Source organism: Choloepus didactylus, chromosome 9 (genome assembly GCF_015220235.1).
Source record: "Choloepus didactylus isolate mChoDid1 chromosome 9, mChoDid1.pri, whole genome shotgun sequence".
In the NCBI taxonomy this organism is placed as follows: Eukaryota; Metazoa; Chordata; class Mammalia; order Pilosa; family Megalonychidae; genus Choloepus; species Choloepus didactylus.
Window position 1 is genome coordinate 134,101,123 of NC_051315.1, and position 66,371 is coordinate 134,167,493.

Here is a 66,371-nt window from a genome sequence, read left to right on the forward strand (position 1 = left end):
AGCATCTTCCCCAAGAGAGTTGAGGGTCGGGGGCCGCCCAGCACCGCCTTGGAGCGCTGGTCAGCCTGAGTGCAGCGCCCCCCGCAGCCTGCACCCGACACTGCAGGGGCCCAGCCACGTCCCACCCGCCTTTGGGGGCACAGGGAGACGGAGGAGAGAAGCAGGAGGGGGGAGACTCCTGAAAGGGGGACACAGGGTCTCAGGGGGATTCAGACCAGGAAAGCAGCCTCCGGCCGAGAGCGAGCCCCACCTGGCCATGGACCCCAGATCGAGGGCTCGCAGGAAGGAGGACCCCCAGGAAGAGGACCCCCAGGAAGGAGGACCCCCAGGAAGAGGACCCCAGGAAGGAGGACCCCCAGGAAGGAGGACCCCCAGGAAGAGGACCCCAGGAAGGAGGACCCCTAGGAAGAGGACCCCCAGCTCCCCAGAGGCTTCAGGCCGTCCGGAAGCCCTGGATGTGGACCCAGGACGCGCCCTGCACCCTCAGCCCCTCCCTGCTCACCTGACTTGAGCACCTTCCGGGCCACCAGCACCATGAGCTGGCTGACCTTCGTCTGCTTGAACATCTCCTCCGAGGCGGCCACGTCCACCACCACGTCCCGGCTCCGGAAGCCGTGCACCACCACCTGGTAGACCATCTTCCCCTGTGACCGCCGGACGGACAGACGGACAGCCACACGGGGCCGCCGGGTGCTTGGCTGCTCTGGGGCAGGGAGCCGCTGCCTCTGGGCTCTGGCCCGGGTGTGGTGGCTGAGCCAGAAGTGGGGGTGCAGGGGGGCAGGGCCCTTCCTGTCTCAGACATTCCCTTTCAGTTTCCTTTCCCAGGGCAAATCCCTGCCCTGGGCCCTGGGAAATTCCAGGCTCCCCCCAGGCTCCCGAGAAATGCTCGGTGTGTGTGTGTGTGTGTGTGTGTGTGTGTGTGTGTGTGTGTGTGTCCCTGCGTGGCTGGGGCTCCACTGCCCTGGGGTGTCCCTCTGCCTGGATGCCCCCTGGTCTCCATGGCCCCCGTGGGAGCCCCTATGTGGGCAGGGGTGTGCACCTGGCCAGGAACACGGGGCACCCAGCCTCCATCCCCTCTCGGGGTGCTCCAGGCTACAGGGTGGAGGTGGGGGTGGGGAAGCCCCTTCTCCACGGCCAAGACTCCAAGATGTGACCCAGGACTCCCGCCTCGGGCCCCGGTCCCAGCCCTGGATTCAAATCCCCCTCCCCACGGTGGCGCCTCGGGCGTCCCTGTCACTGCTCGGTCGGTCCCACTCTGCTCTGGCCACACCTCTGAGGACGGTTCCCCGTGAGCTCGGCCCCCTCCCCAAACAGCCCCGAGGGAGTGAGCCACGGCCCTGGCCTCAGTCCGGGGGTCTGAGCACACATGCGTGTGCAACACAAACAGGAGTGCAACCACACACCACCATGCACAATTAAATACACACACATGCCATTCACGTTCCCACATATTCATACACATGCGCACTTGTGCACACACACACCAATGTGTGCACACACACCTTCACATGCTCACACGCATCTTGCGGGAGGCAGAGCAGGCCGGGGCCCAGCAGGAGGGTGGGTGCCCCCGGCCTCAGCCCAGCCCCGAGCCTCTTGCTCCGGTTGTGTCCTCCTGGCCTGGCACACTTGGGAGAGGCCTTCGGAGCCGGGGTCGGACTTGTGGAAAGTGACACCCCAGGGCGGGGCGGGGGCAGGGGTGGAGGGTCCTCGTCCCACAGGCCCCCGAGAGGAGGCGGGGCAGCTGTATCCTGGAGCCCCTCTGAGCTGCCGCCCCCAGACCCTCCCAGTCCCCCACCCCCCCACAGGGGGACGCAGACTGCAGGGCCCTGTGCTGAGACGAGAGGGACCGGCGTGGGCCAGGTCCCCAGGGATGTGCTTGTGACACTGGACCCCACCCAGGCCCCCGAGATGGCAGGGATGTGATTTTCATGGGGAGGTGGGCAGAACCATCCCCTAATCCAGAAGGGGCAGGCCCTGCCCCCTGGGCCATTCTAACTGGAGCAGGCAGGACAGGTGGCTCCGGGAGGCCGGCAGGTGGGGAGGGGCCGGGCCGAGGATCTGCCTTCTACCTGCACCCTGCGCACCTGGGCAAGTGGGCGGGTCGGGCCCTCCCCAGCTCTGGGCTCCACCAAACCTTCCTCTTCCCCCAGGCCCAGCCCCGCGCCCTCAGTCCCCAGATGCCCCTGGAGGTTTCTGAGGGGCAGAGCCCAGGGCCAGAGGTCAGAGGCCAGAGCCCCTAACAGGGACCCCGCAGTGCCCGCCTCGCCCAGCCTCGAGGAGGTGATGGTTCCAGTCCAGCCCCGGCCTGGGGTTCTCGGGAGGTCATTTACCTGGACCTGTGTCTGCGGGTCAGTCCTGCCCCACGGAAACCTACACACCCATGTACACTGAGATCTGTCTGTGTGTCCATCTATGTACAGATCCATGTGTCCGTGTGTCCACAGGTCTTTCTCCCTACCATCAGCATCACTGGCAACCCCGCATATACCTGTGTGCCCACCTGTCCACCCAGCCGTCCATCCTTCCTTCCATTCACCCTCCTCTCATCTACCAGCTGGGCAGCTGGCAGTCTCCTCTGCCCTGGGTCTACTGTCCTGCAGTTTCCGTCTGTCAGAGCCAGGAGCTACCAAACCCTTGTGCACCCCACACCATGAACGTGCTGCTCCCACCTGTCCCCAGGCTCTCTTAAGAAAGGCGCCTGCAGGGCTCGTGTGCTCCTGTCAGTGATATGAAAGCAGCTCCTCTCACAGCTGGGTTTCGAAAACGGTCATGTGCACAGAGGAGGGGAGTAGCACAGAGGAGTGGGCGGTCAGGACATCACAATGGCCAGGCCCCCCACCCCGGACTCCACGGCTGACCCTCAGGAGTGCGGTTTGTCACCTCCCTCTCCAGCCCCTGCCCCACCGTGGGTCAGTCCTTGCGGCTCCACACGGGGATGCGGGTCTGCCGTGGGGCCAGGGGCTTGGCGCACCACTGGTACCAGGCCCCACCCTTGGCAGCCTTGCAGGTGGACGCCGCGTCCAGGCAGGCGAAGCAGAACTCCACGTGGCAGCGGGCGCACAGCACGTACTTGCACTTGTCCTTGTGCTCGATGAGCAGCCCGCAGGTGGGGCAGGCCCGGGTGGACGGGCAGCCTCGGATCTCGCTGCCAGGGAGGTCCTTGGTGACGCAGGTGGCCAGGACCTGCAGGTTGGGGTCCGTGCAGCCCTGGTTGGCGCAGTGGTCAGAGGGCGTGCCCGACCCCTTCCAGGCCCGCAGGCACTGCCAGCAGAACTCGTAGGTCTTCCCCTGCGAGGCGGAGCAGATCGTGCACAGCACCCGGAGGTGGCTCAGGTCCTTGCGCTCCACCAGGCTCTTGCAGCGCGGGCACTGTGGGGAGGGCCGGCTCTCAGGGCAGGCAGGGGCCCCGGGCTCAGGGGGCAGGTGCAGGCTCGGGGCTGGAGGGGGCTTGTGGCCTTCTCCAGGGCTGGGGTCCCACCCTGTGGCCTGTGGCCTGGGCCCTGTGGGCCCTGAGGCCCCTCCCCCGGGCAGACCCTCACCCACCTCCTTAAAGTCACAGTAGAGTCTCGCCGCAGTCAGGGCCAGTTTCCGCTCAAACTCTCCCTGCTCTGCGTCGTCCAGCAGGGCACAGCGGCGCACCTCCGGGTAGGACCACTCGGCCCCACACCTGCCCCCGTTGACATCGGCAGGGCAGTGGAGCTTGAAGTGGCCCTGGGAAGGACGGCAGGACACAGGGCACGTCTGGGGGTCTCTGTCCTGCCCAGGGGCCGGGCGTGGTCACAGCCCCTCCCCTGACTGGTCCCCCTGGCCCCGCAGCCCACCCCCACCCGCCCCACCTGCCCGCCCCGCCCTCCTACCTGGTCGATGAGGCTGCGGCACCAGGCCGTCAGACTGCCGGGGTCCACGCCGTGCCCGCAGCTCATCTGCACCCTCTGGGTTCCGTCATACTCGTCCCCTGTGGGTCAAGGGCCTGGTCAGGCGTGGGGGCTGGGACCTGGTGCCCACGGGCGGCTGCGCTGGGTCTCTGGGCTCAACGTGAGACACGGGGTCCCTGGGGGCTTCCGCGGGGCACAGAGCCACACCCGCCTGTGTCTCCCACTCCCCCTTGAGCCTAAAACAGGGCCCGAGGGGCATGGGGAGAGGCCTCCAGGCCGGGCCGTCACCCCAGGATAGGGGACGGAGCTGCCCTTCGCCCACCTGGGATCACCTGTGACGGCCAGGACCTCTCAGCAGCCCGTCCTCCCACCCCAGGGACTCGGTTCCCTGTCTGTGAACCGCAGGGGGCTCGGGCCTCCTCAGGTGCCGAGTTCCAGGTTCCAGAAAGGCCCTAGCGCTCTGCCCTCCCTCCAGGGCCCAGGCCTCACCTGTGATCTCGTCTCTGCTGTTCACGAACCTGAGCGGCGGCTCGGAGTCCTCTGTCTTAGTGAGGCTCATGGTGGGGCCACCTGTCCCCTGGCCTCAGCCCTCCTTCCTGCAGGGCCCAGGGCTGGGGAGCTGAGGGCGGCAGGTAGGGGGTTTCCACCCCACCGAGGGCCCCGCCCCCGCGCCCTTCAGCCCCGCCCCCGCGCCCTAGGGTCCGTGGGGTCAGCTTTGCAGAGAGCAGGGAGGGGCTGAGTGGGGGTGGGGACCCCGCTCCCCAGGGCACCCTCCCTTTGCGCCCCTTAGCCCTGGGGTCCTGTCCCTGCAGCCTGTCCCGACCCTCCGCTCTCTGCCCGGGGGCCCACCGAGGCCGAGAGGGCGCGCAGCGGAGCAGGGGTCCTGCAGCCCCAGCCCCGTCCATGCCCTGCCGGCTCTGAAGGGGGTCCCCCTGCAGCGTCCTTGCACCTGGGCGCCCCTGTCGCTGCTGGCGGCCCCGGCAAGGCCCCACTCCCCAAGGTTCTGTGTCCCCTCCTGCAGAATGGTCCAGGATGGGGTGCTCCGCGGCTGGGAAGGGGGCGCCCCCCCGGCAGCACCACCCCCACCCGGGACCTTGGGCGCGCAGGGGCCGGTCAGCACCAGGCTTCCCGCAGGGTGTCCTCCTCCGGGGCTGGATTTGGGTGCGGGGGCAGGCCTGGGCGCCTCCCTCAGGCTTCCCCGGGAGACCCCTCAAGGGTGCGGCTGTTTGCTGCAGAGGGTGCCAGTGGGGGCCGCAGGGGCCGGCGGGGCCTCCCCTCCCCACCCAGGTCTTGCATTGGCCCCAGGGGCAGGCAGTTCTCAGAAATGTTCCAAGGAAGAGAAGCAAAACCGAAACTGGTCCCGCAAGGCGCCCCTCCCATCCCCTCCTCTCTGAGGCCCTGAGGGCGGGACCCAGGGTGGCCCCTTCCCCGTCCCCACCTCTCCACCCGGCAGTGCTGGCAGGACTCCCCCCCACCACCCCACTCCCAACCCCCTCAGCCGGCTCTCCCCGGACTCTGCTCTTTGTTCCTTGGACACTCTGGCCGCACCCCAGGACTCAGTCCCCTCACCCCACGTAGGAGGCACCACCCTCCAACCCTGGGAGCTGCCCTGGCTCTGGTCAGGGCTCTGAAGGGGTCCGGAGCCTGCAGAGACACCCGGAGCTGGGCCTCTGAGCCCGGGGACCAGAGGGGCTGCACCCGGTAGGGACACTGTGCCCACAGCTGGCACCCCACACCCCAAGGTAATAGCCTTGGGAGTTATTCAAGCCCTGTGAGCCCCAGGTCCCTAGTGGGGGCAGAAGATGGTGGGCCCCTCACCCACGCTGTCTGTGTGGGGTGGGCCCTGGGCTCACATCGTGGGTGCACAGGGCAGGTGGGCCTGGCAGGTGTCAGGCTCCCGGGAAGGCCTAGTGGAGCCATAGAGTGTTGAAGGCAGCTGCCCACACCTGTCCTCAGCCTAGGGGGGCCCCGTTTCCTTGCCAGCCCCCCAGGGTTATAGACTGGCCTCCCCGTGCCCCCGTGGAACCCTGCGGCAGCCCCCCTCTTGCAACCACTCAGCCCCTCCCGAGGCCCTGCTCCCTCCTCTGCTCCCGAGGCAGTCCCGGGGGCCTGCGCGGCCTGCAGTGTCCTCCTGTGGGGCCAGGGGAGCCCGGACCAAGACACGGCTGCTCCTCTCACCCGACCAGGCTGAGGCTCGTGTGTTCGGCCATCTCATGCCACTAGTTTGGGGGTCACTCCTGCACCCACGGGGTGAAGAGGGGGTCGTCAGAACAGACCCTGGAGGGGTGGCTGAGCGTCAGGTCACACTGAGTCCAGTGCTCGGCGTGTGTGCTGCTGCCCCTGCTCCACCCCTGGGGGAAGAGCTCTCCCGAGGGGACCCCAGACCCACAGACGGGGCCTCTCCAGGCAGGAGAGGGGGAGGGCAGAGCCTGGGGCTGGCTCGTCGGGGCCGTCCCAGCAACGCAGGAGCCCGGCTGGCCTGTGTCAGTCTCCTCCTGTGACGGTGGGTCCCAGGGCTGTGCCCTGGAGGGGGATCAAGAAACCCAACGGCAGGGGCAGCGGTGGGGGCCGGCTCAGTTTACCTGAGAGTTCTACAGAGGTGTCTGCACGTAGACATAGATGTGACCGTTTCAGCCCACAGGTTTGTATAAATTGTACTCATAAGAGGATGGGCAGCAAAATTGACCCGAGTGACATCATCAACATGGTGACGTAACAGCTACTGAAAACCTCTCCCAGAGATTCCCCGAGAAAGAAAAGGACAATTCTCCCTTGTTCAGACCGCTGAAGAGGTGAAGACTGGGGTAGGACCCCACAAACGCTGAATCAAAGGAGAGAAAAACATCAGCTTGGAAACCTCCATCCTGGACGGGTGGATTATCTCCTCCGCCTCCCCACACTCGGCCCACACTGTACGTTATACTGACGGCTCTGCAAGAAAATCTCCAGTTCCCCAGAAAAAAAGACTCTTCTGACATAAGAATATTAAGAGTAAGTTTGACACTAATATTTTTATTATAAAACAGTGGAAATTCCCCTAGGGGATCACGCTGCACAATATGCTGAAGTAAGTGCTCTAGTTTTCTATAAAAGAAGCCAGGAGAGATGAAGGACCTGCTATGATGGTCACAGAGTGTACGCATCTACCCAAGAGTTTTAACGACGACTTGGATAACTGGATATCCAGTGGTTTCCTTAAGAACACGAAGAAACCCCTGCAGCGTATATCAGATGGAAAACAATTGCTGAGTGTAAGCAAAAGAAGCCCAGTATCCAGGTGATACGTGAGCCAGGCATCAAAAACAAGGCCTTTCCTTTCACACCGATGGGAGTTCACTGGCAGATCAGTTGGCTGCACAAAGTAGCTCCATGACGGGGATGGAGAATGCAATACCAGGCCTCGACAAGGAGCTGGAACAGGTGTTGGGCCCTAAGAGTCCTAACCCATGGGGCACCCTCTTAAATATACATAATCTGAAAAGATAACAATTTTTTGTTGTACGAGATGGGGAGAAAGCATTATTCCTCCAGTAATGGAGAGAGGAAAACCAGCCCAAAAGGCCCACCATATGTTTGGGACAATTCATGGATGATAGGAAACCACCTTAATTAAACTAAGAAATAAATATTGATGGCCTAATATGATTAAAACACTGAAATCTGTCATAGCCAACTGTGAGGAGTGCCACATAACTCATGCTTCCTCTCGAGTTCCCACTCCTCCCAAAAACAATTAATCATCCTGACAAACCATTTGAAAAATTTTATACGGATTATATTGGTCCTTTACCCTGATCTCATGACTATGAACATATTCTGGTTACTGTTAATCCTGGAACTGGATGTTTTTGGTTGTTCCCAGCAAGGCCCAAGATGGTAACGCAACTGCCGAGGCCCTCAGCATCCTATCGCTACTGTAATTCCTAAGACACCGCATTCTGATCAAGGACCTGCATTCACTTCTGCCACGTACACCAGTGGGCTCGGGACAGAGATATACGGTTGGAATTTAGTACCCCTTATCATCCCCAAAGTAGTGGAAAGGAAAATGGTGAGAGAGAGTGTGTCTTGACTAAACTGTTGTATGGAAGGCCTCAGAAGTGGTAGCCGCTTATTCCTTTTGTCCAGTTCTCCATCAGTAATATACCCCTTACTAACACTCACCAGACACCTCATAAGTGGATGTCCGGTGTAGACTCTGCCCTTTGCAAATGAAGATAATTCTCATCTGTCTCGGGAAGAAGAGTTGTCTCTTTGACAGGAACTTAGAGAAGAGCTAACTCCTTCCACACCACCACAAAGCTTCACTCCTGGTTGGACACTTTCTTGGCCAATCTGCCCAGGAGGAGGTACAGAGACACAGGCCTCTTCGTCCTGCATGGAAAAAGCCTACCTGAATTATTTCTGTCTTTGGTAACCACACTGTCGAAATCTTGGACCTTCTTTACCAATGATGGAAAGTTACTGTTGATAACTTGACGCCTACTGGCCATCAGGAAGAGGTATGCTCCAGTCCTCAATGTTCAGGACTGGAGGATGTGGAACAGAGCTAAAGATATGGAGCTTTGGGTTAAAAAAAAAACACCCTAATATTAATACGGCAGACCCAGGATGGGCAGTTGAAAAAAATCTTGAAACCTACTACACATATGAGACTGAAATACTTTTAATATACGTTATGTGCTACCTCCACTCGGCCTCTGTGCTGGTTGGCTTTTGGATTAATTATTATGGGATTGTTATGGGTTTTACACTTTCAGCAATCTTTAGTTTACATTGGAAAAATGTAATTCATCATCCTGGGCCAATTATTTCTTGGAGTCTAACAAGTGCTACCCTTGTAACCGCCACCCTTATTGCTCTTCCACAATATGATCATGAGAAGTGAACCGTGCATCCAACAGTGAACTCTGTCCACTAGACAAACATGGTGTTCCACAAGGTGGGTTTTGGGAACATTTCCCGAAACCCATTGTTCACAAGGAACGTACATTGTGTATTTCACAAGTAATTTTGATAGTTTCATGAAATCTCGCTCAAGAAAGTCAAATATATACCGCCCAGGGACAAAAGATCTTAACACAATTAATTAATGAAGTGTTTGATCAATTACAAGAAATCCTCTTACTTTTGATGTACCTTTAGAACAACCACACACTCAAGAACAATATCAACAGAAAAGTTGTTGCCAAGAATTTGGACTTTGTTACCTGGTGCATTATGGTTCAGTTAGAACTTGACCCTGTCCTGAAATTATTCAAGACCATTTCCTCGTTCCTCAGTCATGGTATAGTGGCATCCCTGACACTATAATCCTTAGTGTTTGGAAATATTATATCTAACCATAGATAATGAAACCAAGAAACTGGACCATTGCTGATCAGAATTATGCACAAACTGGAGCATTTAGCAAACCTGGAGGTAATGCTACATATAAACAAGCCACATTTTCTTCTACAAACATGTATGATGAATGGTGGCAAGAAGCCAAAATTACAACTAAGAACAGATGATAAATAAAAAACTATTTATTATGATCGAGAAAAATACAACTGGTCAGTTAAAGGATTTTCCTCATGTCCAGAACAGAAATAAAGGAATAATTCTAATAAAAAATGTACAAAATAATTGGTTAAAACCCTTACTATTGCACAATTTTGAAATCATCCAGGATTAATGTATTTTTTGAACTCTATCTGTACCACTTATTCACTGTGGGAAGGAGTCTGTGAAAATTTTCAAAAGAATATAAGAACGATATTGCCTGAGGATGTTAAATCACCAAAACTAAAAATACTTATCCTTATGCTTGTCAATTTTGGAGACAGTTCCCTGATTCAAATGATATACAAGAGGAGGAAGTTAAATGTCAATATGAGTCTAAATCCTCTGCTAGGGAATTTTGTCTTTATTATCCACAACGGACTGCTTCTGAAATTCAGCATGACTCGGGTCAAACACCTTATTCAAGAATGTTTCCAGCCCCAATATGTAGAGAAGAAAAGAAAATAATGGAAACAAAATGTGAAATATATTCATTATAACTAAAGTGCATAGCAAAAGCAAAAAAAAAAATGTAGAGGATATTGCTGATTCATTGAATAAACTTTTTACAACTTGAATACAAGACATAATATTAACATTAAAGAATTACTAACTGAAGACGAGATATGGGGATAAATAGAACAGCTTAATATAGCAAAAACACAAATTGAAGATAAGCATGGGATAGCACTTCATTGTCCCATAGAAAAGCAGCAAAGAGACCTTAATTAATATTCAAAGGTTACAAAAAATAGGTCTTACGATGGCTAATCCCATAGCAACGCTATCCAAGGTCTCGGATCTAAATGACCATCTGCTGACCGATGGGTCACACGTGTTAAAAAACCACATGGTGACCCTTATGAAAACTACCACAGAATAGACTCAACATATAGATGACATGGCTACAGCAATATTAATACAATCCTACATACCCAACTTTAGATTACTCTCTAGGAGGAAGAGTAGACTGGAAGAGGCTAAACGGAACTTGAATTGAAAAAGGAATAACTATCGTTCAACATCATATGCAAAAAAAAGTCCACAGTACTATACATAATATTAAAATAACTTATACATTCAAAATTAAAATTTGGGGAAATAAGGATTTATTATGAAATAATTTTACCCAGAAAAATATTGTATACCAATTGGCAAGTAATGAATATTTGACATCTGCTAAGAACAGGGTCTTACCTACCGCTAATAAAAGTACATCAACCTTACGCATATATAAGTCAAGAATGTACTAATAATGTTATCTTGAGCCAAGGGAATGTGAAGAGAGAGACTATTTGATTTGTGAGGAAGTCATAATGCATCAACCTGGTGGCAACAAAACAGGAAGGGAATGTCCCCAAACTGGACAGTCTCATCACCTTATCTAGAATTCCTTTCCTTGAAGGATGGGAGTTATATAATTATGTCTGATGCCATAGACTGTCATATACCTCAGTTTCAATCCTCCGTTATCACTGTTAATGATGCAGTAAGATGCTTTGGGAGGGAGATAAAGAAACCCCACCAGAAGGGCTAACAGTAGTTTTGGGTAATTTTCAAGTTCCGAGGATACGAGTGAGCTCACCACATCCTGTTGGGGTCTTAGCTAAACTGACGGAGATTGAAGTCAGGTCACTGACACACGGTTTGGCACGGGAGAACAAATAGCAGATGGAACAGCTGATCTTCTCGTGCTGGACTGGCCTGCAGGAGGTGCTCCAGAGGGGATCGGACAGCCCGGAGAAGCAGGCAAAGACTTGGCCCACTGCCGCCACAGCCGCTACGGCAATAGCAGTCTTCTGTTGAGCTTCAGGATCTTGTCATAGCTTCGTGCTTCTCGAAAGAAAAAGGAACAACGAGGGAGCAAGGAGAGGGCCACGGAAACCCCAGTGTCCTACAGCATTTCCATGAGACCTCGCTCAAGGAACCTAATGAAGAACTGAGCATCCAGGAGGCGTGGGGACACACCGTGTGCAGTTCACAGGCAAGCACGACTGGCAGCTGAGCCTGAGTCCCTGCGTCCCGGCGGCAGCTCCGTTCCCACCACCGAGCCGGGTCCACACCGACCGAGCATCCTGATCCGCCAGAGCACTCACGCGACTCGACAGGAGGTCCCCCGTCCATCACCTGGGAAGAGACTCAGGGATGTCCGTCTCCACGGCCTTCAGCGCTCCGGGACTGGGAATGCGACGGTAACTGTGTCCCCACGTGGGACTCTGGTTTTTCTCTGTTGTGAATGTGCCACTCGGTGGAGGTAAGTTCCAGCCTAAATCTGATCCTAAACAATGCTTTGCTATATATTGTAATGGTGGGCTTTGGGATCCCCCGAGAAAAGTAAATAGAGCAATGATAAGGTATTTAAATTTTGATCACCCCGAGCTAGATAAACTGTTACAGAATACTGTAAATATCCTTTAAACTTTAATCCTGGCAGAGGAGCAATGTGACCAGAAACTGTGGATGAAGTAGCTGGTGCCTTAAATAAGCGGGCCACTGATCCCAACCGATTGCATCGTAACCATGATTTAGTGAGTATCTAAAAGGCAGAATTTCAGAGAGCAGTGTCAGCAGGCCCTCATGGAATGTGTACAGGAGAATTGGGAGATCCACATTTCCATCAGGTAAAAGACGGAATGAGTTGTATAGAAAAATGGAAAATAAGCAGCGGGAGACGGTGTTACAGGAAAGTTCCTGTAGTGAGGAACCTGCGAATGAAGACACTGATGCGTCACTTGCTGCCCTCATAAACCACCAGATCTTTTTTATTCTGATGGGAAAGAACTGGTCATCCCCTCAGATACTGAGGCATATTTATCTGAACATTTGCCTAAGGATTCCAAATATTATTCCCTAAGAATGAGACACGGAAAGGCCTCAGTATAATAACTGGATCACATGACTCGTACCCCACAAGTCCTATATCAGAGACTGACCCAGTTATAACTGAGAGGGAGACAGAGCTGGCCCAAAAACACAGGGAGAGGAGAAGGAACGATGCATAGACTGAGGAAGGCTGGGAAACCGTAAAAATAACAAGAACTTCCCAATGTTGTCAACACAGACAACGAAAGACCGTCCTGCTCTTTATATGAGTCATAGTTCCAAGACTGTGAATACATTCTTAACCAATTACATGCTGGCTAAAATGATGGAAAGTTTTTATTTATGACTAACGGTCAATCCAGAAATACACAACTCTTATCTTAGTTCACTTAAGTTTTAGTATGAACTATGGGACACTTGCTTTTTGATGAGGTTGAACTAAGGCTTTATCATTTGCTAAACATAAAAAAAGAAGTGTGATACAAATGATTAAGATTGAAGTTGTAGGTAAAAACCCAGAAAATTTCAAAAACTCTCTTCTCAGATTCTGCAGCAACTGGAGAGACTAGAGTTCATGGGCTTGGTCGTGTATTCATTTACATTCGCTTTGTAAACCTGTTCCTTCTACCTTAAGTGCTCCTTTAGTAAATACATGTACAACTCTAGTTCTTGTCTTGAGTGCTCTTTCCTTTGAAATTACTGTCTATGCAATATTTATTTGAGTGGGAGATTCTTTGAAGCGCAAACTTAACTGAATTGCGAGCAGATGAGGTTCAGACCTTTTCTAGAGGTGATCACTAGCTTGAAATGTAAAGAAACAAACCCATGACAGAGGCCCCCAACCCTGCAGGTGCCAGCCTGGGGGGCCACTGCCAGGCCGGGCCCCTCACTGCCCCTGGGGGTCCTGCCAGCTGCTTGGTCTGCCTGGGGCAGGGAGGGGGCTACAGGCCCCTGGCCAACAGGGGTGGTGGTCCCTGGCTGATTGCACCTGCAGAGCCTGGGGAGAGCGGAGGGAGGGACGGGCTCCTGTGTTTGGGGGACTTGCCAGCTGGTTGCAGAGTCTGCAGCTGTGCTCATGTGTCTCTGGTCTAAAGGGTGAGGCTAAAGGGTGTTTATCTTTTGGGGACCCTCTGGTGTGGTGGCGTGGGGACTCCCAGCCCCGTTAGAGAGCTGCAGAGGTTCTAAGGGACCCTCAGAGACCTCACCCACAACCTAGGGGTGAGAAATAGGGAGAAGCCCGACCTGGGGGAGCCCCTCCCTCAGTTAGCAGAGAACAGGCTGCCCCCAGATGCCCCCCAGGGTGTTGTGCCTGGGCATAGTCAGTCTCGGGGAGCCCCACCCCCAAGGAATGCCCCAGGTCAAGGAGCAGCATGGCCACCCCGCACAAGCTGGGGGCATCTCCCTACATAGGATGATCAGTCGGGGCCCTTTGTGGGGCTGGGGTCACGTGACTCCTCCTCCCCCCTCCACAGACCCCAGGCATGGTGGAACTTCTTCCTGCCCCTCCCCTTGGGTATCTCCTGGGTAACCCTCCTCTCTGGGTGGGCTGTGGGTGGGATTGAGGGAGGGTTGAGGGAGTCTGTCCATCCCCTCCCACCAGCCCACTCCATGCTTTGTCCTGTGTCTGGCCCTCTCCATCCCTGTACCCCTTAGCGCTAGGGAGGGGGCACCCTTAGATACCTGTGGGGAAATTGGTCCAGACACGGGAGGGGGTGGCCCCCTGGTGCTCTGGGGCAGGAGGGATGTGGGGCCCACCCCCTGCCCTGGCGTGGAAAGGGCTTTTAAAGGGGGGACTTCCGGGGAGCCAGGCAGGTGGGGCGAGGTGGTCTCCAGCTGGGGCCTGCACTGGGGCCGCTGAGAGGGGCATCACTCCCTGATCTGGGTGGAGCCAGCAGCAGCTCCAGGACACCCAGCAGTGGGGGGCAGGAGAGCCTGAGACAAGGCGGTGTTGGGGGTCCTGAGCTGGGGGAAAAGCTGTGTCCTCACCTGGGGTAGCTGGATACGAATCTCCCCCTGCCTCCCGGAAAGGGTCCAGGGCTCAGGACGGTGCCCAGCCCAGCAGCCAGGACTGGAGCGAATGGCCCCTGGGGACAGGTGGCCCTCCCACCAGGCCACGGGCCCTGTCTCTGGGAGGGTGGGGGTGGCAGGAAGGACACTCTGTGGGAGCTGGATCCTTGTTCTAGAAGGCTCTTTCCCAGGCCAGGAGAAGGGCCCGCTGGGACCCAGGCAGGCCAGGGGGTGAGGGTAGTGATGAAGCAGGGACCTTGGAGGGAGGGCTCCAGCCTGGTGGACGGCCAGGGGGATGTGGGAGAGGATGCAGAGACCGACTGAGCCTCCCTTCCTGGTTCCCAGAGGCCTCGGTGTGCACTGGGGTGGAAGTCAACCAGTGTGACTCGGCTCCCCGGGGGAGGAGGTGATACCTACCTGCTCATTGTGAGCCCCGAAAACGACGCTGCACGAAACACTAAGCGCCAATTAACATTGACGTCCCCGGAAACCTCGGCCTGGTCCAGCCCTTCCTGGGTGTGGTGTGAGAACCTCATTTTAGAGTTGGGGAAACTCAGGCCTAGAGCGTGGGAGGGTCCCCAGGCGCCAGAGCATGTGGGCCTGCTCGCAGCGACCCATGCCCAATGGGAGCTCCCCAGAGACCCCCCTGCCCTCACGATGACTCAGGGGTCTCAGTCCCAGGCCCAGAGGTGCCCACCCTGTGGGCCGCTGCAGACCGTGTCCTGGAGGGTCCTGGAGAAGGAGGCCGTGGCCACTGGGCAAGGCCATCTCTACAAAGCGGGGCACGAGGGAGGGGACTTAGGGGTCACAGCTCTGCCTGGGGCCAATTGGGGCCAGCGGGACACCCAGTGACCAGGCCAGGCCTCCCTCTGAGCCCAGGGGTCAGTGCTGTGCTTGGGGCCGTGGCTTGGCGTCCAGGGTCGGGAGGACACGTGTCCATGGGGGGTCAGCCCGCTGCCACCCAGCCTAGTCCCCCCCCCACCCCCATCAGGAAGGGCGAGGCCGGCTGGGACGTGTCGGACCCGGGTGTGGGGTCGGGGAGGGGGCTGTGCAGGGGCCTCCCCAGGCTCCGCCTCTCACTGCAGGGCCAGGGTCAGTCTTGGTCCCAGGGACTGAAGGAATGGAAACCCCAGCCCTGCGTTCTGGAAATCCCCCGAGCTTGTCTCTGGTTCAGCTTTGCCCTTTCAATCTCCCTGTAAACAAGGAACACCCCCAGGTGCCTGTCTGTGCTCCCCCCGCCAACCCCTCAGCCATCCGGGAAGGTGGGGGTGGGGAGCCCTGGAATCAGCTGCAGGAGCCACCGGCTGCTGCCTATCATCCTGGACCCCGAGAGAGACCCCACTGCTGTCCCAGCCCTGCCCAGTGACCCCCACGGGCCCTCCCAGCCAGGACAGACGCCCACAGCCCGAACGGCACCCACACCCCTCCAACCCCTCCCTGCACGGCCGACTACACCCACCCACCCACGTTCGACCCCCCAACAGAACCCTCCACTGTGCCTCCTCCCACCACCGGTGATCACCCCAAGGGAGATGGGGTCCCTGGGCTTCTCCCCGCCTTCCCTGGAGTTGGAGGTTCGTGACCCCCAGGGGCGGGCAGGGGTCAGAGCCCAGTGGCCCCGGCCGACCCCACGGGGTCTGATGGGGTGTCAAGGGGTGTCAGGCCTGGAAGCAGCCCTGGGTGACTGCACTGGGAGCCGGCCAGGGGGTCATCCTCCAGTGGACCCTCCCCACCGCCCCTGGGCCGTGCACCCCCTGAGGTTCCGCCCCCTCCTGGGACCCCAGATGTCCTCCTGGGGGGGCACAACCACCTGCTCACTCCCCAGAGGCCGCCCCACCACAGGTCAGAGCCTCAGTGAAGAATGTGTCTTCTTGGCGGTGACCAGCCTCGGAGGAGGACACTTCACCCAGAGCCAAGCAGAGGGCGCAGCGGGGGCTGCAGGGCGGGCGCAGGCCCCGAAGGAAGCAGACGTGCGTCCGGTTTCCTCCGAAAGCTCCTGACCCCGCCACGGAGGGGACAATAGTCGGAAGTGTGCTGGGAGCCCACCCTGCACACAGCACCCTCGGGGGCAGGGAAGGGTCCCGGTGCCTCCTCAGAGCCCACCCCCTTGGGCACCAGGGAGGGCCACCCCCACCGGCCCCTAAGGTGCCTGAGAACCCGCCTCACCACCAGCCCGGGACCCACAGATTGACTTGAGGTCTTTCCATGTCCCCCAAGTTTACCAGGGAAGGGGGACCCCACAACTGCAGAGCTGCTGTGCCCTCCTGCCTGAAGGTGGACCTCTGGGTGCAGGTGTCAGCCCTTGAGAAGGGGCCAGTGGGGTTCCAGGGCCACAGTGCCCACCAACGGTGTGGTCCTCTGCCCTGAGCTGGGGACCGAGGCTAACAGGACGATGGGCCCCCGAGGTGATGCCGTCCACAGACCCAGGGCCCTGGATGGGGCCAGCTCAGGGCTTTGGGGGATCCTGGGGTGCTGCGCCACTCCCCTGGGGACCTTCCCCCTCCTCACTGAAGCCCCAAGGGGGCCTCAGAGGATGGGGTAGCCGCGGGTCTGGGGGCTGCCTTCCCACAGGATGACGCTGTGGGGGAGCTGGAGTTGGAGGGAACCTGGGACCTTTTCAGGGAAGACGGGGGCCCCAGAGCTGGAAGGGCAGGCACCGGGGTGGGGCACTAGGGGCCAGGATGGGCCTCAGCACCAAACATCTGAGCGGAGCAGCCTGAGGGCAGGAGGCTGTGCCCACTGGACTTGGGCCCTGGAGAGCCCCCGAGAGCCCCAGAGAGCCCTGGGGAGCCCCGGAGAGCCCTGGGGAGCCTGTCCAGATAGCAGGGGGCTGGGGCGAGGCCCCATCCCGGCTGTACTGGGGGGCCCACGGCCCTGTGGACCTGCACTCCCGGGGTGCCCTCCACCAGTGGAGCATCCCATGCTGGTGCCCCCCATACCAGGTCAGGGACCCCACCCCAGACAACAAGGCACAGCCAAGCTGTGACCAAGGACCATTTATTGCCCCAGTCCCCAGCTGGGCCCACCGAGGCACACCCAGGAGGTGGGCCTGGCCAGCCCTCAGAGGGCAGACGACCCCTCCTGGAGGGGGTACCCGTGTCCCCCTCATGGTCCCGAAGCCCACGTCATGCTCAGTGCCCGCCGGGCAGCTGCACCACCATGAGGAGGGTGGACTTGTTCCTGATCTGATAGAACTCGAGGGTGTTTTTCTCCTCCAGAAGTTGGCTGGCAAACATCAGCGTGAAGTCCTTTGACTCTGTGGTGGGAGGGACGAGGGTCAGCCACGTCCAGGTCCCTGGACCTTGGGGTGGGGGTGACAGCCTGGTCTCGGTCCCCAGATGATGGGGTGAGGGTCAGCCTGGGTTTTGGTCTCTGGACGAAGGGGATGGGGGGCTTCCGGCTGCAGGAGGGAAGGGGGCACAGCATCTTCCCCAAGAGAGTTGAGGGTCGGGGCCGCCCAGCACCTCCTTGGAGCGTTGGTCAGCCTGAGTGCAGCGCCCCCCGCAGCCTGCACCCGACACTGCAGGGGCCCAGCCACGTCCCACTCGCCTTTGGGGGCACAGGGAGACGGAGGAGAGAAGCAGGAGGGGGGAGACTCCGGAAAGGGGGACACAGGGTCTCAGGGGGATTCAGACCAGGAAAGCAGCCTCTGGCCGAGAGCGAGCCCCACCTGGCCATGGACCCCAGATCGAGGGCTCGCAGGAAGGAGGACCCCCAGGAAGAGGACCCCCAGGAAGGAGGAACCCCCAGGAAGGAGGACCCCCAGGAAGAGGACCCCCAGGAAGGAGGACCCCCAGGAAGAGGACCCCCAGGAAGAGGACCCCAGGAAGCGGGACCCCCAGGAAGGAGGACTCCCAGGAAGGAGGAACCCCCAGGAAGAGGACCCCCAGCTCCCCAGAGGCTTCAGGCCGTCCGGAAGCCCTGGATGTGGACCCAGGACGCTCCCTGCACCCTCGGCCCCTCCCTGCTCACCTGACTTGAGCACCTTCCGGGCCACCAGCACCATGAGCTGGCTGACCTTCGTCTGCTTGAACATCTCCTCCGAGGCGGCCACGTCCACCACCACGTCCCGGCTCCGGAAGCCGTGCACCACCACCTGGTAGACCATCTTCCCCTGTGACCGCCGGACGGACAGACGGACAGCCACACGGGGCCGCCGGGTGCTTGGCTGCTCTGGGGCAGGGAGCCGCTGCCTCTGGGCTCTGGCCCGGGTGGGGCGGCTGAGCCGGAAGTGGGGGTGCAGGGGGGCAGGGCCCTTCCTGTCTCAGACATTCCCTTTCAGTTTCCTTTCCCAGGGCAAATCCCTGCCCTGGGCCCTGGGAAATTCCAGGCTCCCCCCAGGCTCCCGAGAAATGCTCGGTGTGTGTGTGTGTGTGTGTGTGTGTGTGTGTGTGTGTGTGTCCCTGCGTGTGTCCCTGTGTGTCCCTGCGTGTGTCCCCGTGTGTCCCTGTGTGTCCCTGCATGTGTCCCTCTGTGTCTGTCTCTGTGTATGTGTCCCTGTCTGTCCCTGCATGTGTCCATGTGTCTGTCCCTGTGTACTTGTACCCCTGCGTGTGTGTCCCTGTGTGTGTGTGTCCCTGTGTCCAGCCGCCCCCTGGTCTCCATGGCCCCCGTGGGAGCCCCCATGCAGGCAGGGGTGTGCACGTGGCCAGGAGCACGGGGCGCCCAGCCTCCACCCCCCCTCGGGGTGCTCCAGGCGACAGGGTGGAGGTGGGGGTGGGGAAGCCCCTTCTCCACAGCCAAGACTCTAAGATGTGACCCAGGACTCCCGGTTCAGGCCCCGGTCCCAGCCCCGGATTCAAATCCCTCTCCCCACGGTGGCGCCTCGGGCGTCCTTTTCACTGCTCGGTGGGTCCCACTCTGCTCTGGCCACACTTCTGAGGACGGTTCCCCATGAGCTCGGCCCCCACCCCAAACAGCCCCGAGGGAGCGAGCCACGGCCCTGGCCTCAGTCCGGGGGTCTGAGCACACATGCGTGTGCAACATAAACAATGCAACCACACACCCTCATGTGCAATTAAATACACACACATGCCATTCACGTTCCCACATATTCACACACATGCACACTTGTGCACACACACACGCATCTTGCGGGAGGCAGAGCAGGCCGGGGCCCAGCAGGAGGGTGGGTGCCCCCGGCCTCAGCCCAGCCCCAAGCCTCTTGCTCCGGTTGTGTCCTCCTGGCCTGGCACACTTGGGAGAGGCCTTTGGAGCCGGGGTCGGACTTGTGGAAAGTGACACCCCAGGGCGGGGCGGGGGCAGGGGTGGAGGGTCCCCGTCCCACAGGCCCCCGAGAGGAGGCGGGGCAGCTGTATTCTGGAGCCCCTCTGGCTGCCGCCCCCAGACCCTCCCAGCCCCCCACCCCCTCACAGGGGGACACAGACTGCAGGGCCCTGTGCTGAGATGAGAGGGACCGGCGTGGGCCAGGTCCCCAGGGATGTGCTTGTGACACTGGACCCCACCCAGGGCCCCGAGATGGCAGGGACATGATTTTCATGGGGAGGTGGGCAGAACCGTCCCCTAATCCAGAAGGGGCAGGCCCTGCCCCCTGGGCCATTGTAACTGGAGCAGTTAGGACAGATGGCTCCGGGAGGCCGGCAGGTGGGGAGGGGCTGGGCCGAGGATCTGCCTTCTACCTGCACCCTGCGCACCTGGGCAAGTGGGCGGGGCCGGGCCCTCCCCAGCTCTGGGCTCCGCCAAACCTTCCTCTTCCCCCAGGCCCAGCCCCGCGCCCTCAGTCCCCAGATGCCCCTGGAGGTTTCTGAGGGGCAGAGCCCAGGGCCAGAGGTCAGAGGCCAGAGCCCCTAACAGGGACCCCGCAGTGCCCGCCTCGCCCAGCCTCGAGGAGGTGATGGTTCGAGTCCAGCCCCGGCCTGCGATTCTCGGGAGGTCATTTACCTGGACCTGTGTCTGCAGGTCAGTCCTGCCCCACGGAAACCTACACACCCATGTACACTGAGATCTCTCTGTCTGTGCGTCCACTGTTTACATAACTGTGTGTCCATGTATTTTTTTTTGCTAAAGCTGACAAAATGCAATATACCAGAAGAAGGTTGGCTTTTAACAATGGGGATTTATCAGGTTACAAATTTATAGCTCTAAGGCCATGAAAATGTCCCAATTAAGGCATCAACAGGACGATGGCTTCCCTGAAGACTGTTTACCAGGGAGCTTGGGCTCCTCTGTGAGACAGCAAAGCACACGGCGACGTCTACTCATCCTTCTCTCGCGGGTTTCGTTGCTTCACCTTCTGGATTCTCTGTCTCTGGTTTTTCTGTAAACTTCTTTGGGTGTTTTTCTCTTTTTGCTTCTGTCTCTCTTTTGTCCTCTTATAAAGGAATCCAGCAAGGGGATCAAGACCCACCTTGAACGGGTGGGTCACATCTCAAATGAAATAACCTAATAAAAAGGCCCCACCCACAGACAGATGAAAAGAACAGGGCCTTTCCTGGGCTACAGAAGAGCCTCAACCTACTCCCCCGTGTCTCCATGTACCTACCATCAGCAGCATCAACCACTCATGCCGCACCTGTGTGCCCACCTGTCACCCCGGCCGTCCTTCCTTCCATCCACCCTCCTCTCATCTGCCAGCCGGGCAGCCGGCAGCCTCCTGTGCCCTGGGTCTACTGTCCTGCAGTTTCCGTCTGTCGGAGCCAGGAGCTACCAGACCCCTGTGCACCCCACACCCACCAACGTGCCGCTCCCGCCTGTCCCCAGGCTCTCCCAAGAAGGGCATCTGCAGGGCTCGTGTGCTCCTGTCAGTAATCTCTGCAGTCCTGTTTCCAAAAGAGTCATTTGCACAGAGAAGGGGATGACCATGCAGGCCTCGGCCAGAGGAGGGGTTCTGGGCACAGGAATGTCACGATGGTCGGCACATCCCTCTGAAAGCCTGGGGTAACTGTGTCTGTTCTTGTCGGCTCCACACGGGGATGCGGGTCTGCCGTGGGGCCAGGGGCTTGGCGCACCACTGGTACCAGGCCCCACCCTTGGCGGCCTTGCAGGTGGATGCCGCGTCCAGGCAGGCGAAGCAGAACTCCACGTGGCAGCGGGCGCACAGCACGTACTTGCACTTGTCCTTGTGCTCGATGAGCAGCCCGCAGGTGGGGCAGGCCCGGGTGGACGGGCAGCCTCGGATCTCGCTGCCAGGGAGGTCCTTGGTGACGCAGGTGGCCAGGACCTGCAGGTTGGGGTCCGTGCAGCCCTGGTTGGCGCAGTGGTCAGAGGGCGTGCCCGACCCCTTCCAGGCCCGCAGGCACTGCCAGCAGAACTCGTAGGTCTTCCCCTGCGAGGCGGAGCAGATCGTGCACAGCACCCGGAGGTGGCTCAGGTCCTTGCGCTCCACCAGGCTCTTGCAGCGCGGGCACTGTGGGGAGGGCCGGCTCTCAGGGCAGGCAGGGGCCCCGGGCTCAGGGGGCAGGTGCAGGCTCGGGGCCGGAGGGGGCTTGTGGCCTTCTCCAGGGCTGGGGTCGGGCCCTGAGGCCCCTCCCCGGGCAGACCCTTACCCACCTCCTTAAAGTCACAGTAGAGTCTCGCCGCAGTCAGGGCCAGTTTCCGCTCAAACTCTCCCTGCTCTGCGTCGTCCAGCAGGGCACAGCGGCGCACCTCCGGGTAGGACCACTCGGCCTCACACTTGCCCCCGTTGACATCGGCAGGGCAGTGGAGCTTGAAGCGGCCCTGGAAAGGACGGCAGGACACAGGGCACGTCTGGGGGTCTCTGTCCTGTCCAGGGGCCGGGCGTGGTCACAGCCCCTCCCCTGACTGGTCCCCCTGGCCCCGCAGCCCACCCCCACCCGCCCCACCTGCCCCACCTGCCCGCCCCGCCCTCCTACCTGGTCGATGAGGCTGCGGCACCAGGCCGTCAGACTGCCGGGGTCCACGCCGTGCCCGCAGCTCATCTGCACCCTCTGGGTTCCGTCATACTCGTCCCCTGTGGGTCAAGGGCCTGGTCAGGTGTGGGGGCTGGGACCTGGTGCCCACGGGCGGCTGCACTGGGTCTCTGGGCTCAATGTCAGACACGGGGTCCCTGGGGGCTTCCGTGGGGCACAGAGCCACACCCGCCTGTGTCTCCCACTCCCCCTTGAGCCTAAAACAGGGCCCAAGAAGCATGGGGAGGGGCCTCCAGGCCGGGCCGTCACCCCAGGACAGGGGACGGAGCTGCCCTTCGCCCACCTGGTGACGGCCAGGACCTCTCAGCAGCCCGTCCTCCCACCCCAGGGACTCGTTTCCCTGTCTGTGAACCGCAGGGGGCTCGGGCCTCCTCAGGTGCCGAGTTCCAGGTTCCAGAAAGGCCCCAGCGCTCTGCCCTCCCTCCAGGGCCCAGGCCTCACCTGTGATCTCGTCTCTGCTGTTCACGAACCTGAGCGGCGGCTCGGAGTCCTCTGTCTTAGAGAGGCTCATGGTGGGGCCACCTGTCCCCTGGCCTCAGCCCTCCTTCCTGCAGGGCCCAGGGCTGGGGAGCTGAGGGCGGCAGGCAGGGGGCTTCCACCCCCCCCGAGGGCCCCGCCCCCACTTCCTGCCCGGGTCAGCTTTGCAGAGAGCAGGGAGGGGCTGAGTGGGGGTGGGGACCCCGCTCCCCAGGGCACCCTCCCTTTGTGCTCCCTCCCCCTGGGGTCCTGTCCCTGCAGCTTGTCCTGACCCTCCACCCTCTGCCCAGGGGCCCACCGAGGCTGAGTGGGCACGAAGCGGAGCGGGGGTCCTGCAGCCCGGGCCGGCTCCGAAGGGGGTCCCCCTGCAGCGTCCTCGCACCCGGGCGCCCTTCTCGCTGCTGGGGACCCTAGCAAGGCCCCACTCCCTGAGGTTCCGTGTCCCCTCCTGCAGAATGGTCCGGGGCGGGGTGACCACTAACCCAGCTAGTGGAGGCAGATGTTCAGGACGCCCGGCTGGGGCCCCAGCGCCTCCCGGGGTGCTCTGCGGCTGGGAAGGGGGCGCCCCCCCAGGCAGCACCACCCCCACCCAGGACCTGGGGTGCGCAGAGGCCAGTCAGCACCAGGCTTCTCGCAGGGTCTCCTCTGCCGGGGGTGGTTTTGGGTGCTGGGGGCAGGCCTGGGCACCTCCCTCAGGCTTCCCCGGGAGACTGTCTATCTGTGGCTGTTTGTCTATCTGCAGCGAGAAGGGCACCGGTGGGCGGGGCAGGGGCCCTTGGCGCAAGAGAGCGAAATTTTTTTTTCTTTTTGGCTCTTTTAATATAAAAACTGAAACAAAATTTGGTTATACCTCGAGAGTTGTTTTGAATGAATTCTTGGCTTGGGGAGACCCCAGTGGCCTCGAGGAGGAGAGGAATCCGCTGAACAGAGCAGGGCGTATGGGGTGGAATCCGGTAAGGCCACCCCATCGCCTAAAGCGGTCCTTAAAGGAGAGAGTCGCCCCCCTGCTTGGGTGACTGAAACTGTTTCCCGGGGAAGCGGAGCGATTGCAAGGGATGGGAACTTATTTAGGTTTTGGTTGGGGGCCAAGGGGCTCCGCCCGCAGGCGTTTCCCGTCGCGCCCTCTGGATTTTGTTTATCAGCCTCCTCCCCGGCCTCCCCCACCGGGTCCTGCACACGGCCCGGGGCCGGCAGTTCTCGGAAACGGTCCCCAGAAGAGAAGCAAAACCGAAACTGCTCCCGCCGCGCGCCCCGCTCCCTCCCCCGGCGCACACCGTGGACTTGTCCCCTGCGCTGGGCACGCCGCCCGGGCCCCCACCCCAGCCCGTGGGAGTGGCCCAGGCGCTGGCCCGAGGCTCGGAAGGCGCCGGGTGCCTGCGGAGCCACCCAGAGCGGGGCGAGCAGGAGGGCAGGCGGTGCGCTCACCCGGGCCCCCGCGCTGCCTCCGCGTGCCCTTGGAAAGTCATTCACGCCCTCTGGGCCTCAGTTTCCCACCCGTCTGCTGGGGAGGCCGCCCAGACTTCCCCTTCCCTGGACGCCGCTCCCCGGGGCCAGCGGGATGAGTTGGTTGGTCAGGAGCTGCGTGCCGGGCCCCGGTGCGCGCTCCCAGGAGCCACCAGCCCCCCCCGGGGCGCCAGCACCCCCGCCCCGACGTGGGGACCCCGGTCGGCCCCAAGGCCACAGCGGGGCGCCCCCTGGGGGTGAGGAGGGGGAGCGGCGGGGGGCGGGGCTTAGGAAGGGGCCCGCCGTCCCCCGCCGGCTCCCCGCTCGCGGCGCCGCGATGAGAGGTCACCTCCGCCGCCTCGCACAGCGCTGCCTCCCCGACGCCGGGCGCCCGCGCAAAGGCTGGAGGTCCCGGGAACCTCTCATCCAGAAGGGTGAGGCCGCGGGCCGCGTTGTTTTCTGTGTTAGGGACTTTCTGTTCTGTCCTCATTTCTAAGCGTTTCCTTTGCTCTGGCCCTCCCTGCCTTTTCTTCCTGCCTTTTCTCCCTGCCGGGTGTGTCTTTGTTTCGACGTGCGGGAAAGTTGGGTGCGGGCCGGAGGACAGCCTGCCAGGCCCTCTCCTGCCCTTCTGTCCTGGTGCTCGCCTGCGATGCCTGTCTGAAGGCAAAGATGAACTGGCTGTGCTGAGGTGGCCCTTCAGAGAGGGGCCAGGGGACCCTGCACCTTGGGGGAGAGAGCTGACTCCCTGTGCACCCCCCAGCGTGTCTCCCCGGCCATCTCAGGCCTGTCCTGGGGCATTGGGCAGTGGCTGGGAGGCGACTGCTCCTGCTGGCCTGAGCTCCTGCCTCCTGGGCCCTGGCTTCCCCTTGGATCTTTGGGTGCCCTGGCTCAGAGGAGGCCACCCTTGTTTCTGTGCTCCACTCCAGTCAGGAGGCCCTTCCCAGCAGCGGGTCCTGGTTCTTTGGTGCCTGCAGAGAAATCCTGTAAGTCAAAAATGTCAGGCATTGGGAACTATGCGAGGACTTGTTTGGATAGGATCACATCTCTGATCCTCACAGACAGCACCTCTGCAGGACTGGGGGGAGGAGGCAAGTCCACACCCCCTGCCTGGCCCCGGGGGATGGTGTCCGGCCCATGTGGGCCGGGGGCTCAGAGCTCCTCTGAGATGTCCCTGTCCTCAGGGTGGGATGGTGCCCCTCCACCCAGCGGGAGTGGGGCTGTCTGGAGGAGGCAGAACTTTTGGCTTTAGTAGAGCCCCTCCCAGTGCTGGCCAGGGTATGGGTGGCACGTGTGGGTACAGAGGCTTTTGTCACGGCAGGCCGGATGGACGTGGAGGCTGTGGACACCGAGGTTCTTGCAGGTGAAGCTGCTGGATCCCTGGGCCGGGGGCAGGGTGGTGGGCTCCCTCTGGGATGGTGTCAGCCCCCTAACGTCCTGCAGGGGGCTACCTCAGACACCCCAGGAGGCTGGGGTGCTGGCACAGTGGTACAGGAGGGTGGAAGGCCCAGGCCCAGTGCAAAAAGAGAGGGGAGGACTGGGGGCTCTCCCTGTGCCTGCGGGCTGGTCCACTCTCTCAGAAGGCTCTGCTTGTTGCCCCCCAGGCGGAGACCAAGGGAGCCCCACCTTTGTGGGCCTCATCAACCAAGGGCTGACCTGCTACCTCAATGCCCTGCTGCAGTGTCTCTTCCTGACCCCCGAGTTCCTGGATAGGTGAGCATGGGGCTGATCCTGGGAAGGGGGCCGGGTGGGCGGCCTGGCTGCCGGGGGAGCAGACACCAGGCTGTTCTCTGACCGCAGGATCCAGTCGTTGCCCAAGTCCTCCAGGCTGGAGCAGACGCTGAAGCAGATCTTCAGCGACCTTCAGAAGCAACGCGGCCCCGTGCCCACGCGGGACCTCCCCTCCTGCCTGAGGCTGGGCTGTGAGTGCACCTGGGGCCCGAGTACAGGCTGTCCAGGGGGAATTGGGGAAGGGCTGCAGGGGTGCTCCTGGCCCAGGACAGGGTCTGTGGCAGGGGGACTTCGAGACCAGGAGGTCACAGGCTCGGCCCGCCGTGGGGTCTGCACTGGACCCCAAGGCCGCAGCTCTGGGGCAGGGGCTGGGGGTGTCCAGAGGACAGTCAGGGGCAGGGAGGACGTGCCCCGGGAAGGTGAGGCTGGCCAGTGGGGTCGGGCCATGGGGAGACATGGAGAGGGGGTGGGGTGGCCACACAGGGGTCACGGTGCAGGTGGGGAAGCTGCTCCACCACAGGGGGCCCCAGCTCTGGAATGGGGGGAAGTAGGACCCAGGGGCCTGGGGTGGGCTGAGGGGTGCCCCAGGGCTGAGTTGGCTCTGCCTGTGCCCTGCAGTTGGCCAGCAGGACGTGGGCAAGGCGTTTCTGCTCCTGCTCCAAAGCCTGGGCCGGAAGGAGCTGCAGGAGGTAGGTGGGGGGTGGTGTGGGGGGGTCACGTGGGAGGTGGGGGCTGGGAGAGCCGCCAGGGTGCTGCGGGGCTCCAGGTCGCCGCCTTCAAGGGTGGAGCAATGTGCAGGAGGGACTGGGGTCCTTCTCTGAGAAGCCCCTGGGGACCCCGGGTGCCCGGAGCCCTGACCTGTCAGCGTGTCTGGCTGTGCCGGGGCCCGGCACTGCCCAAGCACTTGACCCTTGCCCGCTGCACCCCAGCTCCAGCAGGCAGAGGCCTTCATCATTCTTTGTTCCAACAGCCACAGTGAGGCCAAGCCCAAGGCTGTGGAGCTAGAGGTCGGCCCTGGGGAGGCTGGCAGGGTGGGGGTCCCAGGGTGGGGGTGTTTATCGCCCATGGACGGCACCACCTCATCTGATGGGCAGTCCCTGCAGCTCGCCCTGAGGAAGCCTCCGGATTCCACCCCCTCAGGGGCTCAGCCAGACCACCCCATGGGGTCCCTGGGAGTCTCCAGAGCCCCACACTAGGATAGGGTGGGGTCAGAGGTCAACTCAGTTCCCTAATGGGGCAGAAGTCCAGGGCCTTGGTGGGGCACTGCCCATGTGGCCAAAGCCCAGAGGCTTTGCCCTTCCTCCTGGAGCACAGGAAGTGCACCCTGCTAGCAAGACCCCAGGATGCTCATGGGTGGCTGGGCAGCGTTTCCACCAGGCAGAGGGGCCAGGGGACACGGAGGACGGTCCTGCACAGCCTGCCTCCCTGGGAGTGGGGCCAGAGCTCCTGGGGGGATATGGGGGGCCAAGCCCGCCGTCAGGTGTGACCTGGCCTTTCCGTGCAGGTGTTTCAGAGTGAAGTGGAGAAGGTCATCAGGTGCTCAGTGTGTCACAGCGAAGACCACATCCCTTCTGGGGGTGGGACGCTGCTCCTCCCCCTGGCCTCCCACGCCCAGCTCTGTGGTGTCCAGGAGGAGCAGGGGCCCCAAGAGCCGAGCCAGGACCCCACTGGACTGTACCAGGTACCCAGCCCTTCCCAGTGGCCTGCAGGAGGTGGCCAGGGGGTGCCCATGTGCCGAAAGGGTGGGCCAGAGAGTGCACCATCCTTCCTTTCCTTCTTCCCACTCACCGCCCGGCCGAGGCCCCCCCACCCCATATGTGCCACCTGCTGTGCTGGGCACAGATGCCAGAATCCTGCCCCCGGGCACTTGGGACAGGTGGGGGACGCTCACCCAGGTCATCTGGTCACGGCCAGCCCTGGGCTGGGGTACGTGGGGCGCAAAGCACGTGTCCTCAGGTGCCCACCCGCCAGGGTGAGGGGAGGTGGGGTGAGGGGTGGGGGCTTGCGGTCCGACGGGGCTTTCCCCGGCAGCAGAACACGGGAGCAAAGGGGACAGTGGCACCATTTGGGGAGACGCTGTGCACGTCAGTGGAGCACTGGGGAGAGCTGGGGCAGGTGGGGGCCGGCGGGGCCACGAACCCGATGTCCACCCCGAGCGCTGGCAGGAACCACAGGTCTGAGCTGCCTTTAGAATCCCCATCTTAGCCCCTCAAAGAAGGGGGGCCCTTCATAGGAGCAGCAGATTCCAGGCCAGGGGCAGGGAAGGGTCAAGGGTCCTGGATCCTCTTGTGCCCGAAAGCAAGGATGTGGCCGTGTGTAAGGGCAGTGGGGCCTCTGGAAATGGACACCACGTGGGGGCATTGGAGCATCAGAGAGAGTGGAGAATGGGGAGGGTATGGGAAGGATTCCCGTGAGGAGTTAAGACCATCGTGAGCCTATGGTGGTGCCGGGCTGGGGGTGTGGGGCCGCGGGCTCCTCTCAGAGAGCGTCACCGGGTCAGCAGGGGAGCCCTGGAGGGGAGTTCAGTCGCCCCACTGGAGTTCCTGCTGCGACATCCACCCAGCAGTGGGGCCGGACCCACGGGGACAAGGCTTTGGGGAGTGGCATTGGACGTGTCTTCAGAGCAGCACCCCGATTTCTTACTGATCACCGAGGGTACACGTAATGCACATGCAGACACCTGCTGGAGAGGAGGGGGGAGTAAGATGTAGCGTGTCCGGGTGGGGGCTGCCGGGGGCTCAGTGCACCCTCTTTCACTTACCCTCTTTCAGCTGTTCTGCAGATTTGAAAATTGTGAAATAAAAAGCTGGAGGGGTGGTCTCACTGGCCTCTGTCGGGCCACTGGACGGAGGTGGGTGGAGCCCCAGCCTTGGCCCCGAGACAGTCTGGATGGGCAGCTGCGGTGGGCATGGGGGCAATGCCTGGACGGAAGGCTCGTTCCCCAGGAGTTCCTTCCTTAGCTCTCGCTCGATCCGTCCCACGGCAGGGGGCTGAGGGCCAGGGCACGGCTCCCCTAGACACCCCAGCCTCCCTCCTTGTTCTTCTACAGGACACAGGTGCTCTGAGCTTCCCCCAAATCCAGAACTTTGACGACGAAGACAACCTGTTCTTCTGCGAGCACTGCAATTGCAAGACTCCAGCCTCCGAGGTGGGGGCTGGAAGGCCTGGCCTGCTTCTCCGCTGCCCTGGGGGGGCCCTGATGCTGGGAGGATGAGCATGGGGGTAGGGGTGGCTGGAAGGGGTGGTTGGGGTCAGCCCTTGAGCAGCTTCCCACCATGACCACCCCTCAGTTGCATTGTGGGGAGGTGGGTGGGTGTCGGCAGGGGCAGTGAAGGAATTGGGAGCGTTTAACCAGGAAATGGAGAAATTTTGTCCCTCAGGCTCAGAAGAGCTTCCAGGGAGCAGAGTCAGGCAGATGCTGGAGCCACTGGTTCCCCAGTACCCCGACAGGCCCAGGCATCCCGGGGCTTCTTCAATGCTGGGGGGTGGGGGGTGGAGGGTGGGGTAAGCTGGGTGAGCAGGAGGGGGAAAGGAGTAAAAGCCCCATCAAACATCTCTCAGGGTCACATGTTGTAGTCGGGGTGCTTCAGGAGCCCCGTAGTGGGGTACCTGTATGGGCCGAGGCTGTAGCACTTTAGTGAGGGGTCCCGTAGAACACAGTCATACCTCGGATGTTGTATCAGTTAGCCACGGCTACAATAATGCCACGTGACAAACAGGCACAGAATTGCAGTGGCGCTCGGCGTCAGGGTGGCTGGACCCAGTCATTCTAAGAAGGGCAAAGCCCCTTCGACTCACTCTAGTGCTTGCTGTGTGGCCTTGGGCAAATGAGCTGGACTCTCGGTGCCTCAGTTCTCTCATCCCTAACATGAAGAACAAAATAGTCCCCGCCTTCCCTCTTCTCTGCAATGTGGGCAGGGGGATCTCTATGCCTGAGGCTGCCCTCTGTCCTGGCCAGCTGGGCAGCCGGCATGGTCCCTCCTGACCGGGGCCACCTCACTCCGACCCCATCGTGTCCTACTCACTGTCTTTTGGTGGCATCCTTGCCTGGCCGCCCGGGCCTTCTCCCTGCCCTTTGGCACCCCCACCTCCACGAGCCCCCCTTCTCCGCTGGGCAGAGGGCCCTTCCTCTTCCGCTGCTTCCTGCCTGGCTGAGGTCAGTTCCCGGGGCTCCTGTCCTCGGAGGGGTGGCATTTTCTCTGTGCGCAGGGACGCTCCGAGTGGGCCCCCTGGGGACACCGAGTGGGTCACATGCCAATGCTGAGCTTCTCCCGTGCTCACTGGGTCTTCATGGTGCGCCCCACCCACTGCCCACTGACCAAACAGGAGCACAAATGCTGGGAAGGGAGAGTGCCAGTTAGCACATAAAATAACTGTGTGCCCCAAACAAGCAACTACCAAAAAACCCTGCTATTTTGACCAAAAAATGCATCAAAATTAATATAAGTGCCCGCTGTTGTTACCTGGCACGTTGATACACAAAATGGACCATTTTCCTTTATTCTAACCAGCCGGAAATAAGTAGTGGAAGAAACCCTCCTTCCCAACCACCCTAAAAAATTCTCAAACACCTCGGAATCAACATACCAGGGAATGGGCAAGACTTCTGTAAAGACAACTTGACTCGAGTCAGTAAGATGAGATCCGTGGAGGTTTCTGTAATTCTGAAGAGGGTGGTATTATACAGGAAACAGTTTCCCAAAATTATTATAAAGGAATACAATTCCACTAAAAAATCCCAGTGAAACTTCTTTAGGAACTTTAGGTTCAAATGCTCATTTGAAAAAATAAAGAATGATAATAATAAAGAATATTTTTATGAGAGGACAGAAGAGAAGCAGCCAGCCTTCGTCTTATTAGAGCAGTAATGTGATCACTGCAGGTGTGTGTGTGAGTGTGTAAGTGTACACGGCTTTAAGCAGTGGCCTGCAGGGTTAGGAGACAAGTAATTAGCAGAACAGAAAATTCTCAAAGTAGATCTTTGAATAAGGTAAAAGATGTCCGTTTAGAATCAATATTTCAGCTAAACAATTGGTTGGAGAATGTTTCCTCTTTATTCTATTCCCAGAGGTAATTTGTGTAAGATTGGACTTATTTTTAGTCTTGTTAGAACTTGCCAGAAAAGCCTTCTGAGTCTCAAGTATTTTTTATTTCTTCCTGGGATGGTTTTAATAACAGTTAATGCATTCAGTTTCCTTAATACAAATATATATCTATGCATAGCTGTATGTGTATGTGTGTGTAGACAGATATATATATAGTTCTTCATATCTTCTATTTCTTTGTGTGATAGTTCAGTAAGTTGTATTTTCCCAGGATTTTGTTTATTTCAATTAGATTTTCCAAAGTTCTAGAGTAAAATTGTGTGTAATAGCCTCTTAAATACTTTCTTTTAACGATATAGGATTTGCCATGATGTCTTTTAACTAATTCATTCAATTATTTATTTTACATTCCTGATCTTGTTCCTTCTCTTTTTTTTCTTGATAAGTCTCATTAAGGGTATATCAATTTTCTAAGTCCTTTCAAAAAACTGACTTTGGCTTTGTTGATTTTTTGTAGGTTTGTTTTCTATTTCACTAATTTCTCCTCTTTATTAGTTCCTTAGTTTCACTAATTTCTCCTCTTTATTTAGTTATGCTTTTGTCTCAAGGCCATCTCATTCTGACATTTATGTAGCTACTGTGGCCTTCTTTGGGTCGTGTTTGCATAGTGTATCTCTTTCAATCCTTTTACTTTCAACCTGTTTGAATTCCAGTGTCTTGTGTAGTTCTCTTCTAAACAGCATATAGTTGTCTTTTTTATTCCCTCTGAAAATGTCTGTCATTTAATGAGTGCAGTTATTTCATTTACATTAAATGTAATTACTTATACCTGGATTTTAATCTGTCACCTCACTAGGTGTTTTCTGTTCGTCCTGCTGACTTCACATTCTTTTCTCTCTCCTTTCCTGGTTTCTTTTGTGTTGAGAGTTTTGTTCTTCCCTTCAAACTCTTTGGAGTTAACCTCCACGTGTGTGCCGCGCTGTCTTGATTTCTTGGTCTGAGGTTTGTTGGTTCTTCTCCAGCAGCTGGAGGACTGTGTGTTCACCTCCCTCTCAATTCCTATGCCGCTGCTACTGTGTATTTTGATTCTGTATTTATCGTAAATGTTACAAGAGGTGTTATCTTGTTTCTATAGCCAGTACTTGTTTTCAGTTACCTGCTCCTGTCTTGTTTTGGCTGCTGGCTCTTCCTGCTTTGCTCCATAGGGTGCTGGAAAGGCACCCCGCAGACCCTCCTTTGGTGCTAACCGGGCTTCACAAAACCTGTTAACTCTTGATCCTTTGGGCAAGTGTGTTTCTGTATTGCCAGCTTTTGCCTTCAGCTGGAGGGTTGGTCCAAACAGGCAGCCCCCGCAGGCAGGAATCCATCCCTTGGCGTCCTCCGAGTGTCCGTCTCCAGCCAGCTCCCCGTGTGTGCCCAGCAGACCTGGGGACTGCAGAGGGTGTGGGGGGCTGCTCCACCCCCAGTCCTGTCTCCCCACAGCCCGCCGGGGCCAGGCCGGGTGGCAGCTCTCCCGGGCCGTGCGTGGGGCTCCGGGCTTGGCGAGTGCCCTCTCCGAGCAGCGCAGGGCCGGTGCAGACCGGAGTTGGCCCAGGGGAGGCCGGGGGCTGGGGCAGGTGGTTCCCGAGGATTTTCTGGAGCTCAGGATGTCCTCACGTGGGGCTCCCCGGCTCATCCCCGCCTCGCCCGCTCTAGGAGAAGCGCTTCCTGCGCCTCCCCGAGATCCTGGTTCTGCAAGTCAGGGAGCTGACGTTTGAAGACGGAAGGTTTCACAAAACTCAGGAGTCCTTCCGTGTCTCCGAAGTGCTGACCCTGCAAATCGGTCCCAAGGAGCCGGAGCCATCTCACTCCGCAGATCCTCGTGGGGCCCTGCCCAGCCCAGCCCCGGTGAGCACCTGGCTCCTTTTCCCGGCAGCTTGCCCTGTCACCCTCCCTTTCCTTCAGTAAACACCTGCTGAGCCTGGGCAGAGCCAGTGCTGACCATGGAGGGATGGTGAGGAAGGGGGTGCACGTGGGGCAGGCAAAGACCCCACAGGAAGACAGGGTGCCCTTGAGGTGGGTGCAGACCCCACAGGACAGAGAGGAGAGGTGCATGGAGTGGGCACAGTCCTGGCTCCAGGAGACCCCAGCACAAAAGTGGAATTAGGAAGATGTGACCGCTGTGCCTGGTGGGTGGGTCAGGAGGTGGCCCGTGGCTGGGCCTTGAAGACAGGCTCTGCGGGGGTCCCGTCTCCTCAGCCCCTGGGACCTGAGTCCCAGCTCCAGCCCCAGACAGAGGGCCCTGAGCTGGGCTTTGTGCACCGAGTGGCTGGTCTCTGCTGGGAACTGCTCCGTTCTTGGGGGGCTGCCTCCCGATCTGGCCCTGGGCCAGGGACCCGCCCCCCCAGCTGGGATATCAGGGCCCCGATGGGAGCCCCATGGGTGTGTGGATTCCCCGTGCCCACCGTCGAGATGCTGGGGAGGGCCAGGACGGGCAGCACACCCCCTCTGGACACCCAGCCCCGGCCAGCTGGGCTACGTCTGACATCCTGGAGCGTGGCCGGGCGCACACAAGCCCCCACGCCCTCTGCACCCCACTTCCCGCAGGAGCAGAAGCGCTACCATCTCTATGCCATGTGCAACCACTCGGGGGACTGCAGCGGTGGCCACTACACGGCCCTCGTCCGGCCCCGCGGCCAGGAGCACTGGTACCACTTCAACGACCAGCAGGTGCAGCGCGTGAGTGCCCCCCTCGCGGCCTGGGGTCCTGCTGGTTCTGGAAGGCTCCGTCATCCCGCCCGCTGAGCCTAACTGAGGGGAGGGTGACGCCGAGGCTTCATGCAGCTTTTGCTGCTGTGCAGAGTTGTGGAGACCTGTTTCTTCAAGAGTTATTTCTTCAGCAAAAAAAGTACTATTTCTTAAATTCTGAAAATGCTGCATTTCTCTGTTTAAAAAAAAATATTAAGAGAATTTAAGCAACCCTGGAAAATCAATTCTTGAGAAAAAGGAAAGAACAGGGGAGCCAGTTTGAGGGAAGGGACAGGCTGAAGCTGAGTGGCCTGGAGGACGGCAGGGCAGGATGGCTGTGGGCAGCTGGGTGACTAGACGCCAGGGCTCAGGGCCAGGGCTCAGTGCCAGGGGGACAGGGCTCAGGGCTGGCACCCAGCTGGAGGAGGCAGGTCTCTCAGCCAAGCTCGGGCGCAGCAGACGGCAGAGGTGAAGAGGGGGGGGAGCGACCCTGGCAGGCCACGCCCTCACAGCCCCCCTCTTCTCCTTAGATGGGAACTTCACCTCGGCCTGACACATGCAGGTACGGCTGCTGGGTGCTCCTCGGGGAGGTGGGGTAGAGGCTCCGATTGGAGCTCTGGCCCTCCCTGGGTGACCCCGGGGGCTCTGGTGGCTGAGGGGTGCCCACCCCCAAGGGCATCATTAGGCTGTGGGGTCAGGCTTCAACCACGGACCCCAAGGATGGGACAGGCTGTGCCCCCTGCCTCCCACCCCACCCCCACCCCCATCTGGCAGAGGAGATGGTGGAGACTTGGGGTACAGGGTGCATGGCTGGTGGGTGGGTGGCTCAGGCTCCCGCGGGGTCCCCACATGCCATGGGGGCAAGCTGGGTGTATCCCGGGGCATGCGGGGGTTCGAGCAGGACACCACTCAGGTGTGACATCCCACCCCCTCACCCGCAGGTGCGAGATCCCTTACCTGCTGATGTATCACTGTGAGGACGGTGGAGACAGGTGGGCTTGTGATCTGGGCCCCAGGTGGTGGAGGGTTTGGGGGGCAGGGAAGGAGGTGCAACCAGCACCTGGGGGGTGCACACAGGAGAGTCCCAGCTGCTGCCCCCCAGGGGACAGCAGGGAGGGGCTGAGAACTGCCGGAGCCAGGGCTTTGCCCAGGAGGCACCGCTGGGGGTCCCAGGGCAGCCTTGGTGCCAGGTGGGCTCAGCTCTGTGGGGTGCGTTAGGGTCAGTCCTGGCCTGACCCCTGCACATCCCCCCACTTGGTCCTGTCCTGGCCACACACACCCCTGGGCTGTGGTTTCAGGAATGTTCTATAGCAGGGAAGGGGTGGGGGGCCGTCAGCAGCCTGCGTTCTCTCTGACACTCGCGTACACTGAAGTCACCTGGTGTTACCACGCACACTCTGCATAAGGGGCACCCCACGTGAGAAGTGGGGGGCCTGAGCCCGTGGGATAGCTGTGGGAGGGGCAGGAGGAGGTGGGCCCTGCAGATGCTGAGGACGCACTGGGGACGCAGACCCCCGAAGCCCGGGGAGCCCGGGACCCTCCCCCTGGGAGATTCCTCTGGGGGCAGCAAGGGAGGCCGCGGGGGGCCTGTCGGGCTCCAGCTGTGGCCTCAGGAAGCCTCTGGGGTCAGGCAGGGGAGGGTGGGAGGGCGGCCGCCCTCAGCCTGGGCTCGGTCCCCTCGCGGTGCAGGCGGGAGCCCCGGCCTGGTGGCGAAGTGGGGACGACGACCAGGGATGCGGCCGCCCCAGAGGAGAAGGCGTCTCCTCCGGAAGTGTGGAGGGAGACCCCCGAGGCGGACTCTGTCCTCCACCCCCAGGGAGGGCACACCGGCCCTATCCAGAAGGAGAGGTGAGTGCCTGGGGGCCTTGTCCTGCAGAGAGCGGGGAGCCCCTGCCCGGAGGGGGTGCCCGCACTGCAGAGCCAGGGTTCGCCCCACCATCAGATGTGTGCACGCGGCGTTTACGCCCACCACCTGCCCGCGACCGGGGGGACTGAGACACACGTGACCCTGGAGGGGGCCAAGGGCAGGGGTACGGGGAGAACGGCTTGGGCGCTCACATACATTTATTTAAGACAAGCATGAATTACCAAACAAAGACGGAGAATAGGGATAGATCTTTTCTGGCCAGAAAGCAGAATAAACGACCTGTGGCGCTGTCTGCTATGATCCACCGGGAGATGTGGGAGAACGTGTAAGACATGTCCTTTGGATGCGTCACTGAGCTGGCACGAGAAGAGGGGCACCCCCAACGGCTGAAACTGGGGAAGTGTGTAAAGCAGAACTGAGGCCCCAGAGAGCCGCCTGCTTGGCCTCAGGAGAGCCGGTGCTGATAACCAAAGCGGTGACTCTTAGGTGATCTTCTGGAAGGAGGGGGCTCAGGCCCCACACACACAGGTGATGGGATCCCCGACTCTGTGTGCAGCCTGCTCAACTCTCAGGTGAAGGGTGGGCTAGAAGTAGCCTGCCTCGGCCCCTGGGAGAGGTGCAGGAACTTGTAACTTGATCAGATCCATTGCTGGGAGAAAATTTTGTTTTAGATTCCCGGCTGCTCAAACAAATGCCTTGCAAGGGGTTGGCTGCAGCCGTGGGAATTTCCTGGCTCCTGGCTTTGAGGCTGGGAGAAGTCCAGAGTCAGGGTGATGCTTTCTCCCTGAAGGCTGTGGTGCTCTGGGGCTGGCTGCCGGCCATCCTTGATCCTTCCTTGGCTTTTCTGTCCCTCAGCAAGGCACATGGTGGTGTCTTCTCCAGGTTCTGGGGACTCCTGGTTTCTGGCTTCTCTCTGTGGCTTCTCTGTTAGGTCACATCAATAGGATTAAGACCCACACTGATGCAGTTGGGTCACCCTCCTCAAAGGGTCGTATTCACAGGTGTCCACACCACAGGAGTGGGTCAAGATTAAGGACATGTTTTTCTGGGGTACGTAGCTCCAAGCCACCACAAGCTTCCATTGAGAAATTGTACCCATGGGCTTGCTTTCATGGGGGTCTGAGCTTAAAGTGTGTGTAGGGTCCAGGAGCTTCCCACTGCAAAACTGAAGAAAGGGGGTCCCCCGGGGACACGGGGTGAGGCTCTGACGCAGGGCACACACACTCTGTGCAGACACGGTCGTTGAAAGGAGCTTGCAAACTCCCCGAGGAAATGATCCGCCACGAACAAGTGGGCAAAACAGCAAGATGCTGTCCCCCAGGAACTTCAGATAATTCTCAAACAAAGAAGTGTTTTAACGTTTTTAAGAGGCATGGAAGTTGAAATTGAGAATAGGGGGAGAAAAGAAATTTTTATAAACACTTCATTTGGGAGGATAAAAAGACCTGTAGAAATGAAAACTTAGTCATTAACATTTAACGGGTCAAGCAGCATTTAGCTGAACAGGGATTCTGCGAACTCCTCTTGAGGCCCTAAGGAAGTGTGTTTGCCCGATCAGTGCCCGCGCGCCATGTCCCTGGGGTTCCGTCCCCCTCTCCGGGACAGACACCCCATCCTCTGCGGCAGCAGCTACGGGGCACCCTGTGGTCGAGTTTGCAGCACGAGTTTCGCCCCCCACGAGCCGTCAGCTCTGAGGGGATCCGCCTGGAGCGCCCAGTGGGGCTACTCCTGGGCGTTACCCTGGGGTGCAGTGTGGCTTTTCATTTACTAACTTGGGAGGGGGCTGGGGCCGGGCAGTGTCAGGGGCTGCGGCTTGGCCCTGCCTGCTGCAGGGACTCCCACCCCGGAGCCCCAGGAACCACCTGCTCCGGATGCCCGTTCCACCGATGCCTGCCAGAGCTGGAGGAGAGGCCACCTGAGCCCGTGCCCTGCGGGGCCCTCTGTACAATGGACACGTGTCTTAGTGCCCTGGGTCTGCGGAACAAAGTACCACAAACTCAGCAACGTAAAACAGTAAAAACGTGTTCCCCTCAGTTCCGGAGGCCAGAGGTTTGAAATGAAGGTGACGTAGGGCAGCCGCCTCCAGGGCTCCAGGGGAGATTTCCTCTTGCCCTTCCAGCTTCTGGCAGTGGCCGTACAACTTTGGCTGCCCCTAGTTTGTGGCAGAGTGTGGACGTCCAAGACCCTGGGTGCCCTCCTCCAAGGCAGCCCAGGGGGGGCCTAGAGACCCACAGAGCTGCCCCCCAGGCGCCCCACCCTCCTCCGGGGTGCCAGGAGCCCAGCAGCCATGGACGCAGCTCTGCCCTGCCCAGCGCGGTGCCCGGGCCACCCGAGGTGGCCACGTGAGTGCCCGGGAGACCTGTGCTCCTGCGAGCAGGGCTGGTCCCCTGTGGTCATTCCGTCCTGGTCCCTGGCCTCCTCCTGTCACTCCTCCCAGCAACATGTCCCAGACCTGCCGTGCGTGGCCCCAGCGCAGGGAAACCCCCCCCCTCCGGAAGAGGCCTGTCCCCGCCCTGTGCAGCTGACAGTGTGGGAATTGATGGGTGCTCCCCGAGGCTGAGCTCGCCCCGCTCCTGGGAGACTGGGTGCCCCGGGCTGGGTGTGCGGGCTGCGTGGGGGTGGGTCCCTGGCTGCCTCAGCCTGGCCTGTCCCCTCATGCTGCAGGCAGGAGAGGACGGCAGGGGACGCAGCTGCCCAAGACCTCAGGGCGCCTGGGCCAGGGTGGGAGTCCCCGGGAGCAGACCCTTCCACCGTCTCCGGAGGATGGCCCACGGAGAGGCCCCCTCCTCACCCAAGTGGCCAGCGCAGTGGCCTTGGAGACAGCACCATGGAGCTCAGCTTCCTGTCTGAACTTGCCCAGGGGACCTCGTAAGTGACCGTGTGCCTCGGCGGAGGGTGCACTCACCGACTCCCCCAGAGGCCCAGGCCCGCTGTCCCGTCCCGGAGAGAGGAAGGGTGTGTCGGGAGAGGGCCGGGCGGGCGCTGCTGGAGCCTGGCACCCTCCCCCCATGCACAGGTGGGGGCCCACACCCGGCGGGGTGGCCCAGGGGAAGACGCCAGGGGCCGAGGGCAGCCCAGAGCCTCCAGCGCCCGACACAGGGGCTCAGGACACCCCAGAGACTCGGCCCACGGAGAGGCTGCCTTCCCACCAGCGTGACCAGGTCAGCAGCCGTGCACAGGGTGCTGAGCAGTGCCGACCCCTGGCCGGGCCGGCCCAGATGGATGCGTAAGTGAGGTTGCGGGTCTGAAGGTGGACAGGCGCGGGCGGGTTGAACCAGGGAGCCCCGGCTTTCTTGGCCTGAGGTCTTGGGGATCTTCCCGAGAAGCCGTGCCTTGAGCCAACTGTGAGAATGAGGAGCTGTGGCCAGGGGCAGGACCTGCGCTGAGGACGGGGACAGCTGCCGTGGGGCCTCGTGCTGCAGCATCAGAGCAGGCCAGAGGGTCCCGCCTGCCCCGAACCAGGGGCGCCTCTGCAGACGCTGAGTAAGCAGGAGAGCCTCACACCCCGTGCAGCTCATCCTGGGGGTCAAGGCTGGCAAAGAAGTCACAGGGCAGGGGCTGTGCCATGAGGAGCAAGCCCAGGGGCAGCGGGGTTCAGGGAGGCCCTGTGGATGAGGGCCTTGGAGCTGGGCCTGGGGAAAGGGAGGGAGGAGGAGCCGGGGGTACCCGAGGGAACGGGCTGCAGGAGGACGAGCCGGTGCAGACAGGGAGACGGGGCTGGGCCCAGGGCAGGGAGGCCCTGGGGGCCGTGGACAGGGTGTCCAGTTGACTCCGCAGGAAGTGGGGGGCGTTGGTCAAGCAGAACCTGGTGACACGCAGCCCTACAGCTGCAGCTGGACAGTGGAGGGGTGAGGGGGCAAGAGTGGAAGCAGGAGACGGAGGGAGGCTGGTGGGAGGAACTGGCAAAGGCACCGAGGGGCTAGAACTAGGGGCTTGCAGAGGAGTTGGGGAGGGGTCACCTCCACGCCGAAGCCCGTGTCAGGCAAGTGTGGGTGGTTTGCCCTAGAAGGGCTCAAAAGGGCATCACATGATGCCACAATTTCTAAGCTGGTCCAGAAGGGCTGAGCTGCCGTGTTGAGGTGGACGTGGGCTGGGCAGGGGGCAGGGGCAGGGCCTGGACGTGCCGCCCGGGAGACGTGTCACGCCTGTGGGGACAGGCTTGGGAACTGCCCTCTTCTGAGGGTCTTTTGGGCTCTAGGGCTGAGGAGGTGGCCCAGGGGGCCTGGAGAGAGGAGCATGAGCTGGAGGGCTGAGCCCCGGGCTGGCTGCCGTCAGAGAAGACGCCGTAGCCAGAACGAGCAGCCGGCAGAGGCAGCAGGGAGCCCAGAGAGGGGGCAGGGGCCCGGAGGAAGGCTCCAGAGGAGGGGTGTTGGCAGAGGGTCCTCGGGCCACACCTCTGCCCTGAGTGACTGCCATGAGCCCCCCTGGGCTGGGCGGGCTGGGGCGGGGGGCAATGTCCATGCTCATGACCTGCCCTCACGCTACAGGCAGGAAGAGGAGCCCGAAGTCGGGGATCCCGAGAAGAGGGCCGGGGACACGGCCGTCCCAAAAAAGACGGGGCCACCCACAGAGAGCCAGAGCAAGGCACTGAAGAGGGACACCACTGCCGCCTTCCCCCAGGAGGGCGCCACGGCCAGCCCCCTCCCGGACCACGGGGAAGAGGGGACGGGGGGCGGACACGGCAGCGCCCAGCCCAAGAGAAGGTGAGTGGCGTGGGGCCCTGTGCTCCTGAGGACACAGGGTCGGCACCTGTCCTCAAGGGTGGTCTGCGTCACCTGGGGGGGCCACGGGCCTGTTCATCCGGTGCCTGCACAGTGGACGTCGGCTCACGCAATGAGCCGCGATTCAGCGTGAGTCCACGAGACTTCATAATTCAGCACATTTCACGTAGGGATGCACGTACACTGCAAGCTCGCAGCGGGCGGAGAGGCTGCACCCCTGCTGCGTGCGGCTTCTGCAGCTGGAAGCGTGCGCAGGTGCCAGCCTGCACGCGCCAACAGGGTTTGCACAGGATGAGAAGAGGAAATGCAGATTACTCCTTGCTGCGGAGAAGGCAGCCCTCCGACGCCTCCCCAGGCCCACGGGAAGGCGAGAGCTCTGCACGGCGATGCAGAAAGTCCCACACACGGGGCAGTCGTGGGGCCCTCCGGGCTGGTGTGGGGAGGTGGTCGGGCAGAGCTGGAACCTGGGGTTTGAGGGCAACACTCAGACAGGAGAGCGGTGGGCCCCGCCAGCAGGGGTGGGCTCTGCGGCCCCTCTCCGCAGCAGAACCACATCCCGCGAGCGCTGCGGTCCCAGCCGCGGGGAGAGGATCCAGAGCTGCCCCTTGTGCGTCAGGAACTACTTAGAGGAGAAGAGATGGTTTTCCGGAGCAGTGTAACCCCTGGCCTGCCTTTATGTGTGTTAACCTTCCACCAAAGAGCCGGGTCAAGAGCCCCCAAAGCACAAGGTGCACACGTGTCAGTTTGCAGCCCCCCACCTCGCTGTCGACTGATAACGAGCCCGAGTCTGCACAGCAGCCAGACATCATGGTCCTACCCCCGGCAGCTGCAGGTAAAGCCTACAAATAAATGTGCTTATGTATTAAAATATATGAAAGTTGGAATTGAGAACAAAAAAAAGAACAGGTCATGCCCAAATGAGGTAATTTGAGAAGAGAAATGACTGAAATAAGAGAAGAGCAAAATATATCCATCGACAGTTACAATGTATTGGATGAGTTAAACAGCAGTTCAGGCCTGGTGGATCAGAAATTTTGTAAACTAGAAGATGGCCTTGGGGAGAGAGAATTGAACAGGCATGGAGGAAAGAGTCAAAAGGTCTGAGTGACTCCAAACAGCTTGAAATATCAAATACGAGTTCCAGAAGGACACACGAAAGCCAATGGGAGAAAGGCAAAACTTGAAGAAATAATAGCTGAGACTTCTCCAGACCTGATGGCAGGCGTGAAACCCGACAACTAACACTAAGTCTATCACCAGCCGTGCCCCACTGAGGCTGCAGAATTCCAGAAGCTAAGAGGAAGCTTCCAAAAGCAACCAGAGGGAGTAAACAGAGTTTGTACAAAGGAACAGTCAGATCGACAGCAACTTCTTAAGAGTAAAGCTAAAGCTATGTCGCGTGTTCAAATTGTTTGGAAAAAATAATCATCAGCCTCTAATTCTATTCCTGCCAAACTCTCATCGCAGTTAAGAAGCTTTCAGGCCGCAGAAGCTTACCTGGTTCACCACTAACAGAGCCAGAACACCTGCTGAGAGGTGAACTCCAGGGAGAAAAATGTTAAGCTCAGCAGGAAGGAGTGAAATGCAAGCAAGCGTGGTTAGGCTGGAAACGAGATGGCTGGAGTGTCGGCCCTGCTGGTGGGACCCCGGGCTCTGCTCACTGACACGGCCTGTGCGTGCTGGGGTGCGAAGCTCCTGGAGGTGTCAGGAGCAGGTACTGAGCACGCGATGAGCAGGGAGAAGGCTGGGCAAGGAGCCCCCGGCCGTGGGTCCGGACCCCCGGGAGTGGAGAGGAGGTGGGGGCCGGGCTTTGCCTAGACCCACGCTTGTCACATGTGCATTAACCCCTGAGCCTGTGAGAACAGGAACAAAGTGGGAAGTCTGAGGAAAAATCAAATCCTGGGGAATGATGAAGGGAAACGGACGTTGCACCTGGGCCTCCGTGCAGGGCAGCTGTGGGCTCCGTGGGGCGGGAGATGGGCAGATGGCCGATGGCCTGTGGACCACGGGAGGAGGGGGCCCGGGGCTGGAGACCCCTGGGAGGGAGGATGGATGGCTGGAAACCCAGACTGTCTGGGCCCGGGGTTGGACTGGACCCAAGGTGAGAGGGTGGGGTCCATGGCCCCGGCTCCAGGCTGTGTCTCCTCTCTGCGGGCTCAGGCAGGGGGACAGCGGGAGCCCAGAGGAGGCCGGAGAGAAAGCCGACCACCAGGGTCCAGAAGAGCCGGAGAGGAGCCCGGAGACAGAACCGGTGGCCGAGCCTCAGGACAGCCCCACAGCCCTGCCCAGCTGCCACAGCCCGCCCGAGACAGCCACGTAAGTGCCTGCTGACCCGTGCGCCCAACAGTGGGGTTGGCCCATGAGGCCATGCGCCTCCTCGTCCCTCCTCCCATCACCGTGTCCCAGACATGCTGCTCGTGCCCCCCACCGCAGGGGACCCTAACCTGAGGGAGAGGATGCTCCCTGTGGGCCAGGCTTGCAGGAGGGGTTCACTTTGCCAGCCAGGAGCAGGAAACGGGGGGCGGGGAGGTAACTGACCACAGTCCTTCAGGCAAAGGGTGCATTCAGGTGGTCTCACCCCCCCACCCAGAAGCCAGCCCAGCAGCGGGCGGTCAAGGGGGTCCACTTCCTCCCTGCCCCAGGGGCCACTGGGCACTGCTGGGTGACCTTGGGCAGGTCACTGAGCTTCTCTGGGCCCCAGATCCTCCCCGTGAAAGTCCGTAAGGGTCATGGTGGCACCTTCATTTTCACGAACTCCATAACTTAGGGCCGAGCACAGGTAGGTATTTTATAAATTACGGCAGTTATTTCCTTAATAATCATCATGACGATAACCGCCCTTTTCCTCTGCCAGCACCCCATCTCTCAGTGGAAGCAGCAGCCGCCCCCCAGAGCCAACGCCAAGCCCGGAACCTGTCCAGCAGGACCCCGAGCCTCTCCTGGCAGCCACACCCCCAGCGGCAGGCGCCACGTTCCCGGCAGCACCCTAGGGCCTCCTGGCTCCTGCCCCGCACGAGGCCCCCCCACCTCTCACCCACAGCCCCTTCCCCACGGCGCCCCTCCCCATGTCCCCACAGCCCGTCCCCCGTCCATCACTGTCGCCCTCACCTCCAGCCCATGGCCCAACCTCCCTCCAGGCCCCCACCCCACCCCAACTGGACGTTTGTCCTTCAGGGCTCCTTCTGGGACCAGGCCGGGGCCCCCTGTCGGGAGGCCCAGACCCTCACCCCAGGGGGCATCTCCTCACCAGAGCCAGAGACCCCAGGGCATCCGCCCGCCCACATCCTCTTGTCCACAGGGTCCCCGTGGTCACCCCATGGCCACAAGGGCAGGAAAGGGAACCAGGATGAGCAGGGGACAGCAGCAGCTGGGAGAGCGAGCCAGGGCTGAGAAGGCCCTGGGGACCCCACGAGAGCCCGAGGCACAGGCTCAGGGCAGAGCCCACAGGCTGGGAGGGAGGATGGTGGGACTCGGGCAGGGGCCACCGGCGCAGGGGCCCGTCCTGGGGCGGGGGCCGGGAAAGTCCCAGTGTGGACGGCTGACGTGCAGGGGCCCCACTGTCCGTGAGTGTCCCCAACCTCATGGGACCTGAGCTGGTCGCCGTCACTTCCACTCTGGCACAAGAAGATAACGTGGCATCCTCCACGCTTCATCACCCCAGCCCAAACGTGACCCCAGGAGCCACCCCTGCTGGCCTGCAACAACCCGGGGACCCCAGCCAGGCTCAGGCAGGGCCAGGAGCACAGGGGACCTACCCGGCAGCTCCGCACCTGCAGCCGCTCAGGTGGGAGATGGAAAATACCACTCCCCAGCCCCACAGGGTGGGCTGGTCAGCCCCGCACACACCTGCGAAGCCATGGCTAAATTTGGGGGAATTTTGAGGGCCAGTTACCGAGGCAACCATTATCAAAGTGAAATGTATAATCTTACAAGAAAACAAATCGCATTAACACAAAGGCTGTACTCAGCACGCGTCACCCCTTCTTTCCTGCACCCCTGCTGTCTGCCCTGGAGGTGCCAGTTCCTGCGTCTGCGTGGGGGGGGGGTGCCCCCTCTGCCCGTCTGTTCCCAACGCCACATTCAGACACCACAGCGGGAGCTAAATCCAAAAACGTGACAAATTGGACATTGGTGTAGTGTTTGTTGATTGTCTAAATATAAGAAAGTGGTGGAGGAAAAATCAATAGAGCAGAATAAACTTAAAAACGTGTTACGAGGCTTTCGTTTCCTTGGCTGCTCAAGCAAACACCATGCAGTGGGTCGGCTTAAACATGGCAATTTTAAAAACTCACAGTTTTAAGGCTAAGAGAAAGTCCAAATCAAGGTGTCATCACAGCCAAGCTCTCTTTGGGGACACTGGGGCCCTGGGCAGCCCCGTCCCGGCTCCTCCGTCCCAGGGCCCTGCCCCTGGCCGCCTGGCCCGGCCGACGCCTTCTCTGGGCCCCGCTGACCTCCAGTTCCTCACTTCCCGCGGCTCTGGCTCTCTCTCTCTGTACTTTATCTGCTTATCACGGACTCCAGAAATACGCTGGAGACCTTTGCTGATTGAGGAGGGCCGCCGCTGACTGCAGTAAGGAGGCCCTTCTGGGTCGGACCCCACAGGAGGGATGGAGCGGCACAGCCTCCTCCCCCGGCGCACGCGGCTCCCACCCCACACCTGCAGCTTGACAACGTGAACAGAACCCAGAAATGAGGACGTGTTCTTCCGGGGTTCAAAAACCACCCTCCCATTCAGCAAGTCAATCAGGGAATTGACTTGTTGATGAGAGAGTGAAGTTCGGAGAAGCACCATTTAAAGGAAATGAAAACACCAACCCTGGATCGACGCTCGTTCACCCCCAGAGTGAGCCTCCTCCCTGCGCAGCCGCTGCCTGTGGGCGTCCTCCGAGGCTGCTTCTCCCCACAGCCACGGGTTGTCTAGGTACAAGCGTCTGGAAAACAGTCAACGTTCTGTGAGAATCAATTGGCTGTTTGGAATTTACTATAAAGGGTAGTGTATATGTTATTATAATTTGTAACCTGGGTGCCGTCCATCCTTATACGAGTACAATTTTTATAAACTTCTGGGCTGAAACGGTCACATCTATGTCTACGTGCAGACACCTCTGTAGAACTCTCGGGTAAACTGAGCCGGCCCCCACCGCTGCCCCTGCCGTTGGGTTTCTTGATCCCCCTCCAGGGCGCAGCCCTGGGACCCATCGTCACAGGAGGAGACTGACACAGGCCAGCCGGGCTCCTGCGTTGCTGGGACGGCCCCGACGAGCCAGCCCCAGGCTCTGCCCGCCCCCTCTCCTGCCTGGAGAGGCCCCGTCTGTGGGTCTGGGGTCCCCTCGGGAGAGCTCTTCCCCCAGGGGTGGAGCAGGGGCAGCAGCACACACGCCGAGCACTGGACTCAGTGTGACCTGACGCTCAGCCACCCCTCCAGGGTCTGTTCTGACGACCCCCTCTTCACCCCGTGGGTGCAGGAGTGACCCCCAAACCAGTGGCATGAGATGGCCGAACACACGAGCCTCAGCCTGGTCGGGTGAGAGGAGCAGCCGTGTCTTGGTCCGGGCTCCCCTGGCCCCGCAGGAGGACACTGCAGGCCGCGCAGGCCCCCGGGGCTGCCTCGGGAGCAGAGGAGGGAGCAGGGCCTCGGGAGGGGCTGAGTGGTTGCAAGAGGGGGGCTGCCGCAGGGTTCCACAGGGGCACGGGGTGGCCAGTCTATAACCCTGGGGGGCTGGCAAGGAAACGGGGCCCCCATAGGCTGAGGACAGGTGTGGGCAGCTGCCTTCAACACTCTATGGCTCCACTAGGCCTTCCCGGGAGCCTGACACCTGCCAGGCCCACCTGCCCTGTGCACCCACGACCTGAGCCCAGGGCCCACCCCACACAGACAGCGTGGGTGAGGGGCCCACCACCTACTGCCCCCACTAGGGACCTGGGGCTCACAGGGATTGAAAAACTTCCATGGCCATGACCTTGGGGTGTGGGGTGCCAGCTGTGGGCACAGCGTCCCTGCCGGGTGCAGCCCCTCTGGTCCCCGGGCTCAGAGGCCCAGCTCCGGGTGTCTCTGCAGGCTCCGGACCCCTTCAGAGCCCTGACCAGAGCCTGGGCGGCTCCCGGGGTCGGAGGGTGGTGCCTCCTACGTGGGGTGAGGGGACTGAGTCCTGGGGTGCGGCCAGAGTGTCCAAGGAACAAAGAGCAGAGTCCGGGGAGAGCCGGCTGAGGGGGGTTGGGAGTGGGGTGGTGGGGGGGAGTCCTGCCAGCACTGCCGGGTGGAGAGGTGGGGGCGGGGAAGGGGCCGCCCTGGGTCCCGCCCTCAGGGCCTCAGAGAGGAGGGGATGGGAGGGGCGCCTTGCGGGACCAGTTTCGGTTTTGCTTCTCTTCCTTGGAACATTTCTGAGAACTGCCTGCCCCTGGGGCCAATGCAAGACCTGGGTGGGGAAGGGAGGCCCCGCCGGCCCCTGCGGCCCCCACTGGCACCCTCTGCAGCAAACAACTGCACCCTTGAGGGAGGGGTCTCCCGGGGAAGCCTGAGGGAGGCGCCCAGGCCTGCCCCCGCACCCAAATCCAGCCCCGGAGGAGGACACCCTGCGGGAAGCCTGGTGCTGACCAGTTCCTGCGTGCCCCAGGCCCCGGGTGGGGGTGGTGCTGCCTGGGGGGCACCCCCTTCCCAGCCGCGGAGCACCCCATCCCGGACCATTCTGCAGGAGGGGACACGGAACCTTGGGGAGTGGGGCCTTGCCGGGGCCGCAAGCAGCGACAGGTGCACCCAGGTGCAAGGATGCTGCAGGGGGACCCCCTTCAGAGCCGGCAGGGCATGGACGGGGCCGGGGCTGCAGGACCCCTGCTCCGCTGCGCGCCCTCTCGGCCTCAGTGGGCCCCCGGGCAGAGGGTGGAGGGTCGGGACAGGCTGCGGGGACAGGACCCCAGGGCTAAGGGGCGCAAAGGGAGGGTGCCCTGGGGAGCGGGGTCCCCACCCCCACTCAGCCCCTCCCTGCTCTCTGCAAAGCTGACCCCACGGACCCTAGGGCGCGGGGGCGGGGCTGAAGGGCGCGGGGGCGGGGCCCTCGGTGGGGTGGAAACCCCCTACCTGCCGCCCTCAGCTCCCCAGCCCTGGGCCCTGCAGGAAGGAGGGCTGAGGCCAGGGGACAGGTGGCCCCACCATGAGCCTCTCTAAGACAGAGGACTCCGAGCCGCCGCTCAGGTTCGTGAACAGCAGAGACGAGATCACAGGTGAGGCCTGGGCCCTGGAGGGAGGGCAGAGCGCTGGGGCCTTTCTGGAACCTGGAACTCGGCACCAGAGGAGGCCCGAGCCCCCTGCGGTTCACAGACAGGGAACCGAGTCCCTGGGGTGGGAGGACGGGCTGCTGAGAGGTCCTGGCCGTCACAGGTGATCCCAGGTGGGGAAGGGCAGCTCCGTCCCCTGTCCTGGGGTGACGGCCCGGCCTGGAGGCCCCTCCCCATGCCCCTCGGGCCCTGTTTTACACTCAAGGGGGAGTGGGAGACACAGGCGGGTGTGGCTCTGTGCCCCACGGAAGCCCCCAGGGACCCCGTGTCTCACGTTGAGCCCAGAGACCCAGCGCAGCCGCCCGTGGGCACCAGGTCCCAGCCCCCACGCCTGACCAGGCCCTTGACCCACAGGGGACGAGTATGACGGAACCCAGAGGGTGCAGATGAGCTGCGGGCACGGCGTGGACCCCGGCAGTCTGACGGCCTGGTGCCGCAGCCTCATCGACCAGGTAGGAAGACGGGGCGGGCAGGTGGGGCGGGTGGGGGTGGGCTGCGGGGCCGGGGGGACCAGTCAAGGGAGGGGCTGTGACCATGCCCGGCCCCTGGGCAGGACAGAGACCCCCAGACGTGCCCTGTGTCCTGCCGTCCTTCCCAGGGCCGCTTCAAGCTCCACTGCCCTGCCGATGTCAACGGGGGCAAGTGTGGGGCCGAGTGGTCCTACCCGGAGGTGCGCCGCTGTGCCCTGCTGGACGACGCAGAGCAGGGAGAGTTTGAGCGGAAACTGGCCCTGACTGCGGCGAGACTCTACTGTGACTTTAAGGAGGTGGGTGAGGGTCTGCCCGGGGGAGGGGCCTCAGGGCCCACAGGCCACAGGCCACAGGCCACAGGGTGGGACCCCAGCCCTGGAGAAGGCCACAAGCCCCCTCCGGCCCCGAGCCTGCACCTGCCCCCTGAGCCCGGGGCCCCTGCCTGCCCTGAGAGCCGGCCCTCCCCACAGTGCCCGAGCTGCAAGAGCCTGGTGGAGCGCAAGGACCTGAGCCACCTCCGGGTGCTGTGCACGATCTGCTCCGCCTCGCAGGGGAAGACCTACGAGTTCTGCTGGCAGTGCCTGCGGGCCTGGAAGGGGTCGGGCACGCCCTCTGACCACTGCGCCAACCAGGGCTGCACGGACCCCAACCTGCAGGTCCTGGCCACCTGTGTCACCAAGGACCTCCCTGGCAGCGAGATCCGAGGCTGCCCGTCCACCCGGGCCTGCCCCACCTGCGGGCTGCTCATCGAGCACAAGGACAAGTGCAAGTACGTGCTGTGCGCCCGCTGCCACGTGGAGTTCTGCTTCGCCTGCCTGGACGCGGCGTCCACCTGCAAGGCCGCCAAGGGTGGGGCCTGGTACCAGTGGTGCGCCAAGCCCCTGGCCCCACGGCAGACCCGCATCCCCGTGTGGAGCCGCAAGGACTGACCCACGGTGGGGCAGGGGCTGGAGAGGGAGGTGACAAACCGCACTCCTGAGGGTCAGCCCTGGAGGCCGGGGTGGGGGGGCCTGGCCATTGTGATGTCCTGACCGCCCACTCCTCTGTGCTACTCCCCTCCTCTGTGCACATGACCGTTTTGGAAACCCAGCTGTGAGAGGAGCTGCTTTCATATTGCTGACAGGAGCACACGAGCCCTGCAGACGCCTTTCTTAGGAGAGCCTGGGGACAGGTGGGAGCAGCACGTTCGTGGTGTGGGGTGCACAAGGGTTTGGTAGCTCCTGGCTCTGACAGACGGAAACTGCAGGACAGTAGACCCAGGGCAGAGAAGACTGCCAGCTGCCCAGCTGGTAGATGAGAGGAGGGTGAATGGAAGGAAGGATGGACGGCTGGGTGGACAGGAATATGCGGGGTTGCCAGTGATGCTGATGGTAGGGAGAAAGACCTGTGGACACACGGACACATGGATCTGTACATAGATGGACACACAGACAGAGAGATCTCAGTGTACATGGGTGTGTAGGTTTCCGTGGGGCAGGACTGACCCGCAGACACAGGTCCAGGTAAATGACCTCCCCGGAACCCCAGGCCGGGGCTGGACTGGAACCATCACCTCCTCGAGGCTGGGCGAGGCGGGCACTGCGGGGTCCCTGTTAGGGGCTCTGGCCTCTGACCTCTGGCCCTGGGCTCTGCCCCTCAGAAACCTCCAGGGGCATCTGGGGACTGAGGGCGTGGGGCTGGGCCTGGGGGAAGAGGAAGGTTTGGCGGAGCCCAGAGCTGGGGAGGGCCCGGCCCCGCCCACTTGCCCAGGTGCACAGGGTACAGGTAGAAGGCAGATCCTCGGCCCGGCCCCTCCCCACCTGCCGGCCTCCCGGAGCCACCTGTCCTGCCTGCTCCAGTTAGAATGGCCCAGGGGGCAGGGCCTGCCCCTTCTGGATTAGGGGATGGTTCTGCCCACCTCCCCATGAAAATCACATCCCTGCCATCTCGGGGGCCTGGGTGGGGTCCAGTGTCACAAGCACATCCCTGGGGACCTGGCCCACGCCGGTCCCTCTCGTCTCAGCACAGGGCCCTGCAGTCTGCGTACCCCTGTGGGGGGGTGGGGGGCTGGGAGGGTCTGGGGGCGGCAGCCAGAGGGGCTCCAGGTTACATCTGCCCCGCCTCCTCTCGGGGGCCTGTGGGACGAGGACCCTCCACCCCTGCCCCCGCCCCGCCCTGGGGTGTCACTTTCCACAAGTCTGAGCCCGGCTCCAAAGGCCTCTCCCAAGTGTGCCAGGCCAGGAAGACACAACCAGAGCAAGAGGCTCGGGGCTGGGCTGAGGCCGGGGGCACCCACCCTCCTGCTGGGCCCTGGCCTGCTCTGCCTCCTGCAAGATGCGTGTGAGCGTGTGAAGGTGTGTGTGCACACATTGGTGTGTGTGTGCACAAGTGTGCATGTGTGTGAATATGTGGGAACGTGAATGGCATGTGTGTGTATTTAATTGTGCATGAGGGTGTGTGGTTGCACTCCTGTTTGTGTTGCACACGCATGTGTGCTCAGACCCCCGGACTGAGGCCAGGGCCGTGGCTCGCTCCCTCGGGGCTGTTTGGGGAGGGGGCCGAGTTCACAGGGAACTGTCCTCCGAGGTGCGGCCAGAGCAGAGCGGGACCCACTGAGCGGTGACAGGGACGCCCGAGGCGCCACCATGGGGAGGGGTATTTGAATTCGGGGCTGGGACCGGGGCCCGAGGTGGGAGTCCTGGGTCACATATTGGAGTCTTGGCCGTGGAGAAGGGGCTTCCCCACCCCCACCTCCACCCTGTCGCCTGGAGCACCCCGAGAGGGGATGGAGGCTGGGCGTCCCGTGCTCCTGGCCACTTGCACACCCCTGCCCACATGGGGGCTCCCACGGGGGCCATGGAGACCAGGGGGCGGCCAGGCATAGGGACACCCCAGGGCGGTGGAGCCCCAGCCACACAGGGACACACGCAGGGACACACACACACACACACACACACACACACACACACACACACCGAGCATTTCTCGGGAGCCTGGGGGGAGCCTGGAATTTCCCAGGGCCCAGGGCAGGGATTTGCCCTGGGAAAGGAAACTGAAAGGGAATGTCTGAGACAGGAAGGGCCCTGCCCCCCTGCACCCCGACTTCTGGCTCAGCCACCACACCCGGGCCAGAGCCCAGAGGCAGCGGCTCCCTGCCCCAGAGCAGCCAAGCACCCGGCGGCCCCGTGTGGCTGTCCGTCTGTCCGTCCGGCGGTCACAGGGGAAGATGGTCTACCAGGTGGTGGTGCACGGCTTCCGGAGCCGGGACGTGGTGGTGGACGTGGCCGCCTCGGAGGAGATGTTCAAGCAGACGAAGGTCAGCCAGCTCATGGTGCTGGTGGCCCGGAAGGTGCTCAAGTCAGGTGAGCAGGGAGGGGCCGAGGGTGCAGGGCGCGTCCTGGGTCCACATCCAGGGCTTCCGGACGGCCTGAAGCCTCTGGGGAGCTGGGGGTCCTCTTCCTAGGGGTCCTCCTTCCTGGGGTCCTCTTCCTGGGGGTCCTCCTTCCTGGGGGTCCTCCTTCCTGGGGTCCTCTTCCTGGGGGTCCTCCTTCCTGGGGGTCCTCTTCCTGGGGGTCCTCCTTCCTGGGGGTCCTCTTCCTGGGGGTCCTCCTTCCTGGGGGGTCCTCCTTCCTGGGGTCCTCTTCCTGGGGGTCCTCCTTCCTGGGAGCCCTCGATCTGGGGTCCATGGCCAGGTGGGGCTCACTCTCGGCCAGAGGCTGCTTTCCTGGTCTGAATCCCCGAGGCCCTGTGTCCCCCTTTCCGGAGTCTCCCCCCTCCTGCTTCTCTCCTCCGTCTCCCTGTGCCCCCAAAGGCGGGTGGGACGTGGCTGGGCCCCTGCAGTGTCGGGTGCAGGCTGCGGGGGGCGCTGCACTCAGGCTGACCAACGCTCCAAGGAGGTGCTGGGCGGCCCCCGACCCTCAACTCTCTTGGGGAGGCTGCTGTGCCCCCCTCCCTCCTGCAGCCGGAAGCCCCCCATCCCCTTGGTCCCGGGACCCAGACCAGGCTGTCACCCCCACCCCAAGGTCCAGGGACCTGGACCTAGCTGACCCTCGTCCCTCCCGCCACAGATTCAAAGGACTTCAGGCTGATCTTTGCCAGCCAAATTCTGGAGCCAGAGACCACCCTTGACTTCTATCAGATCAGGAACAAGTCCATCCTCCTCATGGTGGTGCTGCTTAGTGGGAACTGTCCGGTATGTGGGCTCCGGGACAATGAGGGGGACACGGGCATCCCCTCCAGGAACGGTTGTCTGCCCTCTGAGGGCTGGCCGCGCCCACCTCCTGGGTGTGCCTCAGTGGGCCCAGCTGGGGACTGGGGCAATAAATGGTCCTTGGTCACAGCTTGGCTGCGCCTCGTTGTCTGGGGTGGGGTCCCTGACCTGGTATGGGGGGCACCAGCACGTGACGCCCCACTGGTGGAGGGTGCCCTGGGAGTGCAGGTCCACAGAGGCCACCCATCCCTGCGGTTACCCCTCAGAAAGGCTGAGGAAGGCTCCTGAGGGGGCCACGGGAATGCCCCGGGGGGGCCAGGACCTGCAGCTGGAGGGGAAGGCACCGGAAAGGGTGACTGTGAGGCCAACTATTTCTTAAGGCAAAAATAATTTAAAAGTCATGGTGGATGTTAATGCATGCGACAACAAATAGAGAAGAAAAGTAGCAGAAAGGTCTGGGGACCGTCCAATGGAATCTCACTGTTGCAAGATACTGTTAAAGCACAGGAAAAGATACATTATTAATTCCGTAGGGCACAAAAAGTTAGGGATAAATATTTGCAATCTCAAGTGCAGGGTCTGTAGGCTAAACGGCCCATGGGACAAGTCTTGCCTCCACCTATTGTTTCGCGGAGAGTTTTATTGGAATAGATTTTGTTCACATTTTCTCGCTGACTGTTTCCTGGCTAAAAGGGCAGAATTCAGTAGCTGAGGTCTGCAGCACTTGCCATATTCTGGTCCTTTAGAGAAAATGTTTGCAGATCTTTGCTCCAGATCAACCACTCAAAACATGCAGAGAAGCCGTTATAAATGCCAATAAATGACAGGAATGGAAGGTGAAAAACTTCTACATTGATCCACACAGAAACAGGGGGCTGCGTAGAAAAGGCGAAAGCCAAGAAGAATGACTAGATAGGAGCAAGATGCTAGCCTGGAAAGCAACTGTGTCGTTAATTGCATTAAATGTAAATCGTCTAAATTTTTTACTTTAAGTCAAAGACTCTCTGTCAGCCTGGACAAGCGCCTGACGACGCTGAGGGTGTTGGTTCCTCTGTCCTTCATTCCCATATCCATGCACATTGCCATCGGGCAGACCACATTTTCCTGATTTTTGCCCTTTCCCCCGAGAATGTACACCCCAGGAAGACAGTGGTTTTGTCGGTCCTATTTCCTGCTTTAGCCCCAGCACCTAAAGAGTGTCCAGCACTCAGAAGGAAGTGAATAAGTGGACTTGGAGTGAATGGATGAGGTACCCCAGCAGGGGACAGACACTGCCTGTGTCCTGCAGGAACTCTGCCCGTGGGGGTCACAGAAGTGGTGTGATGCCGCTGGCAGGGGCGGCACGTGCTCTCCTGCAGCCGGAGTCCAGGGCCCCTCACCCACGGGCCGTCCCTTTTCACTGGACACAGCCATGGCCCCTCACCGCCCCTCGCAGGCCCTAATCACTGTCACATTCATTCTGCTCTCAGGTGAGTCCACCTGCCGCCCTCCCACTGCACCTGGCAGATCCGGACGCCTCCCGATGCCCACGAGGCCCTGAGGTCCTGGCCTCCCCTGGACTGCCCGTCACCTGCCCGTCCCTGTCCTTCCTTCCTTTTCTGACTTCTCCTGCTGATGGTGGTGGCAGGCTGGTGCCGACTGTGTATAGAGCAGAAGGACACACGGATGCCCATGGGAGCTGACTTCTGGCACACCCATTGGGCACCTTCTGCACACACAGGCTGAGACGTGCTCAGGGGAGTCAGCACCACCCACCTGGCTGGCCTGGCCACACTCACCCACCAGGTGTCCTGCCGCAGGTCTCAGACAACAGCGGCTGCCCGGTGACCAGCTCGTCCTGAGCAGTGCTGCCCCACCTCCCCCTGCGGGACAGCGAGGGCAGCCCGGGGCGGCCAGATCCTGCACCCTCCCCGCACACGCTGTGGGGACAGAGGCCGGGGGATGCAGGCAGACAAGGGCTGAGCTGTGCTGGGCCCAAGTGCTAGTTTGCTAAAGCTCTGAATTGTGATGCTCCCAGAATGAGTTGGCTTTTACAGTGGGGATTTCTTAGTTTAGAAGCTCAGTTCCAAGGCTGAGAAAAATTTCCACACGAAGGCATCATCAAGACAAAACCTGGGCTCCTCCGTCAGACGGAAAGACACGTGACACCTGCTGGTCTCCCCTTCTCTTCCCGGCTTTGTTGCTGTCAGCTTGTTGCTCCTGTGGCTTTCTCTCCCTCCATTCTATGTCTTTCTCTCACTGTCTCTTTCTCTGAATTTCGTCCTCTTATCATGCACCCCAGAAGGAGGATTAAGACCCACCTGCTCAGTCTCAGCTGAAACAGCCTAGTCAAAAGGCCCCACCACAACAGGTGCACACCCGCAGGAGCGGATTAGCTTTGAGGACATGATCTTCAGGGTCCTGGAGCCTCCAACCATCACTGGCAGGGACCCCAAGGGCCCCGTGGTCCCCACATACCCATGGGGGGCACTTGCTGGGCTCCCGTGTCTGCACTGGACCCTGGCTCACTCCACCCTAGGGGCTGGGGTCTTGGGGCTGAAGCTAAGGCGCAGCTGAGGCCTGGAGCTGGAGTGGGCTGGAGCCCCCCGGGGACCTCCCACAGGCAGGGGCCATGTCTGCCTCCCTCGGGCCTCTGTCTGAGGAGCATCAGGTGAGGGTGGGCTGCCCCGAGGGAGCCCCAGGCCGTACGAGCTGCCCTCATGTTCGAGCAGATGCAGGACAAGGGCAGGGGCAGGGTGCTATGGAGACCCCAGACCACCCCGGAGCCAGGGCGGGTTCTCACCTCCAACTGCAGGGAGACCGCAGGGCCCGCAGCGAGGGCTCCAGGTGGAACAGCTCTGCCTCCGCCAGCAGGGCGACCCCACTGCCCCTGCAGAGACGGCGGGTTCCGTGGCCACGGGGAACTGCTGGGAGCTGCGTCCACCATGTGCTGGGGCAGCAGACAACAGTGCGGGCCGCTCCCGGCCGGACACGGTGGGTACCACAGACAGGGGGCCACTGCCCTGTGCTCCTGGGGTCGCCGGCCTCCCCCAGCCCACGGGCCTGGGGACAAGGCCGAGTCCCTGGCCTGCTCTGGTGACCCACCCCCAGTGCACACCGAGGCCTCTGGGAACCAGGAAGGGAGGCTCAGTCGGTCTCTGCATCCTCTCCCACATCCCCCTGGCCGTCCACCAGGCTGGAGCCCTCCCTCCAAGGTCCCTGCTTCATCACTACCCTCACCCCCTGGCCTGCCTGGGTCCCAGCGGGCCCTTCTCCTGGCCTGGGAAAGAGCCTTCCAGAACAAGGATCCAGCTCCCACAGAGTGTCCTTCCTGCCACCCCCACCCTCCCAGAGACAGGGCCCGTGGCCTGGTGGGAGGGCCACCTGTCCCCAGGGGCCATTCGCTCCAGTCCTGGCTGCTGGCCTGGGCACCGTCCTGAGCCCTGGACCCTTTCCGGGAGGCAGGGGGAGATTCATACCCAGCTGTTCCCCCCGGGGACCCAGCTTTTCCCCCAGCTCAGGACCCCCAACACCGCCTTGTCCCAGGCTCTCCTGCCCCCCACTGCTGGGTGTCCTGGAGCTGCTGCTGGCTCCACCCAGCCCAGGGAGTGATGCCCCTCTCAGCGGCCCCAGTGCAGGCCCCAGCTAGAGACCACCTCGCCCCACCTGCCTGGCTCCCCAGAAGTCCCCCCTTTAAAAGCCCTTTCCACACCAGGGCTGGGGGTGGGCCCCACATCCCTCCTGCCCCAGAGCACCAGGGGGCCACCCCCTCCCGTGTCTGGACCACAGTTTCCCCACAGGGATCTAAGGGTGCCCCCTCCCTAGCGCTAAGATGTGCAGGGATGGAGAGGGCCAGACACAGGCAAAGCACGGAGTGGGCTGGTGGGAGGGGATGGACAGACTCCCTCAACCCTCCCTCAATCCCACCCCAGCCCACCCAGAGAGGAGGGTTACCCAGGAGACACCCAAGGGGAGGGGCAGGAAGAAGTTCCACCACGCCTGGGGTCTGTGGAGGGGGGAGGAGGAGTCACGTGACCCCAGCCCCACAAAGGGCCCCGACTGATCATCCTATGTAGGGAGATGCCCCCAGCTTGTGTGGGGTGGCCATGCTGCTCCTTGACCTGGGGCATTCCTGGGGGTGGGGCTCCCCGAGACTGACTATGCCCAGGCACAACACCCTCGGGGCATCTGGGGGCAGCCTGTTCTCTGCTAACTGAGGGAGGGGCTCCCCCAGGTCCGGCTTCTCCCTATTTCTCACCCTGAGGTTGTGGGTGAGGTCTCTGAGGGTCCCTTAGAACCTCTGCAGCTCTCTAACGGGGCTGGGAGTCCCCACGCCACCACACCAGAGGGTCCCCAAAAGATAAACACCCTTTAGCCTGACTCTTTAGACCAGGGACACATGAGCACAGCTGCAGACTCTGCAACCAGCTGGCAAGTCCCCCAAACACAGGAGCCCATCCCTCCCTCCGCTCTCCCCAGGCTCTGCAGGTACAATCAGCCAGGGACCACCACCCCTGTCGGCCAGGGGCCTGTAGCCCCCTCCCTGCCCCAGGCAGACCAAGCAGCTGGCAGGACCCCCAGGGGCAGGAAGGGGCCTGGCCTGGCAGCGGCCCCCCAGGCTGGCACCTGCAGGGTTGGGGGCCTCTGTCACAGGTTTGTTTCTTTACATTTCAAGCTACTGATCACCTCTACAAAAGGTCTAAGCCTCATCTGCTTGCAATTCAGAAAGCTTGGGCTTCAAGAAACTCCCACTGAAATAAAAGTATTGGGTAGACAGTAACTTCAAAGGAAAGAGCACTCAAGACAAGAACTGGATTTGTACATGTATTTACTAAAGGAGCACTTAAGGTAGAAGGAACAGGTTTACAAAGCGAATATAAATGAATACACGACCAAGCCCATGAACTCTAGTCTCTCCAGTTGCTGCAGAATCTGAGAAGAGAGCTTTTGAAATTTTCTGGCCCTGGCATAGTGGGTTTTTACCTACAACTTCAATCTTAATCATTTGAATCACACTTCTTTTTTATGTTTAGCAAATAATAAAGCCTTAGTTCAACCTCATCAAAAAGCAAGTGTCCCATAGTTCATACTAAAACTTAAGTGAACTAAGATAAGTGATGTGTATTTCTGGATTGATCGTTAGTCATAAATAAAAACTTTCCATCATTTTAGCCAGCATGTAATTGGTTAAGAATGTACTCACAGTCTTGGAACTATGACTCATATAAAGAGCAGGACGGTCTTTTGTTGTCTGTGTTGACAACATTGGGAAGTTCTTGTTATTTTTATGGTTTCCCAGCCTTCCTCAGTCTATGCATCGTTCCTTCTCCTCTCCCTGTCTTTTTGGGCTAGCTCTGTCTCCCCCTCAGTTATAACTGGGTCAGTCTCTGATATAGGACTTGTGGGGTACGAGTCATGTGATCCAGTTATTATACTGAGGCCTTTCCGTGTCTCATTCTTAGGGAATAATATTTGGTATCCTTAGGCAAATGTTCAGATAAATATGCCTCAGTATCTGAGGGGATGACCAGTTCTTCGCCATCAGAATAAAAAACATCTGGTGGTTTACAAGGGCAGCAAGTGACGCATCAGTGTCTTCATTTGCAGGTTCCTCACTACAGGAACTTTCCTGTAACACCGTCCCCCACTGATTATTTTCCATTTTTCTATACATCTCATTCCGTCTTTTACCTGATGGAAATGTGGATCTCCCGATTCTCCTGTACACATTCCATGAGGGCCTACTGACACTGCTCTCTGAAATTCTGCCTTTTAGATGCTCACTAACTCATGGTTACGATGTGATCGGTTGGGATCAGTGGCCCGCTTATTTAAGGCACCAGCTACTTCATCCACAGTTTCTGGTCACATTGCTCATCTGCCAGGATTAAAGTTTAAAGGATATTTATAGTATTCTGTAACAGGTTTATCTAGCGCGGGGTGATCAAAATTTAAATACCTTATCATTACTCTATTTACTTTTCTCGGGGGATCCCAAAGCCCACCATTACAATATATAGCAAAGCATTGTTTAGGATCAGATTTAGGCTGGAACTTACCACCACCGAGTGGCACATTCACAACAGAGAAAAACCAGAGTCCCACGTGGGGCCACAGTTACCGTGGCATCCCCAGTCCCGGAGCGCTGAAGGCCGTGGAGACGGACATCCCTGAGTCTCTTCCCAGGTGATGGACGGGGGCCCTCCTGTCGAGTCGCGTGAGTGCTCTGGCGGATCAGTATGCTCGGTCGGTGTGGACCCGGCTCGGCGGTGGGAACGGAGCTGCCGCCGTGACTCAGGGACTCAGGCTCAGCTGCCAGTCGTGTTTGCCTGTGAACTGCACACGGTGTGTCCCCACGCCTCCTGGATGCTCAATTCTTCATTAGGTTCCTTGAGCGAGGTCTCATGGAGATGCTGTAGGACATCGGGGTTTCCCTGGCCCTCTCCTTGCTCCCTCGTTGTTCCTTTTTCTTTCGGGAAGCGGGAAGCCATGACAAGATCCTGAAGCTCAACAGAAGACTGCTATTGCCATAGCGGCTGTGGCGGCAGTGGGCCAAGTCTTTGCCTGCTTCTCCGGGCTGTCCGATCCCCTCTGGAGCACCTCCTTCAGGCCAGTCCAGCCCGAGAAGATCAGCTGTTCCATCTGCTATTTGTTCTCCCGTGCCAAACCGTGTGTCAGTGACCTGACTTCAATCTCCGTCAGTTTAGCTAAGACCCCAACAGGATGTGGTGAGCTCACTCGTATCCTCGGAACTTGAAAATTACCCAAAACTACTGTTAGCCCTTCTGGTGGGGTTTCTTTAGCTCCCTCCCAAAGCATCTTACTGCATCATTAACAGTGATAATGGAGGATTGAAACTGAGGTATATGACAGTCTATGGCATCTGACATAATTACATAACTCCCATCCTTCAAGGAAAGGAATTCTAGATAAGGTGATGAGACTGTCCACTTTGGGGGCATTTCCTTCCTGTTTTGTTGCCACCGGGTTGATGCATTATGACTTCCTCACAAATCAAATAGTAGCTTTCTTCACATCCCCTTGGTTGAAAATAATATAAATTAGTACATTCTTGTCTTATATACGTGTAAAGTTGATGTATTTTTATTAGAGGTAGGTAAGATCCTGTTCTTACCAGATGTCAAATATTGCCAATTGGCATAAAATATTTTTCTGAGTAAAATTATTTCATAATAAATCCCGATTTCCTAATATTTTAATTTTGGATGTATAAGTTCTCTTAATATTATATATAGTACTGTGTACTGTTTCTTTTTAGCAACTTGCACACCAAGTGATACTTATTCCTTTTTCACTCCATGTTCCATTTATTATCTTCCAGTCTACTCTTCCTCCCGTGGAGAGTAATCTAAACTTTGGTATGTCGGATTGCATTACTATTGCTGCAACCATCTCATCTATATGTTGAGTATCTTCTATGGTAGTTTCCATAAGGGTCACCACACGGTTTTTTAACACGTGTGATCCATCAGTCAACAGATGGTCATTCAGATCTGAGACTTTGGATATCCTTGCTATGGAATTGGCAATCATAAGATGTATTTTCTGTAACCTTTGAATATTCTTAAGGTCTCTTTGCTGCCTTTCTATGCGACAAGGAGGCATTATTCTCCACTTATCTTCAATTTGTGTATCTGATATATTAACCTGTTCTATTTGTCCCCATATCTTGTCTTCACTTGGTAATTCTTTAATGTAAATATCATGTCCTTCTATTTGAGTTATAAAAGGTTAATTCAATGAATCAAGAATACCCTTTCCTTTCCATGGTGTTATTATGCTTCTGCTATGCACTTTCTGTATAATGAATATATTTCATATTTTGTTTCCATTATTTTCTTTTCTTCTCTACATATTGCGGCTGGAAACATTCTTGAATAAGCTGGTTGACCCGATTTTAGATAACAAAGACAAGATTTCCTAGCTGAGGATTTCGACTCATATTGACATTTAACTTGGTCCTTTTGTATATTATTTGAATCAGGGAACTGTCTCCAAAATTGACAAGCATAAGGATGGGTATTTGGCAAAATTAACACACTCAGGCAATATGATAGTTTTATTCTTTTGAGAATACTACAGTCTCCTCCCCACAGTGAATAAGTGGTATAAATAGTTTGCAAACAACATATTAATTCTGCCCCGGGGGGTTAGTACGCTTAGGGCCCAACACCTGTTCCAGCTCCTTGTCGAGGCCTGGTATTGCATTCTCCATCCCCGTCATGGAGCTACTTTGTGCAGCCAACTGATCCTGATCTGCCAATGAACTCCCACTAGTGTGAAAGGAAAGGCCTTGTTTTTGATGCCTGGCTCACGTATCACCTGGATACTGGGGCTTCTTTTGCTTACACTCAGCAATTGTTTTCCATCTGATATACGCTGCAGGGGTTTCTTCGTGTTCTTAAGGAAACCACCGGATATCCAGTTATCCAAGTCGTCGTTAAAACTCTTGGGTAGATGCGTACACTCTGTGACCATCAGAGCAGGTCCTTCATCTCTCCTAGCTTCTTTTATAGAAAACTAGAGCACTTGCTTCAGCATATTGTGCAGCGTGATCCCCTAAGGAAATTTTGATTCTTTTATAATAAAAATATTAGGGTCAAACTTACTCTTAATATTCCCATGTCAGAAGAGTCTTTTTTTCTGGGGAACTGGAGATTTTCTTGCAGAGCCGTCAGTATAACACACAGTGTGGGCCGAGTGTGGGGAGGCGGAGGAGATAACCCACCCGTCCAGGATGGAGGTTTCCAAGCTGATGTTTTTCTCTCCTTCGATTCAGCGTTTGTGGGGTCCTACCCCAGTCTTCACCTCTTCAGCGGTCTGAACAAGGGAGAATTGTCCTTTTCTTTCTCGGGGAATCTCTGGGAGAGGTTTTCAGTAGCTGTTACGTCACCATGTTGATGATGTCACTCGGGTCAATTTTGCTGCCCATCCTCTTATGAGTACAATTTATACAAACCTGTGGGCTGAAACGGTCACATCTATGTCTACGTGCAGACACCTCTGTAGAACTCTCGGGTAAACTGAGCCGGCCCCCACCGCTGCCCCTGCCGTTGGGTTTCTTGATCCCCCTCCAGGGCGCAGCCCTGGGACCCATCGTCACAGGAGGAGACTGACACAGGCCAGCCGGGCTCCTGCGTTGCTGGGACGGCCCCGACGAGCCAGCCCCAGGCTCTGCCCGCCCCCTCTCCTGCCTGGAGAGGCCCCGTCTGTGGGTCTGGGGTCCCCTCGGGAGAGCTCTTCCCCCAGGGGTGGAGCAGGGGCAGCAGCACACACGCCGAGCACTGGACTCAGTGTGACCTGACGCTCAGCCACCCCTCCAGGGTCTGTTCTGACGACCCCCTCTTCACCCCGTGGGTGCAGGAGTGACCCCCAAACCAGTGGCATGAGATGGCCGACCACACGAGCCTCAGCCTGGTCGGGTGAGAGGAGCAGCCGTGTCTTGGTCCGGGCTCCCCTGGCCCCGCAGGAGGACACTGCAGGCCGCGCAGGCCCCCGGGGCTGCCTCGGGAGCAGAGGAGGGAGCAGGGCCTCGGGAGGGGCTGAGTGGTTGCAAGAGGGGGGCTGCCGCAGGGTTCCACGGGGGCACGGGGTGGCCAGTCTATAACCCTGGGGGGCTGGCAAGGAAACGGGCTGAGGACAGGTGTGCGCAGCTGCCTTCAACACTCTATGGCTCCACTAGGCCTTCCCGGGAGCCTGACACCTGCCAGGCCCACCTGCCCTGTGCACCCACGACCTGAGCCCAGGGCCCACCCCACACAGACAGCGTGGGTGAGGGGCCCACCACCTACTGCCCCCACTAGGGACCTGGGGCTCACAGGGATTGAAAAACTTCCATGGCTATGACCTTGGGGTGTGGGGTGCCAGCTGTGGGCACAGCGTCCCTGCCGGGTGCAGCCCCTCTGGTCCCCAGGCTCAGAGGCCCAGCTCTGGGTGTCTCTGCAGGCTCCGGACCCCTTCAGAGCCCTGACAGCGCCAGGGCAGCTCCCAGGGTCGGAGGGTGGTGCCTCCAAGTGGGGTGAGGGGACTGAGTCCTGGGGTGCGGCCAGAGTGTCAGGGGAGAGCCGGCTGAGGGGGGTTGGGGGGGCGGGTAGGTGGGGGAGTCCTGCCAGCACCGCCCAGGGGATAGGGGTGAGGTCCTGGGGGCCCTGCTTAGGAAGGGCAAGGGGCTGCCCTGGGTGTTGCCATCCGGGCCTCAGAGAGGAGGGGGTGGGAGGGGCGTCTTGCGTGAGAAGTTCTGGTTTTGCTTCTCTTCCGTGGAAGGTTTCTGAGAACTGCCTGCCCCCGGGGTGAAGTGCAAGACCTGGGTGGGGAGGGGAGGCCCCGCGGGCCCCTGCGGCCCCCACTGGCACCCTCTGCAGCAAACAGCCGCACCCTTGAGGGGTCTCCCGGGGAAGCCTGAGGGAGGCGCCCAGGCCTGCCCCCGCACCCAAATCCAGCCCCGGAGGAGGACACCCTGCGGGAAGCCTGGTGCTGACCGGCCCCTGCGCGCCCCGGGCCCCGGGTGGGGGTGGTGCTGCCGGGGGGGGCACCCCCTTCCCAGCCGCGGAGCACCCCATCCTGGACCATTCTGCAGGAGGGGACACGGAACCTCGGGGAGTGGGGCCTTGCCGGGGCCGCCAGCAGCGAGAGGGGCGCCCAGGTGCAAGGACGCTGCAGGGGGACCCCCTTCAGAGCCGGCAGGGCATGGATGGGGCTGGGGCTGCAGGACCCCTGCTCCGCTGCGCGCCCTCTCGGCCTCGGTGGGCCCCCGGGCAGAGGGTGGAGGGTCGGGACAGGCTGCGGGGACAGGACCCCAGGGCTAAGGGGCGCAAAGGGAAGGTGCCCTGGGGAGCGGGGTCCCCACCCCCACTCAGCCCCTCCCTGCTCTCTGCAAAGCTGACCCCACGGACCCTAGGGCGCGGGGGCGGGGCTGAAGGGCGTGGGGCTGGGCCCTCGGTGGGGTGGAAACCCCCTACCTGCCACCCTCAGCTCCCCAGCCCTGGGCCCTGCAGGAAGGAGGGCTGAGGCCAGGGGACAGGTGGCCCCACCATGAGCCTCTCTAAGACAGAGGACTCCGAGCCGCCGCTCAGGTTCGTGAACAGCAGAGACGAGATCACAGGTGAGGCCTGGGCCCTGGAGGGAGGGCAGAGCGCTGGGGCCTTTCTGGAACCTGGAACTCGGCACCAGAGGAGGCCCGAGCCCCCTGCGGTTCACAGACAGGGAACCGAGTCCCTGGGGTGGGAGGACGGGCTGCTGAGAGGTCCTGGCCGTCACCGGGAGCCTCCTTGGAAGCGTCTACATTCACCAAGGCAGGACTTTGGTGATTTCCAGAACTCGGTCCGGGACGGGTCACAGGGCAGGCTGGGGCTGGCTGCTGGAAGGTGAGGTCCCCAGGTGGGGGGCTGGCGGGGAAGGCTCTGGAGAGCACCTGAGCTTTCACCTGTGTGCGTGCTCTTGGGGTGCTGAGACAGCCTCGGGGAGGGGCCTGCGTGCTCTGTGCCCTCCCTGGCTGCCTGCTTGCCCCCACCCTCACAGACCCCCAACCTGCTCCTGCCCTGGAGATTCCTGGGATGGACAGAGCTGTCTTCCTCCTTCTAAATCCCAACCTGTGGAGCCGGAGTCCCTGGGCCTGAGAGTCTTCTGTGTCTGCACAGCGAGCACCCAGGGCTGCTGCCCGGCTCCCCAAGGCTCTGTCCTGCTGACCACCCTGTCCCCGCCACGCTGCCCCCCTCCTGCACCCCAGAGCAGCTCCTGCCCTTCCCTGCAACTGAGTCCTGCATCCAGCCAGGAGCTGCCCACCCTGACCCACCTGCAGGTGCCCCTGGGCAAAGGTGCCCCCACCCGGCATCCCTCTCACAGAAGGTGCCCCAGAAGGCGGCCCAGGGTCACAGCCTGCACTCTGTGTGCCCCCCAGGCCTGGCACAGGCCCCACCACTCCTAGCTGCCCCCTGACCTGGCCAGGTGAGGTCCTGCCGGGCCCACAGCCCGAGGCCCTGGCTCGGCCCACCCTGTGCTTCATATGACCCTGAGGGGAGCTAGGGGTCACGGACCCTGGAGGCCGAGCCTGAGAGTTCCTGTGCCTATGGCTTGACCAGGCGCAGCACTCAGCGGATTGTGTAAGAGAGGGAGGGTGCTTAGGGGGACGGAGGGGACAAAGGGCATGGGTGCAGCCGCCATGCCTGTGTCTCAGGATGGTCACACCACGAACCGAAGACAGTTATCCCAGGTGGGCAAAGGGCAGCTCTGTCCGCTGTCCTGGGGTGACGGCCCAGCCTGCAGGCCTCATGCCATGGCCCACGGGCCCTGTTTTAGGCTCTGGATAGCGGGAATAGGAGACACAGGTGGGTGTGGCTCTGTGCCCCATGGAAGCCCCCAGGGACCCCGTGTCTCACATTGAGCCCAGAGACCCAGCGCAGCCGCCCGTGGGCACCAGGTCCCAGCCCCCACGCCTGACCAGGCCCTTGACCCACAGGGGACGAGTATGACGGAACCCAGAGGGTGCAGATGAGCTGCGGGCACGGCGTGGACCCCGGCAGTCTGACGGCCTGGTGCCGCAGCCTCATCGACCAGGTAGGAGGGCGGGGCGGGCAGGTGGGGCGGGTGGGGGTGGGCTGCGGGGCCAGGGGGACCAGTCAGGGGAGGGGCTGTGACCACGCCCGGCCCCTGGGCAGGACAGAGACCCCCAGACGTGCCCTGTGTCCTGCCGTCCTTCCCAGGGCCGCTTCAAGCTCCACTGCCCTGCCGATGTCAACGGGGGCAGGTGTGGGGCCGAGTGGTCCTACCCGGAGGTGCGCCGCTGTGCCCTGCTGGACGACGCAGAGCAGGGAGAGTTTGAGCGGAAACTGGCCCTGACTGCGGCGAGACTCTACTGTGACTTTAAGGAGGTGGGTGAGGGTCTGCCCGGGGGAGGGGCCTCAGGGCCCGACCCCAGCCCTGGAGAAGGTCACGAGCTCCCCTGCAGCCCTGGGGCCTGCACCTGCCCCCTGAGCCCGGGACCCCTGCCTGCCCTGAGCAGCCGGCCCTCCCCACAGTGCCTGCGCTGCAAGAGCCTGGTGGAGCGCAAGGACCTGAGTGTGTGTGTAGAAAATGGGGAAACAAGCAAGAATGAATAGACGAGATAAATAAAAATCCAAGAGCAACTTTCCAGCCCGGAAAGTAAGTGTGTCATTAGTTGCATTAAATGTAAATTGCCTAAAATCGTTACTCTAACTCAAAGAGTGTCTCTCAGCCTGGACAAGTGCCTGACGATGCTAAGTGTGTTGGTTCATCCCCCTTCATTCCCATATCCAGGCACATGGCCATCAGGCAGACCACATTTTCCTGATTTTTGCCCTTTCCTCCCCAAGAATGTACACTCAAAACGACAACAGTTTTGTCTGTCCCGTTTGGTGCTGTAGTCCCAGCACTTAAAGAGTGTCCAGGAGAATGTGAATAAATGTGCGTCACATGGATGGATGACATTCCCTAGCAGGTGACACAGAATCTGTCCTTGTCCTGCACAAACTCTGCCCATGAAGGTCACAGAAGTGGTGCATAAACTGCGAGTTGCAGCCGGAACTGGCTGCCAGCAAAGGTGTGGCCTGAGACGTTTGCTGCCTTCTGGCCCATGGTGGGAGGTGGGGATCAGGTGCCCCTGTCCTGTCCACACCCTCCCCTCGTTCTAGCCTGTGAGTGGGCTCCTACCTGGGGTGCACAGGCCCCTGGAGCCTCGGAGCAGCCTGGGTCTCCTGGGTGGATTTCCACCCCCCACAGGGACAGTCCACAGGGGATCTGGGGGACAAGACCTGCAGGAGGGGTGCAGGCATCAGCTCTGCCCACTGTCTCCAGGACGAGAGGAGGCCACATCAGAGCAAGCCTGTCTCCAGGGGGTGTACTTGTCCAATACCACAGGTCCCTCTCCCTGCCCAGGGGACCCCAGACACCGAGATCAGCCAGTGGGAATGTCCTGATGGCTCTCCCAGGAGTGGGCAGAAGGACAGTTGGGAGATTCTTTCCAAATCCCACACCCATGGGCATCCCCCCCATCCAGCCCTGCCTGAGGGTCCTGGTTCTGCTCCCCACTCCCCTTCCCCAGGCCTTGGTGCCTCCTAGGAAGAGAGGTGCGGCCCCAGGAAGCTCCTGGGCACAGAGGGTGATGCTTCGGTGCTGGGAGGGCGGCCTGCCCCGGGCACGAGCCTGTGCCACGCAGCTGCCAGCCGGCTCCAAGGCTCCCTGCGTGGCCAGAGCTTTATGTCCTGACAAGTCACTTTTGATGCGAGGCCCCTATTTGCACAGAATCCTGGAGGAGCTCAGGAATTGGCAGACTCCTG

General features: G+C 60.3%; 4 protein-coding genes and 1 long non-coding RNA gene across 16 annotated transcripts; 2 read left to right on the forward strand and 3 right to left on the reverse strand.

Moving 5' to 3' along the window:
• Nucleotides 1-2,754: 2,754 nt before the first annotated feature.
• On the reverse strand, nucleotides 2,755-5,224 carry LOC119544925 (probable E3 ubiquitin-protein ligase RNF144A-A). 6 transcript variants are annotated; one of them, XM_037850495.1, is made up of 5 exons: nucleotides 4,999-5,224; nucleotides 4,368-4,497; nucleotides 3,861-3,958; nucleotides 3,547-3,759; nucleotides 2,755-3,372 (listed from the first exon to the last, which is right to left on the reverse strand). In XM_037850495.1, exons 2-5 carry the CDS (start codon nucleotides 4,435-4,437, stop codon nucleotides 2,914-2,916), a joined length of 840 nt encoding a protein of 279 aa, XP_037706423.1. In that variant the 5' UTR covers nucleotides 4,438-4,497; nucleotides 4,999-5,224; the 3' UTR covers nucleotides 2,755-2,913. The 6 variants fall into 6 exon arrangements, with proteins under 6 accessions (XP_037706423.1, XP_037706426.1, XP_037706425.1 ...); XM_037850498.1 differs by having other exon boundaries at nucleotides 4,972-5,224; XM_037850497.1 differs by having other exon boundaries at nucleotides 4,368-4,474; nucleotides 4,828-5,224.
• A 3,203-nt stretch (nucleotides 5,225-8,427) lies between these two features.
• On the reverse strand, nucleotides 8,428-14,961 carry LOC119544926. The gene is made up of 3 exons (XR_005218963.1): nucleotides 14,950-14,961; nucleotides 14,670-14,764; nucleotides 8,428-11,549 (listed from the first exon to the last, which is right to left on the reverse strand). It is a non-coding gene; the product is annotated as an uncharacterized LOC119544926 (long non-coding RNA).
• A 5,347-nt stretch (nucleotides 14,962-20,308) lies between these two features.
• LOC119544923 (potential E3 ubiquitin-protein ligase ariadne-2-like) lies at nucleotides 20,309-23,849 on the reverse strand. 2 transcript variants are annotated; one of them, XM_037850490.1, is made up of 4 exons: nucleotides 22,583-23,849; nucleotides 22,085-22,182; nucleotides 21,762-21,974; nucleotides 20,309-21,618 (listed from the first exon to the last, which is right to left on the reverse strand). In XM_037850490.1, exons 1-4 carry the CDS (start codon nucleotides 22,650-22,652, stop codon nucleotides 21,115-21,117), a joined length of 885 nt encoding a protein of 294 aa, XP_037706418.1. In that variant the 5' UTR covers nucleotides 22,653-23,849; the 3' UTR covers nucleotides 20,309-21,114. The 2 variants fall into 2 exon arrangements, with proteins under 2 accessions (XP_037706418.1, XP_037706419.1); XM_037850491.1 differs by having other exon boundaries at nucleotides 21,762-21,929; nucleotides 22,583-23,833.
• On the forward strand, nucleotides 23,549-43,283 carry LOC119544922 (ubiquitin carboxyl-terminal hydrolase 31-like). Its single transcript, XM_037850489.1, has 18 exons — nucleotides 23,549-24,495; nucleotides 24,988-25,044; nucleotides 25,380-25,421; nucleotides 25,663-25,771; nucleotides 25,859-25,980; nucleotides 26,408-26,478; nucleotides 27,294-27,470; nucleotides 28,839-28,937; nucleotides 32,530-32,721; nucleotides 33,421-33,552; nucleotides 34,092-34,123; nucleotides 34,503-34,553; nucleotides 35,251-35,409; nucleotides 38,093-38,296; nucleotides 38,445-38,654; nucleotides 39,916-40,131; nucleotides 42,310-42,465; nucleotides 43,004-43,283. The coding sequence occupies exons 1-18, from the start codon at nucleotides 24,177-24,179 to the stop codon at nucleotides 43,137-43,139; spliced, it is 2,484 nt and encodes an 827-aa protein (XP_037706417.1). The 5' UTR covers nucleotides 23,549-24,176; the 3' UTR covers nucleotides 43,140-43,283.
• A 3,232-nt stretch (nucleotides 43,284-46,515) lies between these two features.
• Nucleotides 46,516-48,980, forward strand: LOC119544292 (potential E3 ubiquitin-protein ligase ariadne-2-like). Of its 6 annotated transcripts, none has more exons than XM_037849650.1 (5): nucleotides 46,516-46,907; nucleotides 47,238-47,367; nucleotides 47,776-47,873; nucleotides 47,975-48,187; nucleotides 48,362-48,980. In XM_037849650.1, the coding sequence occupies exons 2-5, from the start codon at nucleotides 47,298-47,300 to the stop codon at nucleotides 48,818-48,820; spliced, it is 840 nt and encodes a 279-aa protein (XP_037705578.1). In that variant the 5' UTR covers nucleotides 46,516-46,907; nucleotides 47,238-47,297; the 3' UTR covers nucleotides 48,821-48,980. The 6 variants fall into 6 exon arrangements, with proteins under 6 accessions (XP_037705578.1, XP_037705579.1, XP_037705580.1 ...); XM_037849651.1 differs by having other exon boundaries at nucleotides 46,516-46,897; XM_037849652.1 differs by having other exon boundaries at nucleotides 46,516-46,736.
• Nucleotides 48,981-66,371: the final 17,391 nt, after the last annotated feature.

Excerpts from the sequence above, each read along its gene's own strand:
- LOC119544925 (XM_037850495.1), bottom strand. The coding sequence starts at position 4,437 with ATGAGCCTCACTAAGACAGAGGACTCCGAGCCGCCGCTCAGGTTCGTG. Across the intron at positions 3,959-4,367 it reads CAGCAGAGACGAGATCACAG|GGGACGAGTATGACGGAACC; the intron begins GTGAGGCCTGGG and ends CTTGACCCACAG. Across the intron at positions 3,760-3,860 it reads GCCGCAGCCTCATCGACCAG|GACAGAGACCCCCAGACGTG; the intron begins GTAGGAGGGCGG and ends GCCCCTGGGCAG.
- LOC119544923 (XM_037850490.1), bottom strand. The coding sequence starts at position 22,652 with ATGAGCCTCTCTAAGACAGAGGACTCCGAGCCGCCGCTCAGGTTCGTG. Across the intron at positions 21,975-22,084 it reads GCCGCAGCCTCATCGACCAG|GACAGAGACCCCCAGACGTG; the intron begins GTAGGAGGGCGG and ends GCCCCTGGACAG. Across the intron at positions 21,619-21,761 it reads TCTACTGTGACTTTAAGGAG|TGCCCGCGCTGCAAGAGCCT; the intron begins GTGGGTAAGGGT and ends CCCTCCCCACAG.
- LOC119544922 (XM_037850489.1), top strand. The coding sequence starts at position 24,177 with ATGAGTTGGTTGGTCAGGAGCTGCGTGCCGGGCCCCGGTGCGCGCTCC. Across the intron at positions 26,479-27,293 it reads GCCGGAAGGAGCTGCAGGAG|GTGTTTCAGAGTGAAGTGGA; the intron begins GTAGGTGGGGGG and ends CTTTCCGTGCAG. Across the intron at positions 28,938-32,529 it reads GCAAGACTCCAGCCTCCGAG|GAGAAGCGCTTCCTGCGCCT; the intron begins GTGGGGGCTGGA and ends CGCCCGCTCTAG.
- LOC119544292 (XM_037849650.1), top strand. The coding sequence starts at position 47,298 with ATGAGCCTCTCTAAGACAGAGGACTCCGAGCCGCCGCTCAGGTTCGTG. Across the intron at positions 47,874-47,974 it reads GCCGCAGCCTCATCGACCAG|GACAGAGACCCCCAGACGTG; the intron begins GTAGGAAGACGG and ends GCCCCTGGGCAG. Across the intron at positions 48,188-48,361 it reads TCTACTGTGACTTTAAGGAG|TGCCCGAGCTGCAAGAGCCT; the intron begins GTGGGTGAGGGT and ends CCCTCCCCACAG.